Genomic DNA, 72,089 nt, shown 5'->3' on the forward strand with positions numbered 1-72,089 from the left:
ACTGTTAATTTCACAGTTTATTAAGGACTAGCAAAATACCCGTGCTTCGCAGCAGAGAAGTAGTGTGTTAAAGAAATAATGAAAGTTCAATATGGTGGCCGACAGTGGTATCATACCACCGAAATAAGTACCAAATTTCAGCCTTCTACCTACACAGGAATTTGGAGAATTAGTGACGTTGGAAAGTTCAATATGGCGGCTGACAGTGGCGTCATACCACCGAAATAAGTACATACATTGGTTTTGGTTAGCGCAGGGAAGCCACCTACCAAATTTCGTGAAGATGGGGACATAAATAAGAAAGTTCAACATGGCGGACGTTGTTGACCGTTATGCGTAGAATTTCGAAATGAAACCTGCTTAACTTTTGTAAGTAAGCTGTAAGGAATAAGCCTGCCAAATTTCAGCCTTCTACGTACACGGGAAGTTGGAAAATTAGTGACGCTTGAAAGTTCAATATGGCGGCTGACAGTGGCGTCATACCATCGAAATAAGTACGTACATCGGTTTTGGTTAGCGCACGGAAGCCGCCTACCAAATTTCGTGAAGATGGGGCCATAAATAAGAAAGTTCAACATGGCGGACGTTGTCGACCGTTATCGACCGTTATGACCGTTACGTGTAGAATTTCGAAATGAAACCTGCTTAACTTTTGTAAGTAAGCTGTAAGGAATGAGCCTGCCAAATTTCAGCCTTCTACCTACACGGGAAGTTGGAGAATTAGTGATGAGTCAGTGAGTGAGTGAGTGAGTGAGTGAGTGAGTCAGTGAGTCAGTGAGTCAGTGAGGGCTTTGCCTTTTATTAGTATAGATCATTGGGATTTTTATATTTAACCTCAAGGGAATATTTTTCCTTTTATCCAGTACATCGTAGTTATGATTAATTATTAATTTGACGATTTGCATGGAATTGAATTCACATTGAAACTGTTTCACCTCCCAAAATAATTAATGAAATAAACTGAGTTTCGCTTCCAGAGAGATTCATGCCTTTCACACAAGAGGAAGGGCTTTTAGTTCCTGCCTGGAATAATGATTTGACTTTTCATATATTTGCTTCTCATTTAGTACTTAAATAATAATCTCTAGTGAAAATAAATCACAGGAAGTATGCATATTAGCTAGAATAAGGCGTTTACTAGATATATGGGGGTTAATTGTTGTGACTTTCCGTATTATGCATTTTACAATGGAAAAAACACAGTAACCCTGCGATGGGCTGGCACCCTGCCCAGGGTTTGTTTCCTGCCTTGTGCCCTGTGTTGGCTGGGATTGGCTCCAGCAGACCCCCGTGACCATGTAGTTAGGATATAGCATGTTGAATAATAGATGGATGGATGGAAAACACAGTAAGGCGTGTTTTGGCCTTATTGTGGAAAATATGCAGCATGTCAGATTTTTTTAAAAAGCAAACTGATGTGAATAAGGGACATAATTAGAATTGATTTTATTGGTGCAGTTCAGGTTAGGGTTAGGGTTAGTAAGTGTAAGTTTCTGAGAGTTTATGTGAATCAAAATTTACCTGTTTCACTCATCATTTTTTATTATATGTAAAATCTTGGCAAATGTTTTAATGAAAGAATACAAAAAGTGCTTCCCCTTTGGATTTCTTATTATTCAATCTTCAGCAATTGTTTAATGTAATATATTTTCTAATAGAATTTTCAAACGGATTGCTATCCGTGGATGCAGAAAAAGAGATATCAATGAGATATCGGTTTTCTGTGTTATGAATTTTACTACATTAACTATATGTTCTTATTAATATTCATTTTGTAGTATCCTAAATAGTAATTATTTAATTATTCTTTTTTCCACAATACCATTTTATTTATTTTATTACAGCCATGATATTTACTATCATGAAGTTGGTTGCCATCACATGATTCATTTAGCGATGTGGGTGTGACATCACCAATCCTGTGATTTTAAAAGATGGAGACACATAGGATTCAGCATCCAATCATTGAATCAAAGAAATATTACAAAAGTCTTCTTCAAAAAGACAGAGTTGGCTAGGGACTTTTGACCGGTTGGTTATAAACTTTGTTTGTTCCTTCTTTACCTGCTTACTTTTTTCATAATCAGTAATTTTTACTTTTGATTTTGATCTTGGCCTGCTCCTTAATTTTGCCTCTTGAAAAACTAGCAAGAAAAACTTTTATTTCCATGTCCAAATCTCAGTCTTACCTGTAAGCATGTCTGCCTAAGAGGCATGAAGTCTCAGTCAATAGGCTATACTATATGTAATTGGAGATTATTTCAAATTAGAATATGGAGCCAGTTATTATTAGCTTTTGGGAATTACTATTGAACTTCTAGCTATCAATCTCTAGAAGTAGTCAGAAATGAAAGAAAAGGCTAAAACAGAAAATATATCCTTATGCTAATAACATGGTGCTTTATGTCTCACTCGTACTCAGCTTTGCTATTAGTATTGCATTCTCTGGGAGATTTTCACAAGATGTTTGGCATAAAAGTTAATTTGGATAGGTTTCACTTACCAAGATCCAAGATAGATTACTTTTCACTAACTGTATCGGAACAGTTATAACTAGTAAAGGAATTTAAAATACAGAATTATTATATGTTAAAATTAATATCCTTCCAAAACTCCTAAATCTTTTGAGAAGAGCATCACATAAATATACAGACAAAGATTAATATTTTGTTATAACTGTAACTGTAGGTAAACTGTTAAGATGACAGGTTAAATATATATTGAGTCTTTCATTAAGATGGCACACTCAATTGTAACTTTATTTATCTGGAACAGAAAATAGCCACACATTAAAAGGACAACTCTACAGAAGCAGAAGTAAGCTGAAGCTTAGAATCAAATACATCCTGTATGAACTTTTCAACCTAATTTTACCAGCATAGTACCATGGCATTGGGATGGTGTTTCTGCCAAGTCTTGAATTTAGAATTTAGAGGACAATTTATCCAGTGCTCCCAGATGGCACCTATGCAAATACACTATCCATGTTTAGGTCAAGTGCTTCGGCTAATTTAGTTTTCACATTATTACATTATAGAATATGTAAAATACAATTTACAAGCATTTCCTACTAATATCTAGCAGTCCAACACACTACAAACTAGGGCTGTTGCTGTCAAAAGAGCTTGAAAGCTGTTTTATATTGAATTTACAACTATCCGCAAAGAAAAACTTATTTAAAAAAAAAGAGCTGATAAAAATGAAATGTCAACTGAAATTCTTTGTGGCATTTGGCTGATACCATTAAATTGAAATACAAATACAGCAGCAACATTACTTGTGTTTATAATGACTATTCCTGATTGAAATGACTAATTTTTAGTTATTTTTCACATACAGTATGAATGCAGACCCCCATTTTCAATAGCCATTCCTTCAATGTCCTAATGATCAGCTCCCTTAGCTTATTCTTTGGTTGTGTTTATATGCTAATTAATTATTATCGAAACCTTAGTGCCACTAGCACCTGTTATTTTGTTCCTTTGGGTTACATCTCCAAAGTGCAGTTCTGGGTTCAAAAATTGTCGGGATGAAACAGCTTTACACAGATAAACATTGGTAATTTTTTGCAGAATTAAGGTTATTCCGTGCAACAGAGTGCCAAGAAACTGAAGGTATGTATTACTGAAAAGTAGGGGAAGGTGTAGTGGCAAAAGAGGATAGGTACATCAAACTCTGTAATTTGAGAATCAAACACCTTACAGGTTCTCAGTTGGCTTCTTCATTAAATATGTCATCTGCAATAGTGAAAAGATCTTTCCGGAATGCTGATCAAAATGTGCTTTTCTGTTTATCTTCCATCTAATAAATGTGTCCTTTTGCCCATTTTAACATTTTCTTTTTAACTGCCAGTTTCAGATATGGCTTTTTCTTTGAAACTCTGCCTCTAAGGCCAGCCTCCCAGAACTCTTTTTGTTTAGAATTTGCCAAGAATTCATTAATGCCCTTTACCAAAAATGTAATGTATTTTTAGTAAATATGAGAAACCACCTTAAATTGGGCTCTAATCTTATTTACTCTAACTCTTTTAATTGGGTAGGTGAAGAACATAGTGTTTTCAGTTTGATGGGTTTTTTTGAGAACACAATTTATTAATGTATGACTAGCCGTCCTGCGGCGTAGCATACGCTGCATAATTATTCATTGATGGGTGAACACTTCCTGAAAGACACAGTTGCTCAGATGGGGTGGGTTTGAGGATATGATTGTGAGTGAATGAAAAGATGGAACTCTGGAGAGAGCAACATACAATTGTCCATGACTGAAAACTGGTTTTGGCAGATACATATCTTTTTGAAAGTTTGGGCCTGTGCCTTATTAATTGTCATTGCAAAGGCTAATCTAACAAGAAATTGTCTGCGTGTAAAAGTAAAAGGCAAATTTGAATCTGATGGAGTCAGGGAAATCCAGGGAATAAGGACAGTTTGTGAGGTAGGAGCTGCGATAGTTTTACACTCCAGTACATTGTGGTGAATACTGGTAACAGTCAGTCTAGTGCCATTACAGAGACCTCTTGCTGGCAGGAGGTTTCTGAGAAGCATGACAACTAAACCAATTTTAATTTTGAGTTTATGCAGGGGCATGCCAGTAGGAGTAAGACTGTTAAGAAATTCTTTAGGGAATGAAAGTTGATCTGCGGGATTGTCTGTGACGATGGAGTCAACGCTGGTGAAAGTTACTTCGTCGGTAGGGATAAATTTCAGTACTTCATTAAAGTGTAGCGAGTCTTCGTTGGTGACGCTTGATATAGCTTGCATACTGAGTTGTTCCGAAGTGACAGTTGAGAAGTCGATGTCGCTATATAGTTGTTGAACGGGATCAGAATTAAAAGGAAAACAATGTGAAGGTAATGTTACAGCTGTTCCGTTTTTCCCGATCTCCAACATCAAGGAGCCATTTTGCAAAATGTTGTTCATGAGGAAAAGCTCTCATATTTGTCGTCAGTGTAAGTACATGCATGTGACGCCACAAAGGTTGCTTGTTAATACAACTGGCGACAGTAAGTGCTCGGGAGCCACGCATAATGATGGGGAGTATTTGTTGGCAATCTACACCCAATAGTATTGTTTTCCCTCCAAATGGCTACGTGTCACCCATGAGGTCACGCAATAACCTGTCAACTGCCTGGAATGCGTATGCATGTGTCATTGGCGACTCATCCCATATTATCAATTTGGATTGCAGAAGATGTTGAGCGTGTGGCGAGGTAGGTTTGATGTTGCATGTGGAAGTAGTAGTCAGCTTCAATGATATTTTAATAATGGAATGTGCAGTACGTCCACCCGGTAACAATGTTGCAGCTATTCCTGTAGATGTTACGGCTGTAGGAATGTCTCCCCTAGCTCTGATGGTATGAATCAGGATTTTGTAGACAAAGGTTTTCCCTGTTCCTGCAGGACCATCTAAGAAGAAGAATGTTTGTCGCGGATGGGAATCGCTGTATGCAGCGTGTAAACATGAGTTTGGTGAGGTGTTGGTGGCGGGCACATGAGCAGGCAGTGTGCATGCCTCGAGAGCGAGGGTGGGCACGGGAGGAGGGTTAGAGTTGGAGGACGGGTCTCCGTTGTGCGTACCCCATGGTCGTGCTTCCCATGGTTGGGTGACTTGGTCGATTATATATATAGAATTTATCTTTGTATTTGTGAGTGATCATATTTTGTTCTTTTGTTAAAAAAATTACTGAAAAGCCAGGTTTTGAAGCTAATAGCTTAAATTAAGCTTTTGTTTTTTTTTCCTGACAGATTTCAGGGCAATTCAGCAGGAAGGCTGGCTAATAGTAATAAAAAAAATGTAAACAAAATTTGTGATTTTTCTAAAACACTGTTATCGTCTGTCATACAAGTAGCATATAGTAAAACACCAAATTGTGGTGGTTGAAGCACACCTGGAGCCAAACTTTCAAAAAAGCACCTGACTTTGTCAGCAACATCCTTTCCTTGTGAATGCATCTTATCAAAGGTTGCACTGGGAGGTAAATAAGTAATCTTCCGAACTGCAGCACAACAGAGTAAATCATTGATGTAAATAGAATTATTGAAAGACTAGGCTTTTGTCATTTCTGTATTCTTAAACCATCTTCCAGTTACACAGTCCCCTGCAGTCGCTGACATGTGTAACGTTCCCTGCTCCTTAACCTGTCTTGTTACCCAAAGCATCAACACTCATTCAAGGCTTTAGCGTCCTTCCTTTTATAGACATAAAATAAGACATGCATTTCCTCTACATACTGTACGTGTCCAATAATAATAGTAAACTGGCAAGAACAAGAAAAAGCACAAGATGGGAATATTCATGACAACAGCCTGGGCATCAGGGTGCGGATGTGCCTTGTCACCCATTACGTAAGCTCGTCTGCCACCCCTCAGTTGCCCTGGCACATGTTACACTGGGGGAAAATGTAGTGGAGAATACCGACAATGTACACCTTCAGAAGTGGAATAAATTAACTGCATAAGTAGAACATTTCAGATAAACGAGAATTTTGTTAATCATAAACAATGCAACATAACTATTATATGTGTTGTTACTTTTTTATTTATTCTCACCAAACGTTACATCTCTACATGGGAAATGAACATGGTGTCACAAAAGCCACGATGAGACAAAGCAAGGTTTGGGGCAGCCACCCGTGTAATTTGTTTTCCTGCCTGCAAAGCGTTCTTTACAAATGATAGCACTGCTGTGCACAAAACCGAGTCCAACACAGAACTGAGGGCATAGGGAAAAGGAGGAGGTTTTTAAACGGGAAGACAGGAAGTGAGATCATAGGGGTCCGGCTCATTGAGGTCTTCAGCCATTGGTTCGAGCCCGGACGTGACATCACATGGGCCGGAGCCGGCAAGGTCTCCTTCGATAGGCTCGGTCCCGGAAGTGACGTCAGGAGAGCCAATCCCACGGGAATGGCCTGCAGGCAAGGAAGAAAAAGAGTCAGTGCACTCTGCCACATCCTGGTATGTCTCAGAACTGTTCTTACCCAAGCCCTTTAGCTGCCTCCCATGCGCACGTGTGTGAAAATGGGTAATATGTTTATAATCATTCTCATCAAAATACACTGTCAAAATATATTAATGAGCAAACTGAGACACATTGGCCTTTAGGAAATATAAAAAAAGTGTGTGCCCTGTCATTTAGAACAGAATGCATTGTTAACGTCACACACTCTCTACTGACACGATGTCACGAAAAAAAGAAACAGCACAGTCCATGCAAACTCATATCCTCCTTGATTTTTGACCTTATGATTAATTGTCAATATCCAATAAATAAAGTCATTTTAAGAAGGTGACAAGTCTGCTATAGTCAGTTCAATTAACGCTCCTTTTATAAAGTTTGCTTATAAAGAATATAAAACAGAATCTCAATGATGCAGGACACGCGAGTAATAACAAATAATATGTGACACTGAGAAATTATAATTCCTAATAACGGGAACAAGTAAAACTACAACTTCATAAAACGGACACTGTAAACATAGGCATTTCAATAAATAATTTAGGAGGCTTGTGTGTGCATTTTAATATCGATTTAAGAACTAGGTAGGCCACCTGTTGTACTATAAACGGTAGCTCAAGCAGCACTTAACAGTAAATAGTCTAACAGGACAATGACTGACTGAAATGAAGATGCTGCACCGCTACAATAAAGGTTCACACTGTCATTCTGCATGTTTAGAAGGCGCTGATTGGCTGAAACTGTTTATAGCGAATTGTCCCAAGTTGGAAGTGCCACTAGCAAACAGAAATGAAAAGACACATTTAGGCATGCTGGACTGTAGTTTGTTTTTCTACAATATAAATTCAGTACAACACCAGGGTCTCCAAACACACAAATATGAAGCTTATTATGTTTTCCAGTGAAACTCTTTACATACACAATATAATTAGGGAAGTGTACCCCCTGGCCGATTACAGCGGCCCAACCTTCCCTCAATAGCTTGATTTGTTTGCTATCTGTCCAAGTTCGAAATTTTTATTAAATGGAGGAGTTGAAAAAAATACCTTTCACAAGAGCAGGATCAACAACGCGATCACCTGGGGCCTCATGTATAACGCCGTGCGTAGAACTCGCACTATAACATGGCGTAAGCACAAAAGCCGAAATGTTTGCAAAAATCTGTGCGTACTCCAACTTCCACGTCCTTCCGTTACATAAATCCCGATCAGCGTGAAAACTAACGCTCGTGCACGCATTATGTAACGCCCCAAATCCTCCCAGAATTACGCCTATTTGAATATGCAAATCAATATAAATCGCCCTTAAGCGCAGCCTTCTGTGAAAAGACAATGGGAAAAGCACGTGGGAAAATATAAGAATTTCAGCGAATACCAAGTGGAGGCAAAGGAAAAACATACTATTTGTTCAAATAAACCGTGGTATAATCAACAAAATGAAGTTGATTGAGTGACATAGCGTGTTGGAGAAACTTGAAAGCTCACATTCACAAAATCGCACAGTGCCGGAAATAAAAAAGAAGTCACATATCAAAGTTGCCGTGAAAAGAAGAGTTGTAAGCCCACTTTTTGAGTGTCATATGAAAGTTTATTAGGGTACAGAGAAAAAAGGCACACGGTGGGGAAAAAGCACGAAATGTCAACTTTAATCTCGAATTTTCCACTTTAATCACGTAGTTTATTTTGTCATTTAGTAGAACATTATAAACTTCATCTTAAAATCGTTTAATTAACCAGTTTCTCAAAATTACATCGTAATTAAAGTAGCACGTTAAATGCTTTGTTTTGTATTTGATCTTCTACTCGTATGTGATCTATGTGTGTGGATCACTACTTGCTTCTTAAACTGGCTCTCTTCCTCCAACTGGACACAGAGTCCATTACATTTGTGATATTACAGCTCTCTGAATAACTAAAATACTGAGATGTATACGTGATGTCATTTTCATGATGATAGGAGCTAAAGCACATTATTAAACATGTGTTTCATGAGCCTCGTGCTCATGACAAGCATTTATCTTTTGTCAAATTTGTCGCTGCTTTTTAGCTGTGTTGTTATTTTCTCTTTCTGTTTTATATTCAATATATATTGGCGTAGCCCCAAGAGTCCTTGCTTTTCTTTCCCCAAGTAACCGACGCCATACAATCAGCTCTGTAATAGACGTTAAGCCATCTGTAAGCTTAGCGCCGATTCTTCAAAACGCTTAAAGAACATTGAAATATCTTCGTAGTACATGTTTAATTATTCTATCCTTCATGACACTCCCAGTGAAGAATATAGATTATTTAAATGAAGTTAAAGTTATATGTGTATAATTTAACAAACATATTTTGCTTAATTTCACCTTAAAAATGATATCGTCATCATATGTAAATACGCGCTTTATAAAGTGGCCCAGGTTGTGAGATATTATAACTATAGTGCAAGTTTACAGTGGGGTGATTGTACTTATAAGTACAAACCGTTCTACAAGGAGCAATTGATTGAGTGCATTTAAAGTTCTTGGGATTAAACTGTTTCTGAACCGCGAGGTCCGTACAGGAAAGGCTTTAAAACATTTTGCAGTGGCAGAGACAGCGTGTGCTTAATGCCGTATACCGATAATTCTCTTTCCGATCAGCTGCTGCTGTGATTCACACTCAGATACAGTGATATAAATACTCTGAGTCGTGCAGTGAGAGATATATGGAAAAAGATGATCCGCTGTGGCAACTCCTAATGGGAGGAGCTGAAAGAAGAAGAAGAAATAGAAGTGAGAGTAACAACGCTAAAGCAGTTATGGTATTTGGAATACTATGGCTGTTCCCTGGACCATTATATTGTTACGAGTTAATTACAATCAGATGCATTACACTAATAAACAATATGCGGTTAGTTTCTGTGTATTTATAAAGCCGCGTCATGAAAATAATGAGTAATCACACAAGAACAGTAGCATTGCTTTGACGCTGGGTGCCGCCAGTTTGCAAAACCGAGCGGAGAACTTGCGTACGACAAGGCATGAGGTACCGTGGAAAAGTGCGTGGCTTTACGCCAAGTGTAGGTTTTATACATCGCGATTTGAATGTGGAAAAGTTCTTATGCAAAATTTCTGTGCGTACGCACCGTTTATACATGAGGCCCCTGGTGTTTTTACTGAGAGACAGTTGCAATACCATTGGGCCACCTAATTGGGATAATTAACGAGCTCCACACAACTGAACTACTACTACTGTTCTTACTGCGGCGGATGCAGACATATGTTGTTTGACATATGCACGTTAAATTGGTTTAATTGACATGAGAGTATCATTATTGTATTCTCCTAATGAAGACAAAAAAATTATACTTATAGAAGTATACTATATGACTTACAGTTTTGAACAAATTTAAGCGTTCCATAAAAAGGTTGCATGATTTACCTAATCTTTTTATATATATAAAGTCGATATATGACAATATATCTTTGACACTATGTATCAAACAAATGAAATCACAGCAATCCACAATAACAATAATAAATTCTCAGCAACTACCTGAACTGTAGTTTCAGGCCTTCACTTATTTATATCAACTGAAGTGTGTAATGTCAATACGAATTACAAAATATAACTAGAGAGTTAAGTGTCAGACAGACTCTCAAAAATATAGAGGTCAATGCCTTTGAGTGTGTTGAGTGTGGTCATGATGCAATCCCAGTGCGCATGTCTACTCGGTGCTTCGAAGCTCGGGTCATGATGCAATCCCAGTGCGCATGTCTGCTCGAGGCTTCAAACTCATGTCATGATGCAATCCAGTGCGCTTGTCTGCTCAAGGCTTCGAAGCGTTTGTCATAAAGCAATCCCAGTGAGCATGTCTGCTTGAGGCTTCGAAGCACGTGTGATGAAGCAATTCCAGTGGGCATGTCTGCTTGAGGCTTTGAAGCTCATGTGATGAAGCAATCCCAGTGCGCATGTCTGCTCAAGGCTTCGAAGCTCATGTCATGAAGTAATCCCAGTGCGCATGTCTGCTCGAGGCTTCGAGGCTCGTGTCTCCTAACTGCAAGGTTCGAGAAGTGCCGATCTGGAATCGTCCCCGCATAATTCAAAGTTATCCAGACAATCTGGATCTGCACAATTAGATCTGGACCACCCTGTACATCCACTCTGTTAAAAACAGTACTGGTGCAGCAGTAGTGTTGCCGCTCCATAATAAGGCTTGCGTGGGTTTGGGTCTCACATCCACCCACTGTGAATTGTCACCCAAAAGAGTCTGTTTTTCTTTTTTTTTTCATTTAACAGCAAATTCTACCGTGGACTGAGAGGGAGCAAGGCGAGCTATCGAAGTGGGGTTGGATTGCCATAGCCGGTGTCAGGGATGCCAGGGGCCATGACCCGGCCGGGACGTCATGAGGGACAGGATGTGGGTCTGTGCCCACCCTGGATCACGTGGGGGTTGCCTTCCGGGTTGCTCTGGGGGCCACGGGTCGAGGGCATGGAAGCCCTACCCTGTAGGGGCCTGTGGTCATGGATGTTACCCGGAGAGCTGCCGGGAGGACAGCCGGCACTTCCGCCACGCTGGGGCGTGGCTAGAGGAGGAATGCCGGGAACACCTGGTACTCATCCGGGTACTGAATAAAAGGGGCCGTCTCCATTCATTCGAGGCTGGAGTCGGGAGGAGGAAGGACGAAGCTCAGGAGGAGCTGTGGAGGTGGCCCGAAGAAAGGCATTGTGGCCAGGACTGTGATTGTTTTGGGGTTTGTGCACATGACTGAGGTCTTAGTGACCATTACTGGGTCTGTGTGACCATTTATTGTAAATAATATATTGTAAATAAACGTGTGGTGTTTTAAACAACATGTCCGCCTGTCTGTGTCCGGGTCAACTTCCACACCGGCCAAGTTGCATACAACCCTAGTAAAGATATATCAAATGGAAATGGAATTCTTATTTTATGTTTATAACAAAACAAAATATTTGACTGACGATTTCAACTGTTATTGTAGTTATTGATGGCAGGTTTAGCGGTTTAAATTTTTAAATATTAAATTAATCAAGTGGAATGTGTTCTTACTTTGAGTGTTGGGGGGAGCTACACGGTAAATGTGTTAGTAACTGGGATTGCGCCTCTATGATTGGAAGGTTGCTTAGGAATGATACAGACTGGACAACTATCATATGTGTTTTAGGAAATGTTTTATTATTGCACTGTGCTATGACAACTTTTTACTGATCGCCTATCCGGCCCTTGAACAATGGGAGGGATGCTGCTGTTAAAGGCAAATGCTTTTTCAACAGCAGGTCCAGATGTGTTTATCCCACTGCTTTTTGTTGCCTCGGCATTCAAGAGGATCTTTAATGTCAACCTTGATACATGAAAATGCTCACTTGATACATACATGCACTGCTCACCTTGGAGTATCCCGTGTGTGTCTGTGTGTCAGTGTGCCGGTGACTGATCTGCGCCATGTCTCTCAGCATCTCTGATGTGCTCCGGATTGACACCTTTGAATGTTGGGTGCAGCAGAACAAATTCAACTTGATCTACCTTTGTTATCACCTTATTCAATGGAGGGGTTCACGGACGTCAAATGGTAATGGACATGGATTAATGTAAGTATGTGAGCTGCCTTATGCAATTAGTCATCGCATTTTGATGGCGATTCTAAGTGGTGATGATTCCTGAACAAATCTCTTATGCGATCCTTCCACAGTATCTCTCAAAGTTATTTTAGTTCAAATTGGTTATAAAGATTTTTTTTATTATTATTAATTTTGATGAGTCTTTAATTCGGATCGAACTCAGGCTAGCACTACGCTCAGAATTTGAAAAGCAACCACCTTAGTCAGTTGAGCCACTGACTGCGCCGTTTCCTCGTAGCGAACTCGTTACTTTTGTGTTCCAAAAAATATTGTAAAGTATTAATAAATGAAATATCTCAATACTTGATCGAATAATAACATCAGTGATTTAAGGATTTCACCTTGTCTTTCTCAAATGTGCTTACCTATATCATGGCAAAGTACAGGGATAAACCTTTCTTTTCCGTCTACTCTGTTTTAATTAAGTCAGAAAAAAGAAAACTTTTAAGGCTATTAAATGTGATCTCAAGAAAAGATTAGTTAATTATAATACTAATAACAGGAGCGATTATAATGATATAGTGCAAAAGTAAATATTCATTGAAAGAGCCGGGGATCAAAGAGTGAGGCGTCTTATTTTTTTTTATCTCTTGCTATCATATAGTACATTCTGCCTGTCGGCATTAGTTATATATTTATATTTTTGAGACATTAGACACTAGAAGCTTCTGACAAACCCTTCTCTTCGTTGCCTGTCTGTAGCAGCAAAAAAGTAAAAGCAATAAGAGTTTTAACAGACGTCATTGAAGTGGATCATGAGTTTGTGTAACACTAGAGAGGTGAATGTCAAATGCTTCGAAGCTTCAAATACGATTTCCGACACAATTGCTTCAACGTTTTGATGCTTTGTGAGGCTTCACTCCGCTCATCACTAGTTGGAAGGGATGGGGGCTGTCAAGAACAGGGTCTATTAAAGCCCATTGAAAATGTCTTAATGAAAAGTCAATTATTGCTAATGAAGCACTAATTGCTCAAGTGACATTTTTCTCCTTCATTTTAGTGGTCTTGCTTATTGTGCCCCCTTAATTGCTCATTTCAGTCTTGAACAGCTGCATTCCACATTTTTAATGGCTCCTTATTAGCAATAAGATGCAATGACAAAGGAGTCAGCAGTTCTCCATCTAACTTGTTTTCATTTACACATGTGTGGATTCATCATGCACTATTTGGTTTAATAAAACTCTTAAGAAAAAAATGTGACAGACTGAATATTATCCGTTTTAGACTTTTTCCATTTTCATCCAAATGATTTTCTTGGAAAGGAACAAAATTTACAATATACAAACACTACATTGCAGATTAACAAGCCATAAATTTAAATAAGGTCTGAGATTGACAAGGATTGGTTTCTAATTAAGCAATTGAGTTGGAATGAAAACCTGCAGGCCCTCCAGGATCGAAGTTTTTAACTCTTTGATAGCCACATGTAAATCGAATGCTTTTTTTTTCTTTGGTTATACTGTACACCCCCAAAATTCACGGGGGTTGCGTTCCTAGAGCACCTGCGAATTGTGAAAAACTACGAATTTTGGAGGTGGTTAAAAAATGCCTATTTTTATATTTTAAGCCCTAAATATAACCCCAAAACACTTTAATTTAATTTCAAACTCATCTTAATACATTACTTAAAAAAAAGAATGTAAAGGTAAACATGCATACTGTACAGTACTGTACTGATATGTCACCCGCAGTGCTAGAATGTAAAATACAGATGTTACCACTATATGTACTGTAATTCATGCAAGCGCATTTTCATTGCCTGAAGCCTTAGACGGTGCAGCTCGTTTCAGCGGCATCTTGGGGCTTTAACCCTTAAACTGCCACATACTTGGGGTTAATGCATCACTGAATGCCAAATACTTTTTTGCTGCACTTTAAGTAAACATCACAATTCACAAACAAAAAGTGAAATTTTAATGGAGCACATTTTTTATGCAAAGAGCATCACAATTACTGCGACACTAATCATTTTACACACTGCTAATGAACTGTAAAAACTATTTTAAAAACTAGTGGAACAATATGTACAAAGTGCAACTGACACCATGGATGTAAATCACAGAGCCAACTGCGTTTGAACTGGCTGCATGCAAGCACACAGTGGTAAGCGCTGATGCTGGCAGGCTAGTCTAGTGCAGCGGCTCAATCCCAGGGACAGTGAGGCTGTAGTGCTGCAGGGTGTCACACTTGGGTCACAGAATTGCACAGAAACACAGGAGATTGTAGAGACAGGAACTTTATTCAAACTCTTCAAACAAACATGTCTCTTGCAGTTAGTTATCGATTAAAAAAAAAGCAAACATCACAGGTGAGCACAACCCCCAACAGGAGCAGAGAATGTCTGAGGGAGGAGACAGAAACAAAGCAATCAGCCAAAAAGGACAGGTGCCGTTCAGGCTTTTAAGTAAGCGTAGTGTTGCGCGATAAGCATATCACGTGACAGAGTAGCCGCTAGTAAGCCCAGCAAGTAAGGGAGTACTGTGAAAGCAGTCTATCAGCGTTTTTAAACAGAGGGTTTTTGAAGAGCGTCTGTGTCTTCTAGGGGTGCATTCAGCCCCCCTACTCACAAGGGGCTGGCAGTGGTCATGAGCTGGCTGCTTAATGAATGTACAGCACTGACTGATCAGCTCCTGCACGCTCGCAAATGGCACAGGGAAACAACTACTGTATAGCCGGGTGTGGTGGTTTAAGGGTTAAGAGGAGCAAAACGGAAAGCACAAGAACACTCAGCTGGGGATGCATCACAGTCAATCAGCAGCAAGGAGAAATGAGTAACGCTGTAGCGGTCCGGTGCCACTAAGATTCACACCGTCGAGAAGACGGTGATTGATTTATTTTATGGTGCAAATTCCAGGGATGCACCCAGACTTGGCCCCACCCGCACACACTCACAAACAGAGACAAAAACAAAGCAAACCGGAAATCAAACTGCAAATAAAGAATTTCATGAAAACAAATGAAATAAATGAAAACAATGATACCACCCCTGTTCCCCTTACGGCAATTACACAATAAATACAACAAAGCACAAACAAAACACACACAGTAAATCATGAAAAACGTTCATGAAAAAAGGCAACGGATGAAATGTAATGATGAAAATAGATAGTCCAGAGATCCGCATGTTGAATGGGAATGTAAAGATAGTCCTACCGCTAATTCCTGAAATGGTGAAGACAGGTGGACGGGTTCAGGAGGGCTCCTTTCTTTGCAGGATGACCATAAATCCACTTACAGTCCTCATGTACACAGGTGGACGGCAGACAATCCAGGTGCACAAAACAATCTAGTACAAAACAAATAAGTACAGATAACCCAACAGAAGGCAGACAGACAGGAACTTGAAACATAAATTACAAAAACTTCATAAAAGCCGCGCTGACATCCTTTGACCCCAACAACCTCAGCACCCTCAGCAGAAGACCAATCAGAGCCACTGTAGGGACTACTGGGAGTTGCAGTTTCAAATTCTATTTGCTACTTTCACCATCCCAAGCTGTGTTTTCCACTACAGTTGCTTCCTGTTCTCTCTATAGTGCAATATTGCCACGATAAAAGCCATAAAAATTGCAGAGGATATTTGTGGTTTCTGCTAACAATTATTAGATAGGTTCTAAGGAAAAATATGCAAATGACTGAGGCCGCAAACTCTGAACCGCGACTCTGCGGGGGTCTACTGTGTTCTTGAGTAAAAGCACACGTGTTTATTTGATATTTGGACTAAAGTCTTCACACATTATACACTTCTTGTCATTATTAGTATAACATGGACAAAGTTTCTGATTTAGGTATGTGTTCAGAATTTCTTGCATTTCTCGCATTTCCTTTCATCCTAAACTTAACCAGATCTTTGTAGACACGGAACGCACATGAAATCCATGTATTCCAAATAACGATATACTGTGTTATTTACCCAATACAACCCTAGGCAGCTCACCTCTCAAGCAGATAAGAAGCCTTGGCTTGAGCTGGGAGAACTTTTTGCCCGTGAGCTGAGCTCTGTCAAGGTGGGGATGGGACAGCAGGCTGCTTGCTGCTTGTGCTGATCGATGCATTTACCAAACAAAAGACGCTGATGGTAGAGGTGCGAAAGTATTTAAGGTGGGCAGGGATTACAAGTTTGTTTTGTAGGCTTCAGGAATTCTTGTGTTAACAAAAGTCAAAGTACTTTGTCTAATTTTTACTTTCACTGAAATAAGAAGTATGTCATTTAAAAAATACTTGAGTAAATGTTTAAAAAGATTTTGCTTTTAAAAGTACTCAAGTACCATAAGCAAAAGTACATTTTATAATAGTGAGAAGGTGCAAGGCTTTGCATAGAGAATACATTTATTTTATTTTTAAATTACACTTGCACAATATTTTTGCTACAAAATTGACTACTGAATAATGAATCATGCAAATACAACCCTGCTTTTGATTTGTACATAACTGTTGTTAATGTCACAGTAATGACCTGAAGTGTGATTAAATAAAATAAAATAAGAATAAAAAATAAGTGAACAGTTCCTAACATTGTCACTTGAATAGGTACACAATATAAAAAACTAAGCGAAAATCAGCACAGATTGGTTTTATTATGGGTTTACTTTTTACTAAGAATACTCTTAAGAAAGCTATAGTTTTCTTTGTTCAGTTTGGTACCAAATGTTAACTTTAAATTACCTTCTTAAGCAATCATTTACATTATAGAACTGACCACAATTAAATTCAAGGCATATTAATAACTCTCCAATCCTAACCAGATGTACACCAGTTGGTTCTCTCATAACATGCAATATATTAATCATACTTTCAACCCATTCCTACGGACAATTTCAATTCTATAGAATAACATTTCCCCACACATGTAAGCGTTAAATCAACTTGCATTAATATTTCACTGCAGTAATTCATCTTCAATACAACATAATAAAATGGCAATTGCAAACCTTAGAGTCAATATTCTACTAAAGAATGCTATGGACCCAGGTCAGTTCTGTTACATTTATTTTATTAAAAGCAAGTAACATTCCATGCAATCAAGTCAAACTTAAAAAGACTAAATTCAATCTAACCCCCACCCAAGAGAAAGAGAGAAAGGCCAACATCCAGAGTAACACTTTAAGAATTGAAAAGAAGGAAGAGAATCCTTTTTCACAATATAAATGCTTATTCTAAAATGTTATAGATTAGATCCTGCCAGATTAAAATAAAAAGCTTTGAACAGATCCTCTAAGTGAGAATTACATTTTTCCAATTTCAAAAAGTATATAACATTAGTGACCCACTGACTTCAAAGTGGTGGGCTTGAATTCATCTAGTTGAGTAAGATAAGTCTATGTGCTAGTAGTGTAGTAAAGGCAATTACAGTTTGTTTGTCCTTCTTCAAGTATACCCAACACAACTGTTAATGGGTTAGGAGTGATTGTGACACCAATGCTGTCTGACAGGCATTAAAAGATTTTTGTCCAAAATGAGCTTAATTTGGTGCATGTCTTAAATATGTGGCCAAGTGAGGCTGGAGCTTGATTGCAACGTTCACAGGTTTGATCTTACCCTGGAAATATTTTGGACAATTTTAAACGAGATAAATATGTTCGATAAAAGACGTTAAATTGAATAATTGTATGCTTTGAGCATAAGGAGCTAGGGTGAATTCTGTGTGTGGCTGACTTCCAGTCCTTTCTTGAAATGCTGACTAAGAGATCCTTTGCCCATTGTACTCTGGGATCTTTGAAAGGAAGGGACTTTAAAATGTTTTTTATATATTATAGAAATGCTATCTTCAAGACCTATCAATATTTTTTCTGGAATAGAAATAGGTGGGAGGTGGGGAAAATTGAGCAGATTTCGTTTACCAAAGTTTCTGATTTGGAAATAGTGGAAAATTATGTTGATGGGAGGCTAAATTTGGAATGTAATTGTTTGTACCTTGGTCAAGGCTTAGAGTCATGTTGATGAATTTCCCAGGTTCACATATACTGTAGGTAAAAAAGCCAGAACACTGCCGAATAAAGATGCAAAGTGTTATGGAATCCATTTATAATAACTGCCTGAAATGATGAGGAAAGAAAGTCTAGCTTAATACTTTTGTGGAACCTATCTATCCAGCCCTGCAACCAGGTCCACAAACTTGCAGGGAAAATTCAGGGGTTGGTGGCAGGATTGGTACTCCAACCTCTGCAAAAGAGGTGTCACCCCTTGCATGGCTGCACTTGGGTCTCAATCCGGGTGGTTCATTGTGTGGTGGGTGTGGTAATACGCTGTAATCAGTGCATACTCCCAACCTACCTACTTACCTGTCTAAGTTATCTATTTTAAAAGTGTTTAAAATTAAACAGTGTTTTCAGTTAGAACAGCAATCTCCATCTAAGCCAAGAAGGGAATTGTTGAGCTCAGTTTCCATTGGTCATGGGGCACAAACTCCACAGATGTTGTTTTGCCACAGTGAAGGGAACAGCACATGCCACCAACAGCTGTAGTGCATCAAAGATACTGGGAGGAGAGAAAGTAGCTACTAATAACAGCAGAAATCTGAGATTTTCTCAGATAGTTGCATATGTCTGCATTTGGTTTCTACTTTATATTTTGTTGTAACACTTATTTATATTATTGTTTCTGTTCTGAAGGTGTCTGAAAAGAGACTTTTGTGTTTCCAAAATATGTCTGGTATAGCTAAACAAATGAATTATAGTAAATTTCTGAGAAGGTTAACGGTAGAATTGTTTAAGTTATATATGACTTTCACGCATCAACACCCAGCATTATTGCTACTCTTAGGCTGTTATTTTGGCACTCATTACCATTCTGTTTTCAAAGCGTCTTACATCTTGGGTTTTGCCCACTGATACGTACCACAATGCTTTACCTGTTTTATCTTTACAAATTGCTTGATGCTGCGACTGACTGAGCAGTCATTAACATGAGAAGAGCCAGTATAACTAATGAAGTGGCCAATTAGTGTTCACAGACACTGAAAAGCATGATATAAAATGGCATATCCTGATTGCAAAGCATGCTATCTATGCTCTGTTTTAATATTTCAATGTGCTGTTTCTACTAAAGATATGAACAGCCTTGAAGATCATTGTATTTTATATAAGTATTTTTTAAACATCCTATGCATCTCTACATATATGTACATATAGTGTACTCATGTGTTTTATGAAATTCTCTATCACATTACCTACATCTTCCTTATACTAAGACTGCCTATTTGGTCATGAGCTGCTGAACATTTGTGATCAGAAAGGCACTACCATCATTTATTCAGTCAGTGCATTCAGATGCAACTGCCAGTTACTCTCTTATGCACTATGCTGCTATACTGTATAATTAACACCAATTAACTTATGCTCCTGCTGACCACTTTTCATCCAGCTTACTCCCTCACATTTGAAATTTGGCCCATTATCCCACTAATAATATGCTTTCCGGAGGCTGAGGTTTCTGCCACAATGTGTGATAAGTCTTGATCATAAACTCCTGGGAGCTGTGACCACCAGATTCATTTAATTCAGGACCTGTTTGCATTTCAGCTCCACTCTCCAATTATCCATCTGCCTAAGGTGTTAAAAATGCCCCAGCTATCAAAGTGTTTCTGCCCTAAATTTAAAATGACCTACAGAAATATATATTTTTAGTATTTTGTATGTGTTTGTTCCCCTGGTTGCTGACAGGCAACACTGCCCTTGCTGTACGCTTGGCTTTAGGCCAGACAGACATACTTAGCCTCAGACCCTTCTACACAAAGACATAGTATTCCAAAGTGTCATTAGGGGTCTTTTTTCAAGATGGAGATTCTTATCTGAACTGGCTCAATGGAAAAAAAATGTGAGGCTGTAACTTTTATAGCAAGATTAACCAGTTCCTGTTTGTGTGCCCCATTGTTTGGATCAATGAATGAGTGAATGTGGTTCATTGTGTTTAAAACACTACATCAAGTGCAATGGCAAGATGATGTAAACGTTGTAAATCTCTCTGTTAGAAATTATTTGTGTGAAGAACTTGTTAAGGAATGTGAATAATACATTAAAGCAATGCATTAAAGGGAAAAAAGTCACTAAAGAAGCATGATCTAGGTCTTGTGGACATCTATGGATAATAAAAATATTATAGCATAATTTAAAATGAGACAGGGTATCTCAAAATAAAGGGCTTTCCAGTCTTTTTCTAATTACCTAGCAGATTCCCAAATGTTACTCTGTAAAATATTTAACAGCTTTTAAAATGTACTTGGTGTATAGCGCTCAGGCTAAGATGGAATATGTTTCTATAGAACCATTAGATAGATAGATAGATAGATAGATAGATAGATAGATAGATAGATAGATAGATAGATAGATAGATAGATAGATAGATAGATAGATTAATACTTTATTAATCCCAAGGGGAAATTCACATACTCCAGCAACAGCATACTGATAAAAAACAATATTAAATTAAAGAGTGAAATCCTTTCAGTAGTTTTTTGCATCTAAATGATCGCTTGACCTGATTTTGTTATTTTTTCTATTTATATTATATAAGTACATAAAAGGCTGAAACAAAAGAGCAAAAGCTTTGCTGATGCTTGACTCATAATGGACCCCAAGGACAGTCAGAATCAGCTGCAACTGCTGAAATCAAGACCTTCTTTGATTGTGAAATATGACATGGAGAGCATCCCATCACAATATTCTTTGTTTTTAATGTTAATGATGAACAGCCATTTTGGTCATTACATATTGAAAAGTAAACTCAGTCCTGTGCTAGTGTGGTAGAAATCAAACATATTAATAAAAGAAAGAAACTTATCCTCAGGACACGTCTGATAAAACCTTTTTGATTCAGTAATCAGACAGGCGAAAGCCTGCGTTATTTATTCTAACACTCTAACACTACCATTCTGAAGAGGGAGTATCCATCACAGCAGTCAGTCAGAATGGTCAAAGGAATAAGGGCAGAGGTCTATTTTATAAACAACAGAATTTACATTATAGTGCTGATTAATGCATACGTGTCACCTAAAATTTACTCTGATTGGTTCATTTGATTATACTCACATGAATTATTGAAATGAAAGTCTGTTCATTAAACTCTTGTTCTTTTCATTTCTCTGGGTAAGTGTAGGATGAAAGGAAATGCGAGAAATGCAAGAAATGCTGAACACATACTGTACCTAAAGCAGAAACTTTTTCCATTTTATACTAATAATGACGAGAAGTGTACAATGTGTGACGACTTTAGTCCAAATATCAAATAAACATGTGTGCTTTTACTCAAGAATATAACCAAAGAAAAAAAAAGTGTTCAATTTATATGGGGATGTCAATGAGTTAAAAACTCAAGCTCAAATGTCAATCAACAGGGAATTTACACATATTCTTGAATGGTGCAGAGGTAAGAACTACTGCCTTATAATCCACAGATCCCAGGTTCGGGACCAGGCGGTCTGTGTTTTGAATAGTGAGCAGCTCTTATTATTATTATTTGTACAATATAATAAAAACATGCATTTGATTTGAGTCTGTAGAACCCAGCCTAAATTTTGGCTACTTGCAAAAGTTAGCTCTCTTTTTTATAATTCCATTTTATTCTGTCAGTGACTTTCACATAATACAACAAATTAACCTCTCCCTCTCTGAGTTAATGGCATTTATCTCCATTCTTTTTACAAGAACAGCGATGACCACAGTTGGTGCTGTGGTTGATGCCTGCTCAGAACTACCTGTATATGCTGTATCGCCACTCAAAGATACAATGTCCCGTGACCACTATCACACTGGACAAAGGCAGAACCATAACAACAGACAGCTTCTTCATAGTGCTTTTCCTGGCTGATAGACTGCTGCACCACAGTGCAACTCTGCTCTCCTTCCAGCTGGTCGTACCCATGAAACCTCTACAGGGAGGTGTCTTGGAGGCATCTGTATCAGATGCCTGAACCACATTAATTGGCTCCTCTCGATGCAGAGGGTCAGCAGCTCTACTTGCCGGATGTCCGTACTTCTCACCCTATCTTAAAGGGAGAGCCCAGACACCCTGTGGAGAAATCTCATTTCAGCCCCTTGTACCCATGATCTCATTCTGTTGGTCATCTCCCAAAGCTCAAGACCATAGGTGTGGGTAAGGACATTGGTCAATTACCAAATCGAGAGCTTCGCTTTCTGACTCGGCTCCTTCCTCAACATTACTGATCAGAATAGCAAATGCATAACTGTGCTCCCAGCCCCAATTTGTCTGTCAATCTCACCATTCCTTTTCCCCTCACTCATGAACAAAACATCCACTTAAGACAGTAGCTCACCTACCACCCAGACAGGACAGTCTACCTTTTTCCTACTGAGGACCATGGCCTCAGATTTAGTGGTGCTGATCCTTATCCCTGCTGCTTTACGCTCAGTTGCAAACTGTCCCAATGTTGGGTGGAGTTCACAACCTGATGAAGCCAACAAGAACAATTCACCTGCAAAAAGCAGTGTTGCAGTTCTAAGGCCATCGAACTGGATCCCCTTCCCTGCTGTGCCTTAATATCGTGTCCATGAAAATCACAAACAAGATAGGAGACAAAGCACAGCCCTGGCGGAGTCCCATACTCTCACAGCACCCCCACAGAATCCCTCAAGGAACACAGTCATGCCTTCTCTAAATCCATGAAACTTATTTAGACAGATTGGGCATACTCCCATGCCCCCTTCAGAATCCTCATGAGGGTAAAGAGATAGTCCATCATTCCACGGCCTGGATGGAATCCACATTGCTCATCCTGGATCTTAGGTTCCAAGACTGGTTGGAGTCTTCGTTCTCGTACCCTGGCATAATGGTTTTCCAGGGAGGCTGAAGAGTGCTATCCCTTGATAATTGAAGCACACCGTCTTGTCCCCCTTTTTAAAAATGGGAACCACCACCCCAGTCTGCCACTCCATAGGCACAGCTCCTAGTGACCACACAACACTGAAAAGGCATGTGAGACATGACAGCCCAACAATGTCCAGAGCCTTTAGTATTTCTGGGCGGATATCATTCACTCCTGGGGCCTCATGTATAAACAGTGCGTACGCACAGAAATGTTGCGTAAGAACTTTTCCACGTTCAAATCGCAATGTATAAAACCTACACTTGGTGTAAAGCCACGCACTTTTCCACAGTACCTCATGTCTTGTCGTACGCAAGTTCTCCACTCGGTTTTGCAAACTGGCGGCACCCAGCATCAAAGCAGTGCTACTGTTCTTGTGTGATTACTCATTATTTTCATGACGCGGCTTTATAAATACACAGAAACTAACCGCATATTGTTTATTAGTGTAATGCATCTGATTGTAATTAACTCATAACAATATAATGGTTCAGGGAACAGCCATAGTATTCCAAATACCATAACTGCTTTAGCGTTGTTACTCTAACTTCTTCTTCTTCTTCTTTCAGCTCCTCCCGTTAGGAGTTGCCACAGCGGATCATCTTTTTCCATATTACTCTCACTGCACGACTCGGAGTATTTATATCACTGTATCTGAGTGTGAATCACAGCAGCAGCTGATCAGAAAGAGAATTATCGGAATACAGCTTTAAGGACACGCTGTCTCAGCCACTGCAAAACGTTTTAAAGCCTTTCCTGTACAGACCTCGCGGTTCAGAAACAGTTTAATCCCAAGAACTTTAAATGCACTCAATCAATTGCTCCTTGTAGAACGGTTTGTACTTATAAGTCCAATCACCTCACTGTAAACTTGCACTACAGTTATAATATCTCACAACCTGAGCCACTTTATAAAGCACGTATTTACATATGATGACGAAATCATTTTTAAGGTGAAATGCAGCAAAATAATCTATATTCTTCACTGGGAGTGTCGTGAAGGATAGAATAATTAAACATGTACTACGAAGATATTTCAATGTTCTTTAAACGTTTTGAAGAATCGGCGCTAAGCTTACAGATCGCTTAACGTCTATTACAGAGCTGATTGTGTGGCGATCGGTTACTTGGGGAAAGAAAAGCACTGACTGCAGCGACGACTACGCCAATATATATCTATACTAATAAAAGGCAAAGCCCTCACTTACTCACTCACTCACTCACTCACTCACTCACTGACTCATCACTAATTCTCCAACTTCCCGTGTAGGTAGAAGGCTGAAATTTGGCAGGCTCATTCCTTACAGCTTACTTACAAAAGTTGGGCAGGTTTCATTTAGAAATTCTACGCCTAATGGTCATAACTGGAAGGTATTTTTCTCCATTAACTGTAATGGAGTTGAGCTGGAATGACGTGGGGGGCGGAGTTTTGTGTGACATCATCACGCCTCCCACGTAATCACGTGAACTGACTGTCAACGCAGTGCGTAGAAAACCAGGAAGACCTCCAAAAGCGCTTAAGAAAACATGCATTTTATAATTGAGAAGGCAGCTAAACAATAAGAAGTGAGCGAGTGACATATACTACCATATTCATGAGTGTTGCCAGCTCGGAAAGAAAGCAAGGTGTAAACCTAAACTTTAAATAAAGTTCATAGACAGGCTACCGCTGGCGTTTCACATACCCACAGGTAATGCGGGATACAAGTTTAATGAGAGGACGCAGGATATAAACGAGAGTTTTGATCACTTTGTAACTAAGTTAAAATTGTAGGTGAAGGGGTGTGCTTATGCAAATTCGAGACTGTGTTTGTGGGGATTGACAGTTAAGGCGGGTGGGGAGTCACGTCATCATCTCCCTCCCACCTCATTTTGCTCTGAGCTGAGCTCCGCGGCTAACGCTGTCTTCCGAAGCAACTTCGTCAGACTGCCACCAAATACTCACAGAAAAATCCACAAGTTAATACACACACTGTCTCTAGAGTTTCTACACACTGAATCCTCCAGGCACTACTTACAAAAGGTCACATTGACAATCGTGTTACGTTATTTTTAAAATCTTTCCTTTTCTTAGCACAAGCACAGCTGAGAAGCTTCGATGCATGTGCTCCATAACGCTTAAAAAATAATGCATTTAATCACACTTTGCATTACAAGCAAAGGGGAGCTTTTGTCAATGCATGATTTCCTGGTACACGGATTACATTGATCAGCGCATCCGATTCATTTTACCCTCGCACCACCTTAGTTTGAGAAGAAGTATGAAAAATATGAGGTTAACACAGAAAAACAGATCACCAATTCAAGCTTTATGAATAATCGATTCGCCATCAATAATTGTTTTGGTAAAGCCATCCTCCTTCCATTTTATAATTTTTCCGCCACTAGCCATGATTAAATGAACGGTAAAAAGTAAGAGCAAAGCGAGGGTGACTTATTTAGGCAGGCATATATATGACAGCAACACTCATGACAATGTCAATCATGTTACGTTATTATTAAAATGTTTCCTTTTCTTTTCATTACTTCTTTAACACACTACTTCTCGCTCGGTAGCGGGTATTTTGCTATATATATATATATATGAATGACCTCCAAAGAGCTGAGACTTTTGATATCATGAACGTGTCTGCAAACTGGGGTCTCCTGCCCAGCAAAAGTCGAGCAGCCAGCGTGCGCGCATAGCTGTGCCGGCCTTTGAGACGCTGACTGCGCTTCTGCCTTAAGTCAAAGTGAGCACTTTTAATTTTTTTCATCCTCCCCCTGCGCTATAGCCCAGACAAGTGCAAACACGGGACCCCTTTTCTACACCACGGCAAAATAATATTAAGGCGATTCACACTTTCTTTTGCACGTATACGATTATCAGGTCCTCACCTCGAATTATGAAGACACGCACACCAGTGCAGGACTGACAGTGCCATCACAGCCGATTAATGGCGGGACGTCTCACCAGTCTACACAAGACCCACCGCGACTGTCCCCAAAAGGCGATCATAACGTCAGCGAACACATCTCTCTATACTATATAAAAGAAAAAGGCAACTTTCCTTTCTTTACACCTTTTTTCCTTTTATCCCAAACCAAAGCCTTTCTCTCTTAACACTGCAGAGGACACAAAACTAATTTTCTTTAAATGCCGGTAAGGCACATTACCAGAGGCACAAATTTGAACGCTCACATAGAAAATGTAATTTCAATGTACCTGTACTTCTTAAAACGTTAATGTTTTACTGTTTAATAACTTATAGACTATAATTTATTATTTTTCCCTTGCACTCAGTGACCAAACCTATACACACACATATAGACACATACAAACACACACACAAGTATATGTATGTGTATATATATGTATGTATGTGTATATATATATATATATATATATATATACACACACACATACATACATACATACATACATACACACATATATATAATTTGTGTGTGTGTATGTATGTATGTGTGTGTATACATGATGTAGATATTTATGTATGTATATATATATATATGTGTATATGTAGATATGTATATAGATATGTAGATATGAAGATATGTATGTGTATATATGTATGTATGTATGTGTGTGTGTGTGTGTGTGTATATATATGACAGCAGCAATCCAAGCTGTGAGAAAACAGTAAAAGGAGGCGTGTCAGACGTCGTGGTACATTTTCTGATGCAGCTGCCGAAAACAACTTGGTGCTGCTGCGCCAAATACACAAAACAATTACTTTGACAATCATGTTACATTATTTTTAAAATGTTTCCTTTTCCTTTTCATAACTTCTTTAACACATGACATCGCTGTGAAGCTGGTATTTTGCTATATATATATATATATATATATATATATCACAGCGACACTCATAACAGTGACAAAACAATTACATTGACAATCATGTTACGTTATTTTCAAAAAGTTTCCTTTTCTTTCTCTTTTCTTCTTTAACACACTACTTCTCCGCTGCCAAGCGCGGGTATATATATATATACAGATAGATAGATATATATATATATAGATAGATATGAGAACAACATATATATATATATAGATACATAGATATATATATATATATAGATAGATATGAGAACAACACTCATATCAATGACAAAACAATTACATTAACAACTATGTTACGTTATTTTTAAAATTTTTCCTTTTCTTTTTCGTACCTTCTTTAACACACTACTTCTCCGCTGCGAAGCGCGGGTATTCTGCTAGTTGAATATAAAACAGAAAGAGAAAATAACAACACAGCTAAAAACGCAGCGACAAATTTCGACAATAAATTATTTCATCGAAGTGAAACACATGTTTAATAATGTGCTTTCACTCCTATCATCATGAAAATGACATCACGTATACATCTCAGTATTTTAGTTATTCAGAGAGCTGTAATATCACAAATGTAATTGATTCTGTGTCCAGTTGGAGGAAGAGAGCCGGTTTAAGAAGCAAGTAGTGATTCACACACATAGATCACATACGAGTAGAAGATCAAATACAAAACAAAGCATTTAACGTGCTACTTTAATTATGATGTGATTTGAGAAACTGGTTAATTAAACGATTTTAAGATGAAGTTTATAATGTTCTACTAAATGACAAAATAAACTACGTGATTAAAGTGAAAATGTCGAGATTGAAGTTGACATTTCGTGCTTTTTCCCCACCGTGTGGCTTTTTTCTCTGTACCCTAATAAACTTTCATATGACACTCAGACAGTGGGCTTACAACTCTTCTTTTCACGACAACTTTGATATGTGACTTCTTTTTTATTTCCGGCACTGTGCGATTTTGTGGATGTGAGCTTTCAAGTTTCTCCAACACGCTATGTCACTCAATCAACTTCCTTTTGCTTATTATTCCACGGTTTATTTGAACAAATTGTATGTTTTTCCTTTGCCTCCACTTGGTATTCGCTGAAATTCTTATATTTTCCCCGTGCTTTTCCCATTGTCTTTTCACAGAAGGCTGCGCTTAAGGGCGATTTATATTGATTTGCATATTCAAATAGGCGTAATTCTGGGAGGATTTGGGGCGTTCCATAATGCGCGTGCACGAGCGTTAGTTTTCACGCTGATCGGGATTTATGTAACGGAAGAACGTGGAAGTTGGAGTACGCACAGATTCCTGCATCTGGATTTTTCTGTGCGTAAGCACATTTCGGCTTTTGTGCTTACGCCATGTTATAGTGCGAGTTCTACGCACGGCGTTATACATGAGGCCCCTGGTGCCTAGCCTCTGTTGAGTTGCTTAATTATGTCAGTGGCCTCCCTCAGGGAAATGGATATTGATCCCCCATGAGCTTCTAGCACTGCCTTATCCACAGAGGGCATGTCCATTGGGTTCTGGAACTCCTCAAAGTGTTTCTTCCAACTCCAAGTTAACATCCTCAGTCCAGTTCAGCACTTTTCCACCCTTGCTGAGAACAGCTGGGTGAAGCCCTGCCTTTGCTTTTTTAGTCTCCTCAATGTTTGCCACAACCTCTTCGAGCCCTTTAAGCTTTACCTATCTTCTGCTTCAGGAATCTCCCATGCTAATCATACACGAGAGGCCTCCTTTCTTAGCCTGATGGCATCTCTCATCTCTGGTGTCCACCATTGGGTCCTTGGGTTGCCAGCTTTAGAGGCACCTATGACCTTCAAACCATAGCTTTTTGCAGCCACATCCACAATAGAAAATTTGAGCAAGGCCCATTTGGTCTCCATGTGTCCAGCCTCTCCCAAGATGTAGGAAAAGCTCTTTCGGATGTTGGAGTTGAAAATTCTCTGGACAAGAGCCTTTCCCAGATGTTACCAGTCCACTCTCACTACTTGCTTGGTTTTTCCAGATCTGTCCAGGTGCCTCTCCTACCATCTGACCCAACTCACCACCAGGTGGTGATCAGTTGACAGCTCTGCCCCCTCTTCATCCAAGTTTCCTGAACATACATTCATAAATCTGATGATATGATTATGAAATCAATCACAGATCTTTGGCCTAAAGTGTTCTGGTACCAAGTACACTTATGAACCACCTTGTATTCGAACATGGTATTTACTTTGGACAAACCAGCAGCTGCTAGAGTTTTAACCAGCAGAAAAAAACTGAGCACACCTTTCTGGTGTTGGCCTCTCTTAGTTGGCTCCCTGTTAGTTACAGGTTGAATTTTAAGATTTTAATGTTTGTTTGTAAAGCATTTCATGGGTTGGTTCTACCATATTTGGCTGATCTTATTGTTCCATATTTATCAGCCAGGTAGCAGACGTCTTCAGATCAGCTATTGCTTACTGTCCCATGCACACAATTGAAGCTGAGGGGCGATCATGCTTTTGTGGTGGCTGGTCCTAAATTGTGGAACAGTCTGCCCCTCGTAATAAGGTCACCACCGACACTTCATACTTTTAAGTTTTTGCTAAAAAAAGCACTTTTATTCACTTGCTTTGCAGCTTGTGAGTTTCAGTGGTTAAATCTTTATTTTTATATTTTTACTATTGAGTTCATCTTATGTATGCCTTTTTATTTTTCATAATTTTAAATCACTATTTATGTTTGTGTGTTGGTACATGTGTGTTCATGTAAGTATAACGTTTCCTTTTGTTTTTCTTGTTAATAATTCCTTATCTGGCTTTTATTTCATACTGTTACCTTTTATTCTATGTAAAGCACTTTGGTCAACTTCTGGTTGTTTTAAATGTGCTATATAAATAAACAAAACCTAAAACCTAAACCATGCCTAGCACAGAAAACTAATAAAAAAACACTTGCTTGGGTTTAGATCAGGGGGCTGTTCCACCTAATCACACCTCTCCTGGTGTCTTGATCATTATCCATTTGGGCATTGAAGTCATTGAGCAGGACTATGGAGTCTCCAGCTGGGACCCTTTCCAGGATCCCCACCAGGCAATCCAAACTGACATTTAGAGCATAAGCACATATGGCAGTCAGAGTTCTACCCTCTGTGACCTTCACTTGCACAGAGGTAGCCCTCTGGTTCTCAGGGACAAATTTCAACATAACATCTACCAGACCATCAGATCAATAAGAATCCCAATCCCACCTGACGCTTCCCAGAGAGATTCAAAAAAGTCTCTCTATCAAACCCCTAAGTGTGTATGCCATATTTTTAAATCTTCTGAGCAGCAGTTTGGTTTGCTGGTACTGAATTAAAACATTTTTAAAACTTTTAAAGTCAAAGCTAATGAGAATCAGTCCATTTGTTCTCAAGTTACAGTGTCCAGTTTTTGCTCCAGACACAGAAATATACAAAAAAACCCAAACACACATCTTCCAAACATAGTTTTTTCAGTTGATAACCAAAATCATCCTTGTCTTGAAAACAATAAATAAAATCTATAATAAAAAAAGATAAAACTATTCGTATAGTATACTATCCATATAGTATACTAGCTAACATACCATTAAGTAGGTAAAGCAAACATTTGTGGTTTTGAAATGGTGACCATGTTGTTAAAGCTAGTTGTTCCACCTGTGACCCACACTGCCTGTTTATCAATGTATCTACTGTCCTGAGTCGAGAATATGTTCTTTTTGGGTCTGATTAGATTTCAGAGTTGCAGTTAACTCCTTGCAGCGTTGTAACCATGGCTCATAATGCTTAAATTATGAAAAAGAGCAGACAAAGTAGGAGTTAAACAACAACACCTTCATTTTTTTTTGTCTTGAAGTACACTTCCACTCTTGATCCAGTCTCACCCAACACCCCCTGCAAAAGTGTGCAATACTCCTTTTTATATAACAGTAGATAGAAGTAGCATGTGGTGTTGCCCAGGTAAGTAATTGTTGAGCACCGGTCATTTTGTTTGCTAGTCTGGATTCTGTATGTATGGATGTTTCATTTGCTCAGAGCCAGCAGGTGGCGCTGGTATGAAAACTGTAGCACACAGGGAAATAAAACATTGGGACACCAAGTTCAAAATTCTGGGTTCCAAAGTAGTCTATCTTTTTTGTATGGTCCTAGAGAGCAACTCTGCAAAGTTTTGTCCAGATTCGTCAAAGGGTGTCGGATTGTATAGGGAACATCAAACACATAAACTGTATTTTATATACAGTAAATTAAATATGCAGAAAGTATAAATAGGAGAAAAATGCCTGCTGCTGCTGTGTCTTTTGTGAGTTTTCTTTGAGCAGCCGGCATCCTTCCCTATAGCAAAGAAATGGCTGTTGGGTTAGCTGCCTCTGATATAAGTTTGTAAAGGTATGTTAGTAAGAATACTTTTTAATGGAATGGGGCCTTGTTCAGGATTAGCTCATCACCTGCACTTATTTTGTCTGGAAAGTCTCAGGATCCCCATAAACACATAATGAAACAGGCAGGCTCAGGAAATTAATAGATGAGTAAATACATTTTATATTCAAATTATTTTTTAACTTAATATATTTTTTTGTAAACATTAATGTATAGCAATTTTTAAAGTTACGTGGCTACTAGGAATGCAGTGCATTGGAGTCCTGGGTTAAGAGCTGCAACACTGTCATTCTGCTCATGATTAAGAAACATTGCTTTTGCATCTCAAATACCTTGAATGGCAGCATGGAAATGGCATAAAATATGATAGCTCAGTAGGAAAGCATAAATCAGTGGGAGTTGCTATAACTCAGTTGACTCAAAGGAGTGTTAGATATTATGAACCCATTTACGGTACTCTGGCTTTCTTCATGACAGCTTCAGGTGTACAACGCCTCCCCAGTCCCATCCTTTTTCCCTCAGTTCTTTTTGATCAAACTAAGCCTGTCTGAAAAATGTGGCTATGCTTTTATATATTCATTTATATAACATGTAGGATTTTTTTCTCCATTCTGCTATTCATAAGGTTACAAGATATAAGCAGTGCTTTGCTATATCCCTAGCATAACTGCATGCTCATTTTAACTAAGGTGGCAATATGAGCCCATTAGTCTGAAATCAGCTTTATACGGCCTACTATTCATCATGTTTACAGTAAGTTGACCTGAAGCAAGCATGCAAAGGTTTGCAGCATCTATCATAATTATTGCATATAAGGCAATGTCTATTATGAATTTCACAGCTGTCTGCTAATTATCACATTTATACCAAAAGGGAATGCAACTTAAAGTGTTAATATGAGAAAATTGAACTTTAATGCCTATTATTTTTGTGTGTACAAATCTGAGTTTGCAGCCACATTCAAAATATTTGAGCTTAAACAGAATCAAACATTCACCCCAGGGTTTAATTATATCGCTCAAGAGAAAATGCAGCTCTTTTTCTCTTTTGAAATAATGAAAGGACATCATGAAACTGGCATGCTGGTTGAAAACACTAAATAATGAACGGTGCAGAAATCATACACACATTTGCCATCTGTGGCAAAATATAGTACTTTTTAGAATATAGTACTTTTTTTTCTTTGTTTTTTTTAAATTTTTAAGTGCCACATATGGAACCAAGAAATATAAATGTTCTTTACTAATTGAGCATCACTCTGACCAAAGCAAATCCAAAAACTATACTGGTATCACAGCCTTTATTTTATTAACAGCATCCATATGTAATAAGGAAAATGAGAAACAGAAATAGCATTGCTGCTTTCAATGCAAGAAAAAAAATTACATCCATTTCATGTCTTCATGACAAATGATGTTAAAGAAACAAATAAATAAGAAGCAGAATTTTTTGCCATTAAAATATACATCTGGTTCAAATAATTTAGCATGATAGCTTTGAAAGCTTCATTTAGTGTAGTAGTCCTAAGACTGCTAAGCTTCTAAGACTGCCCTAAGACTGTTGAAGCTTAATTTAGCATACCAAATCCAGGTGAAATACTTTAAATCACATACAGGACAAAAAGAAAACATAGATCTGTGATTATTCTGCTGTATTGTGCTCAGTCTACTCTGTGCATTACCCACTTTCATTTACTTTTTGCCACACGCAAATGTCCTCGTATTCAGTTAATTTTAAGAAAAACTTCAGTACACTAAGAAGCATATTGTAATATATAATATATATGTATATCTGTATATGTATATATATATATATTTGTGTGTATATATATGTATGTGTGTGTGAGTATATATATATATATATATATATATAGTATATATCTATACTAATAAAAGGCAAAGCCCTCACTGACTGACTGACTGACTGACTCACTGACTCATCACTAATTCTCCAACTTCCCATGTAGGTAGAAAGCTGAAATTTGGCAGGCTTATTCCTTACATCTTACTTACAAAAGTTAAGCAGGTTTCATTTCGAAATTCTACACGTAACGGTCATAACGGTCGATAACGGTTGACAATGTCCGCCATGTTGAACTTTCTTATTTATGGCCCCATCTTGACGAAATTTGGTAGGTGGCTTCCCTGCGCTAACCAAAATCGATGTACGTACTAATTTCGGTGGTATGACGCCACTGTCGGCCGCCATATTGAAGTTTCCAAACGTCACTAATTCTCCAACTTCCCGTGTAGGTAGAAGGCTGAAATTTGGCAGGCCCATTCCTTACAGCTTACTTACAAAAGTTAAGTAGGTTTCATTTCGAAATTCTACGAGTAACGGTCATAACGGTCAACAACGTCCACCGTATTGAACTTTCTTATTCATGGCCCCATCTTCACGAAATTTGGTAGGTGGCTTCCCTGCGCTAACCGAAACCAATGTACATACTTATTTCAGTGGTATGACGCCACTGTCAGCCGCCATATTGAACTTTCCAACGTCACTAATTCTCCAACTTCCCGTGTAGGTAGTAGGCTGAAATTTGGTACTTATTTCGGTGGTATGATGCCACTGTCAGCCGCCATATTAAACTTTTAACAGAAACCGATGTACGTACTTATTTCGTTGGTATGACACCACTGTCGGCCGCCATATTGAACTCTCCAACGTCACTATTTCTCCAACTTTCCGTGTAGGTATAAAGCTGAAATATGGCAGGCTCATTTATTACAGCTTACTTGCAAAAGTTAAGTAGGTTTCATTTCGATATTCTACGCGTAATGGTCATGACGGACAACAACTTGCGCCATGTTGAACTTTCTTATTTATGGCCCGATCTTCTAGAAATTTGATAGGCGGCTTCCCTGCACTAACCGAAACCAATGTACGTGCTTATTTCGGTGGTATGATGCCACTGTCGGCCGCCATATTGAACTTTTCAACAGTCTTTGTTACTTATGGGTCCATCTTCAAGAAATTTGGTACATGGGTTCCCAACGCTAACTGAATCCTACTTACGTACATATATACGTCCATAGCCTGCAGTTTGGTCACCGTGTGAGGTGGCGTTGGGTCCCCCATCACAACGCCTCCCACGTTGTTGGCTGCCTGCCTATATAAGACCGTCCGTCGCTCCAGTCTCTACATTCCCTTCCTTGCTTCGCCACAGGATTCACATCTCACTACTGATAACTACAGCCTTTTTGTTTAATCCATGGCTTCTCCGCTGTTTTATTGTTTGTTTATTACAATTATAGTTATTGTATAGGTATTTTAGACTTACTTTACATTGCTCAGGTACCCATTTCCTTTATCATTCCAAACCCCATTAACATGTCTATCGAGGTGATCACCATTGATCAAAGAACTGTCACTTACCGAGTGGTTTCCATGCCAGGAGATGGCACCTACCTTTTCCATTCTCTTTGTTACATATTGCACTGCCATATCAGGCTCACTCTTGATATCCGGAGGAACATTGTGTCTTATATATTGAACTAGCAGAATACCCGCGCTTCGCAGCGGAGAAGTAGTGTGCTAAAGAAGGTACGAAAAAGAAAAGGAAAAATTTTAAAAATAACGTAACATGATTGTTAATGTAATTGTTTTGTCATTGATATGAGTGTTGTTCTCATATCTATCTATCTATATATATATATATATATATATATATATATCTCTATCTACAGTATCTATATATATATATATATATATATGTTGTTCTCATATCTATCTATATATATATATCTCTATCTATCTATATATATATATATACTCGCGCTTGGCAGCGGAGAAGTAGTGTGTTAAAGAAGGAAAAAGAAAGAAAAGGAAACATTTTGAAAATAACGTAACACGATTGTCAATGTAATTGTTTTGTCACTGTTATGGGTGTCGCTGTGATATATATATATATATATAGCAAAATACCCGCGCTTCGCAGCGATGTCATGTGTTTAAGAAGTTATGAAAAAGAAAAGGAAACATTTTAAAAATAATGTAACATGATTGTCAAAGTAATTGTTTTGTGTATTTGGCGGCAGCGTCACGAAGTTGTTTTCGGTAGCTGCATCAGAAAATGCACCACGACGTCTGACACGCCTCCTTTTTACTGTTTTCTCAAAGCAGAAATAATGTAATGTAGATAGGGGTGTGTGCGTGTGTATATATATATATATATACACACATACATACATATATATACACATATATATACTTGTGTGTATGTTTGTATGTGTCTATATGTGTGTGTATAGCTTTGGTCACTGAGTGCAAGGGAAAAATAATAAAATATAGTCTATAAGTTATTAAACAGTAAAACATTAACGTTTTAAGAAGTACAGGTACATTGAGCCCTACTGGAGTGGTTGCGGGTAAACTACATTTTAAATATATATGGATCATCTCGGTAGTAGATCCCTTTTGAAAGGCGCTACACGACGGCTGTGGTATAGAAATTACATTTTCTATGTGAACGTTCAAATTTGTGCCTCTGGTAATGTGCCTTACCGGCATTTAAAGAAAATTAGTTTTGTGTCCTCTGCACTGTTAAGAGAGAAAGGCTTTGGTTTGGGATAAAAGGTATAAAGAAAGGAAAGATGCCTTTTTCTTTTATATAGTATAGAGAGATGTGTTCGCTGACGTTATGATCGCCTTTTGGGGACAGTCGCGGTGGGTCTTGTGTAGACTGGTGAGACGTCCCTGCCATTAATCAGCTGTGATGGCACTGTCAGTCCTCCACTCGTGTGCGTGTCTTCATAATCTGAGGTGATGACTTCATAATCGCATACGTGCAAAAGAAAGTGTGAATCGCCTTAATATTATTTTTCCGTGGTGTAGAAAAGGGGTCCCGTGTTTGCACTTGTCTGGGCTATAGCGCAGGGGGAGGATGAAAAAAATTAAAAGTGCTCACTTTGACTTAAGGCAGAAGCGCAGTCAGCGCCTCAAAGGCCGGCACAGCTATGCTGGCGCTGGCTGCTCGACTTTTGCTGGGCAGGAGACCACAGTTTTGCAAACACGCTCATGATATCAAAAGTCTCAGCACTCTTTGCAGGTCATTCATATATTATATATATAGCAAAATTCCCGCGCCTCGCAGCGGAGAAGTAGCGTGTTAAAGAAGTAATGAAAAAGAAAAGGAAACATTTTAATAATAACGTAACATGATTGACATTGTCATGAGTGTTGCTGTCATATATATGCCTGCCTAAATAAGTCACCCTTGCTTTGCTCTTACTTTATTTACCGTTCATTTAATCATGGCTATTGGCGGAAAAATTATAAAATGGAAGGAGGATGGCTTTACCAAAACAATTATTGATGGCGAATCGATTATTCATAAAGCTTGAATTGGTGATGTTTTTCTGTGTTAACCTCATATTTTTTCAGACTTCTTCTCAAACTAAGGTGGTGCGAGGGTAAAATGAATCGTGATGCGCTGATCAATGTAATCCGTGTACCAGGAAATCATGCATTGACAAAAGCTCCCTTTGCTTGTAATGCAAAGTGTGATTAAATGCATTATTTTTAACGCGTTATGGAGCACATGCATCAAGCTTCTCAGCTGTGCTTGTGCTAAGAAAAGGAAAGATTTTAAAAATAACGTAACACGATTGTCAATGTGACCTTTTGTAAGTAGTGCCTGGAGGATTCAGTGTGGAGAAACTCGAGAGATAGCGTGTGTATTAACTTGTGGATTTTTCTGTGAGTATTTGGTGGCAGTCTGACGGTTGCTTGAAGACAGCATTAGCCGCTGAGCTCAGCTCAGACCGAAATTAGATGAATGGGAGGGGAGATGATGACGTGACTCCCCCACCCGCCTTTAACTGTCAATCCCCCACAAACACAGTCTCGAATTTGCATAAGCACACCCCTTCACCTACAATTTTAACTTAGTTACAAAGTGATCAAAACTCGTTTATATCCTGCGTCCTCTCATTAAACTTGTATCCCGCATTACCTGTGGGCATGTGAAACGCCAGCGGTAGCCTGTCTATGAACTTAATTTAAAGTTTAGGTTTACACCTTTCTTTCTTTCCGAGGCAGCAACACTCATGAATATGGTAGTATATGTCACTCGCTCGCTTCTTATTGTTTTTCGCTGCCTTCTCAATTATATAATGCATGTTTTCTTAAGCGCTTTTTGGAGGTCTTCCTGGTTTTCTACGCACTGCGTTGACAATCAGTTCACGTGATTACGTGGGAGGCGTGATGATGTCACATGAAACTCCGCCCCCCTTGTCATTCCAGCTCAACTCCATTACAGTTAATGGAGAAAAATACCTTCCAGTTATGACCATTAGGCGTAGAATTTCGAAATGAAACCTGCCCAACTTTTGTAAGTAAGCTGTAAGGAATGAGCCTGCCAAATTTCAGCCTTCTACCTACACGGGAAGTTGGAGAATTAGTGATGAGTCAGTGAGTGAGTGAGTGAGGGCTTTGCCTTTTATTAGTATAGATGACTGGGACAGGTTCAAGGTGTAGACTGATGACGGTACAGGAGATGATTATACTACACAGGAGCACTATAAGAGTGAAATGCTTAAGCCCTTCACCTATGGTTCTGCATGTGAGTTGATGGCTGCCGCTGAATTGTTCGGTTGTCGCTTTCAAGTGTACCGAAATGGCCAAATATTTTACACCTTTCAACAACCGCCAATGCCTCTTAAACATCTTAGATTCACAGGTGACGATTATAGTAGTGGACACTTTTATGTTTATGAATGTTTAAACTCTCAAAAACTGGATGTGATTTTATCGATGAAACCGGTTGTGTGCTTACAACACTTGACAGAGGTTCACGAACGTCTCGGTTCACGTACAACTTGGTTCAGTCAGACTGCCTGCCTGCTGCAGAGAGAGAGAGAGAGAGAGAGAGAGAGCGAGCCACGTGCCTGCTGGGGAGGGGGAGGGGGAGATTGCTGCACGTGTTTGCCTGCCTGCCTGCCTGTGCCGGGGGGTGGAGTTAGGGGATGGTTGGCTTGAATGTACTACCTGCCTTCAGCTGAGAGAGAGAGAAAGAGAGAGAGAGAGAGAGAGAGAGAGAGAGAGAGAGAGAGAGAGAGCTGCGTGCCTGCCTGCCTGCCTGCCTGGCTGGTTCATTTAAGCAGAGCCGCTCCCTGTTCATTGTTCTCAGTCAGACGTACGTGCTTTACCTGCACTCTCTTTGTGCTCTACTATTTCGTGTGCTTATGCAGTTAACTATGGCTTCTAAGCAAGTGAAGAGTGGTGAGAAGAAAGTTTTGAAGAAAATTGAAATCAAAGAAAGATCTACGATTTTGACTATTCTAAAGCAGAAAGAATCTATTGTATTAAAGCAGCTGATATTGCAAAAGGAGTTACAGCGTTAACCAGGCAGAGGCTTCAAGTGCTGGAAGAGATGGAAAAACTGTTTACCAGTTTACTCATTTACCAATTTAAGAACCCTCGTGCTTTCAAGCAGCACAATGTAAACAAAGCCAGACTGCCAGTAATGTGGAGGGCAAACACGAAGGGTTGGGTCACAATGACTTTGTTTTTGGAATGGCTGCATGAGGCTTTCGCTCCCACCAGCTAAACAGCTAAAAACAGCAGAAACCCAAGAAATCACAAGAGAGAAAACACCTGAAGGAAAACATCCCTCCATTGTGGAGCCAGACTCTTCCTCCACACTTTATGCCAGAACTCGACTCATGCAAGGGTAGTTTTCTTGGTGGTTTTTGTATTACGGATTTTTCAAAAGTTAATTTTTCAGTTCGTAGCATGAATTGTTGCAATGTTACTTTTCTCTTTTTTCAAATGTTCCTTTTTTTCCGCTGTGCTTAAAACTCATTTTAAAAAAAGTGTTTACAGCGATCGGGCTGTAAGGCCAAAATACTGTACAGAGGAGCCTCGGTTTGCGAGCTTAATTCAATCCAGAAACATGCTCACAATCCAAAGCACTCGTATATCAAAGCAAATTTCCCCATAAGAAATAAAGGAAACTCAGATGATTTGTTCCACAACCCAAACCTATTCATATAAAAATGATTAATACAAAATATAAAGTAAAAATACATAAAACAAATTAACCTGCACTTTACCTTTGACAAGTATCATGGCTGGTGTGAGTGAGTTTCAAAACTCTTTTGGGATTCCACCCAACGGGACGACAGGCGGAAGAGCGTCCTGAAGCAACCGCAGGCTCCAAGTGCTGTAGCAGTTTGCCGTAAAGGCGAATCCGAAAAGATCGCAGCTACAATAAATAACTGTGCTGTCCCTGTTTCAAGCTGAATAAAGCTGGTGTTGCTAAAGTACTGAGACTCAGCTTCGTGTTTTGGGGAGCAGGACAGGGACTCACACGTTACAACACACACACGTGGTCACCATGCTATAGTAGACAGTATACGCTCATATGGTTGTTAACTATACGACTGAGGCACGCTGACTCAGATGGAGAATGGGAGACGATTACCCACAATCCCACAGTGAGAGAGAGAAGAACCATCAGCTCAGTTACTCCTGAGCATGCATTCAGCCAAACCCCTCCACCCCCATGAAAATAACAATCTCTTTAAATTCTATATCCGGTAAACCAAACCCTGGGGTGGGTGAGCAAAGTGATCAGGGGACAAAGCCCCCTAGTAATAATAATAATAATATTGCAGATGTAAACACTGTAAACAGAAATCTCTTTAAGCAAAGACCAGTCCGGTAGGTGTGTTATGCTCTTTGTGATTTTAATGCCATTTATGATCTACTTATGGAGGAAAAAATAGGAAAATTTTGTTATTTTACACTATTTAGTACCAGGGTCTTTTTACTTGCATGTGCTAACCAACATAAAACACACTGCCACTCTCCAATGCAACAAAATAGTGAGCATATAACTTAAACCTTCTGTTTTTCTTTCCTGAAAAAATACAATGCTTAAGTAAACATATATAATAGGAAACATGTTTTTGCATTCTATTACCTTTACCATTTATTGTGTAATACAATTATTATTGTTATTATTATTATATCATATTTGTGTTTTTAAAAGTGGCATAGTAGTGAAGTTGACTGCAATACTGAGAAAGTTTAGCATTGTGTTGCATTGTTTTATGTTGTTTCAGCCAATATAATTTATATATATATATATATATATATATATATATATATATATATATATATATATATATACAGTATTGTGGCGGACGTCTCCACACTGGGAGGACCAGGGGAGCCACAAGGGAAAAGAAAAATAAATCACATGTGCTGTTATAACTGTGTCCTATGCCTATCTGTGTCAGGGTTGGTCTTTGCTATATATACTATACTAGCAAAATACCTGTGCTTCGCAGCGGAAAAGTAGTGTGTTAAAGAAGTTATGAAAAAGAAAAGGAAATATTTTAAAAATAATGTAACATGATTGTCAATGTAATTGTTTTGTCACTGTTATGAGTGTTGCTGTCATCAAGGATTTGATTATCATTATTTCTTTCAATCAGGTTCGTATTTGGAGGATGTGTTACATTCCATGTTTGTCAACCGTTGTAAAGATAACAGGTTTCATTCATCGAAGCGTTTACTACCCAGATCGCTACTCGTGAATCTAAGATGTTTAACCGGCATTCCCGGTATTAACTTGTGGATTTGCCTGCGAATATTTAGCGGCAGCGTGTCTATGAACTTATGGATTTGCCTGCGAGTATTTAGCGGCAGCGTCTCTATTAAGTTGTGGATTTGCGTGCGAGTATTTGGCAGCAGTGTCACGAAGTTGTTTTTGTCTAGCTGCATCAGAAAATGTACCACGACGTCTGACACGCCTCCTTTTTAGTGTTTTCTCACAGCTTGGATTACTGCTGTCATAATCGGTTTGAGTTTCATGGTTTGTTTCAATTACGTTAGTATTTGCAAAACTTGTGCTGAAGTGACACTCAGCACCTGTCAAGCGTTGTAAGAATACACTTCGCATCCAGCTTTTGAGAGTTGAAACGTTCATAAACATCAAAGTGTTCACTACTCAAATCGTCACCTGTGAATCTAAGATGTTTAAGAGGCATTGGCGGTTCTCCAAAGGTGTAAAATATTTGGCCATTTCGGTACACTTGAAAGCGACAACCGAACAATTTAGTGGCAGCCATCAACTCACATGCAGAAGCACAGGCGAAGGGCTTAAACATTTCACTCTTACAGTGCTCATGTGTTGTATAATTATCTCCTGTACCGTCATCAGTTCACACCTTGAACCTGTCCCAGTCATTCAATACATAAGACACAATGTTCCTCCTGATATCAAGAGTGAGCCTGATATGGCCGTGCAATATGTAACACAGAGAATGTAAAAGGCAGGCGGCATCTCCGGGCATGGAAACCACTCGGTAAGTGACAGTTCTTTGATCGATGGTGATCACCTCGATAGACATGTTAATGGGGGTACGGTTGGAACGGTAAAAGAAATGGGTACCTGAACAATGTAAACTAAGTCAAAAATACCTACACAATAACTATAAGCATAATAAACAAACAATAAAACAGCGGAGAAGCTGTGGATTAAATAAAAAGGCTGCAGTTATCAGCACAATAAAACAGTGGAGAAGCCGTGGATTAAATAAAAAGGCAGCAGTTATTAGCAATGACAGAGACAGCAAATACCGTGGCGAAGCAAGGAAGGGAATGAAGAGACCGGAGCCTTATATGGCAGGCAGCCAATTACATGGGAGGCATGGGGATGGTGGATGCAATATCGGCAGGCAGCCAACCTCATGGGAGGCGTGGGGATGGGGGACACAATGCCGCCTCACATGTCGACCAAGCTGCAGGCTATGGATGTATATATGTACGTAAGTAGGATTCAGTTATGACCATTACGCGTAGAATTTCGAAATGAAACCTGCTTAACTTTTGTAAGTAACCTGTAAGGAATGAACCTGCCAAATTTCAGCCTTATACCTACTCAGGAGGTTGGAGAATTAGTAATGAGTGAGTCAGTGATTCACTGAGGACTTTGCCTTTTATTAGTATAGATATATATATATTGTGGAATATAGCCCCGACACAGACTGGTGGACACCGTAGGTTTAACACCCAACACACATTTATTCATATTTACACAGTGACACAGCACACAACCTAGTACTCCTGTACTCTCAACCCCCAAAGTCCAGGCCAGGACTGTGGCCATCTTGTTTCCCCTTCTCCTGGTGCGGCACTGCCTTCCAAGCTGCAGCGACTCCTCCTCCTCAAGTCTATGAGTTGATGAAGCCCCGCGGATCGGAACGCGTCTGCCACCGACGCGGATCCGGGCAGTCCCTGCCTACAACAGAAAATGCATGTCCAGCCCCCAAGGGCCGACTGTCGTTGGGCAGGGCACTTACCTCCCGGGTCCCGTCTGTCCGGGGTGCCTCCCTTGGTATGGCCTTCATAGACGCGATGCTGTCCCAGGCGTCCTCAGTAATTGTGCACTCGTGGAAACCCGCTACACTGCAGCTATGCCTGTTGTCATTATTCCACACCAGGGGGAAATGGCCCTTCTGTGAACCGGTGGCGGTCCATTGGGTGAGTCGCTGTCATGGGGTTGTGTGCTCACCGCACCCACAGTGCGCGTGTGGGCTCACCTGCTGTGCCGGGCCGTCCACAAAATTATTTGTAGTGACAGGTCCCCGCCTTGTATCAGGCAAAGAGTCCCATTTGGGGTGCCATTGTGGAATACAGCCCGGACACAGACAGGCGGACACCGTAGGTTTAACACCCAACACACATTTATTCATATTTACACAGTGACACAGCACACAACCCAATACTCCCGTACTCTCAACCCCCAAAGTCCAGGCCTCACAACAATGCCTCTCTTCAGGTCCACCTCCACTCCTCTCCTCCTGAGCTCTGTCTTTCTTCCTCCCAACTCCAGCCATCGAATGGAGGGAGGCAGCCCCTTTTATATCCACTCGGATGTGCTCCAGGTGCCTGCCAATGAGCGCCTGCCGACACTCTCTGGTGTGGCAGATGTGCCGGCTGTGCACCCTGGTCTTCTTTCCCCCAGCACTTCCAGGTGTGGCGGAAGTGCTGAGGGCAAGGGTTCTTCAGGCATCAGGGTGCCCCCTGGCGGTGACCACGGGCCCCTATAGGGTTGAGCTTACAAGCTCCTTTCCCATGGTCCCCAAAGCCACCAGGGCAGTCGCCCCCTCGTGGTCTGGAGGAGGCATAATCCCTCTTCTGGTCCTTCTGGGCGTCCTGGCTGGGTACCGCCCCAGCCGTTCGCCACAATTTATATATATATATATACTATATATATATAATATATTCACACTCACCTGCCACTTCCTTAGGTACTCCAGTTCAACTGCTTGTTATTTCAAATAACTATTTAGCCAATCATATTGCAGCAACTCAATGCATTTAGGCATCTAGACATTGTTAAGATGACCTTCTGAAGTTCAAACCAAGCATCAGAACGGAGAAGACAGGTGATTTAAGTGACTTTAAACATGACATGGTTGTTAGTGCCAGACAGGCTGGTCTGAGTATTTCAGAAACTGCTGACCTACTGGGATTTTCACACAAAGCCATCTCTAGGGTTAACAGTGAATGGTCCAAAAAAGGAAAAATATTCAGTGAGCAGTTCTTTGGGAAGAAAAGCCCCGTTGTTGCCAGAAGTCTGAGGGGAATGGCCAGACTGGTTTGAGCTGAAAGAAAAGCAACAATAACTCAAACAGCCACTCATTACAACTCATTATATTCTTGACTAGCAGAATACCCGCGCTTCGCAGCGGAGAAGTAGTGTGTTAAAGAAGTTATGAAAAAGAAAAGCAAACATTTTAAAAATAACGTAAGATGATTGTTAATGTAATTGTTTTGTCATTGATATGAGTGTTGTTGTCATATCTATCTATTTATATTATATATATATAGCAAAATACCTGCGATTGGCAGCGGAGAAGTAAAAAGAAAAGGAAACATTTTAATAATAACATAACATGATTGACAATGTAATTGTTTTGTCATTGTCATGAGTGTTGCTGGCATATATATATATATATATATATACATATACACACATACATATATATACATATACATATATACACATACTGTATATATACACACACACATATATACATACTGTATATACAACATATACATATCTACATATATACTGTATATACACATATATATACAAATCTACATATATATATCTACATATATATATATTAGGTGGGACTCGATTAAAAAATTAATCCAATTAATTAGAGGCTGTGTAAGAATTAATCTTGATTAATCGTATGTAATCGACACGAATTTGCCCCAAATCGCAAATGTTTTTTTTTAATTTAAAACGGTTTTAGTGGGCTTACAGAATCAAATAATAGACATGGACATGAATATTGTAAACTGAAGCTGTTTTAATTTCTGAAAAAAGCTTTTAAACTGCATTTGAATTCAAAACAGAAACAAAAATATCATCCCTGGTTAAAATTGGGCAGACTTAAAAATAAAGTGGTAGTTTAAGTACTTTAAGTACATTTTCAGAATAGTATTGTCTTTAAATAATAATAACCAAAATTTCAACATAAAGTGCAGTTTTCTTCTTAAAAAATAAGTCAGAAACATAAAAGGTAATTTGACCAGCTTACTCTTTAAACTCTGAGTAACATTAGCCAAAATTATTTTGTACATTAGGCTAAAACAGTGTGATCATTGAACATTTTGTAATTAGATGTATTTAGAATTACTAACGGTCACGGAAGTCCAATGATCCCCAGTAAGAGCCACAAAGTCCGCTTTCTGTAATGCATCTAATTTTGCTTGCTTTTCAGTGTGCACAAAACCATGCTTTTATCAAGGCTTCTCGGGTAGTCGAAATGATCAGTCGTAGGAACGCTTTATTCCGACTCTAACATTTTTGTAGCTGTGATGTGTGCATCAGTGTAATGGATGTACCAGGAAATCATGCATTGACAAAAGTTCCCGCTTGCTTGGAATTGAAAGTGTGATTAAATGCGTTATTTTTAACGCTGCTATAGAGTACATGCATCGAAGCTTCTCAGCTGTGCTTGTGCTAAGAAAGGGAAAATTTTAAAAATAACGTAACATGATTCTGTGTTAACCTAATATTTTTCATACGCCCCAAACCAAGGAGATGCTAAGGTAAAATGAATCAGGTAGCGCGTACATAGTCAGTACACCCTCTCGAATCGAACCTCGAATGTCGCGTTAGAGGCTTAAGACTCTACAATTAGCCACAGCGTGTGGCTTGTCTATGCTAAAGTATGTATTGTAGATCGGGTATATATATACATTTATATATATATACCCGTATACGAGTGGAGAAGTAGAAGTTATGAAAAGAAAAGGGAACATTTTAAAAATAACGTAACATGATTGTCAATATACAGTAATTGTTTTGTGAGTGTTATTGAATGTTGCTGTCATCAAGGATTTGATTATCATTATTTCTTTCAATCAGGCTCGTATTTGTAGGATGTGTTCAAGTTACATTCCGTGTTTGTCAATCGTTGTAAAGATAAGAGGTTTCATTCATCGATTAGTTCCTTACTGCATCAATAAACAGCTCGCCTTCCTTTTATCTGTGATGTGACAAACTGCATGCACGGGTTTTTTTACACTGTCTTCCTTTAGCAGGACATTCACTTTTTCCACCGTGTGCTGCACTTATGAATATGATTGTATGTATAAGACGCTTCATATTTTTTTGCTGCCTTCTCAATTGTGTAATTCGGTTTTTGTTCAGCACTCTTTGGAACTGTTGCTTTTTGTCTGCGCATTGCGTCAGTTCACGTGAGTGTTCTTGCATCGAAGGTTCCCAGCTGTACTGGTGCCATGTCGTGTAATGTCAGCTAAGACCCGGCACTTAAAAGTTTCTCTCGCAGTTTCAATGAGTTTGTGCCAAACACCACCCTGACCATCTCATCTTCCTCTGCATAAGCACAGTCCTTCACCCGTGAACATTTACCGGCAGTGTTTGTATTGGATTGCCGCTGATGGACGGCCTTATATGGGCAGGCACTAAATTACAAACGCTAGTGGCAGCCTGTCTATGAACTTAATTTAATATAAACTTACGGTTCACGCCGTGCTTTGTTTCCGCATATGCATCATTTGCTTCATAATGTTTTTCTGCCTTCTCAATTGTGAAATGGCGTTTTGTGCTTGGAGTTCTTCCTTGTTCTCTACGTACTTACGTAGGAGGCGTGATGATGTCACACGAAACTCCCCCCGCCATCTCCAACTCAAGACTCCATTACATTATATGGGGAAAAATAGCTTCCAGTTATGGCCCTTATGCGTAGAATTTCGAAATGAAATCTGCCCAACTTTTGTAAGTAAGCTGTAAGGAATAAGCCTGCAAAATTTCAGCCTTCTACCTACACGGCAAGTTGGAGAATTAGTGATGAGTCAGTGAGTGAGTGAGTGAGGGCTTTGCCTTTTATTAGTATAGATATATTGTAAGTGCAAAGAAAGTCAGTAGTTCATCACAAATGAAGTCAGACCAAACCTGCTCCCTTTAATTTGGTTTCAGTGTGTGCTGTTGGATCAGTTGCTGACTATGTCAGCTGGGCTATGTCACAATTACATGCCACCACTTATGAAAAGATTGCAGGAACATGTGTATCTAATAAATGAGTTGTATGCCTTGTAGTTCAGTGAATGGCAGCTTTGAAAGTTTCCAAACACTACTGATACCACACACATTTAGAAGTGGCATCATAGTTTACCATTTGAGAAAACTCATCACCAACTTCATTATCACTAGAAACAAAAGCCATTAACCTGTTACTGGCTATTCTTGAGGAGTTGTCACTTTAATGGCACAATAAATTGGATTCTTCTTCAAGTGTTTTACACTCCAGTAGCCCATATTCAGGTCTGCCCTGAAGCAACAAATGCTGTCCCAATACCTGAGCAGCTGCTATTTCTAGGATGTGTGTAACCTGAGGGATGGCGCTGTGCATACAACTAACAGTGAATGAGCTATCTGTGGAATCAAGGTAAGGATGTTAAAGAGTGAGCGATCATTAATAGTGGCAGAAATATAAACATGAACAGAACTGTTAACCCATGTATAAATTCGGCCATGTAGACCAAGGATAAAGTAATCAATCTACACATGCAGGATATATCTATTCAAGTTAAATGCACTCTAACTGTTGAAATGACAAATATTTTACCTCAATTTATAGAAGGTTTCTTTTTGCTGCAGTAAAACCAATGGGAAATGCTAAAGAGTAATATTAAGTTCAATTTGCATCGTTTGTGTTTAGCAGTTGGTATTGAGGTGCAATTACCCTGTAGAGCTCTGACACTATGAGTATCTAAAGTTGAACTGCCCTTCCTTTCTTTTGCCCTCTTTAATACATTATGTACTGAAGTTACATGAATGGAAGGGCAGATGTCTTAGTCTTTCTCCAAAGTTTCTGAGGAAGCTTACCTCAGGAGCATTTTGGTACAATGTACCTAACTCTGGTGCAGTGTGTATCTAAAACCCTTCTGAAAGAGAAGCAGAGCAAGCTCGGAGTTGTTATTGCTTTGTGGGGTTCCCTGTGCCTTTACAGCAATTCTCATGAACAGGTGAAGTGAACTGTGATGTAAGAACAAACTCTCTCACACAGGGCTAAATATTCTCAGTTCCAAGAAAGAAACCAGAAAGGAAATATACAGGTACTTGTTTGATGATGAATAAGCTGAAAATAATTTGTGTTGAAGAGTTTAAAAGTACACATAAGGCATAAGTTGGAGAGAGTACAAGACTCTGAGTGTTGTTCATTCACGATGTGCTTCAGAATGGAGTTGTATAGATGAACTGCATTCTAGTGAAAGGAAGGGGGTTAAGAGTGGAGAAGAAGAGGCAAGAGAAGTGAAAATGCAAGAATGTGGCAATGTGTATTGCAAAAAAAGTGAAGGAAGGAAAAGGCAAAGGAAATAGGCAGAAGTGATCAGAAAGTGACAGAAAATGTCTTAGCTTGGTGACAATAAATATTCTCTTTCTATGATTTAGAATTCTTTAACTCATTTTTCTGAACCAGTCTATCTAATCATAAGGTCAGGGGCAGCAGTTGGTTGCCAAGCTGGAATGTTGCGGCACTTCACTGCAGGTCAAACTTTACTTATGCAATTTACAGTAACGAATTAACCTCAGTTACGCAACAGAAGAATGTGAAAATTTTAAATTGACAATGAAAAGTTGTGCCTGAGTGGATGGATGTATGGATAATTGATCAAGTCGCTTCTCAGAAATATAATTACTTACTGTAGAGTAAGTAACACAATTCATTACAGTGTGCTGGGTTTCATTGTTATTCTAGTGTATGTAATAGAAAATAAGATATTTATTTTTGAAGTATTTACTGGGATGATACATTTAAGCAAGGTTACTAATGATGCTTAAACAAAAATGTTTACAATTGTTATATGAGAACTATGGGGCCTGAATCTTTACCAGCAACAGTTTGTGAAAAGCAGCAAACAATTCTTGATGTGAAGCCCACACACCACTGGGAACACGGATTTAAAATTGTCAAATAAACTAATACATACGTCTTTAGGATGTGGGAAGTAAACCATGCAACACAATGTCAAGGTACAAACTATGCAGGCAATGACTGAGCTAAGATTTGAAGGCATGACTGTGAAGCTGTGAGGCAGCATTATTAACTACTGAGCAACCATGCTACCCATTTTGGCAACATGTCATATAAGATTACCAATCTTTTATTTTCTAGCAACACTTACATTACTTACAGCATGCACTTTATCCTTACTGCTTCAAAAAAACACCTGTCTTTGGTACAGTGGGTACACAAATATATAAATACGTGGGACTTCCTCCAATGGCGTATAGAATTCCACTTTTAGAGCTCAAATGGCACTTAGCATGGTCATAACACAATCATCACTGACTTCTGCTCTTCAAGATAGAGATAAATGAGCTTATATATCATCTTTGGACTGTGGGAGAAAAAAACACAAGAACAAAATAGAGAATGAGTGGGAAGAGGGCTGGACACTGGATAACTTGGGCTTACTCCATTTTAAATGATAGTTCAATTGTAAGTCTCAAAATGTATGGATTGAGAATCCTTTCAGCCCTAGTGGCCCCCACAAAATGAAACAGGGATGTCCTATGGGAATAAGCAGCAATCCTCATCTATCCCAGTCCTTCCAATTGCAGTGACCTCCCAGCCAGGTCAGGATCCCTGTTCAACCCTGGCCAGGATGCCATTCCTTGCATGATGTCCATTACAAGGTATTGACATATAGAAACAAAAAAATTAGTTACATAAACAAAAAAGCAGAAACCAAAACAAAAATAGTAATGAAAAGGTACATGTAAAGTGAAGATGCCAAGAGCAGTCCTTACAGTCGAGATTTTGGGAAACCTTTTCATTAGTACTGATTCATTGCTGTATTGGTATTTAATTAAAAGCAACATCTCTATTCCTTCAATACCATCATACAGCTTGGTGACTCAAACTGCTACATAAAAAAATATCAAACAGAAGTCTAACATAAACTAAGTTTAGTAAACTGTCAAGTGGAAGGACATTTGGAAGTTAAATAGTCAAACTGATCCAGTTTATTCCAGCACACACTTCATTTACATTTTTGAGAACTTGTACCAGAATGTCATAAATAATGAGCTTTCATATTCCATTCTGCATATTAATCTCACCAATCTGTATGCTCAGTCTATGAGTGTGTAATAAATCCTCAAACAAAAATACTCTCTCAGGATCTACCTTTATTGTCCTTCTTGCAACTTGCAAGGATGGCTTCCAGTAAAAAAAAATCTATTGAGTTGTTAATACATGAAATGTGCTTTACTGTTATATTTATTTATATATATATATATTTTTAATAAACATTTAACTAGAATTACTGTGGTTTTAAGTGAGAAATGTAAATGGAAATTATATACAAAAATGACACCAATGAAGATACTGTAAGGTTTTAGTTGCAACTGCCACTATAATTAACATGTTAGAACATAAAAAGCACTTAGAAATTGGGTAGGATGATAGAAATAAACATTTTTTTTCATGTATATTTTTGTCTTTGAGAATAAAGGATTGCATTGAATTTTCGAGGAAGTCTGAATGTTGACATTAGTGTTGCTGTTTAAATATCACCTCTTCAAAAATGTTTGCAGAGAAATGTGAGATGGATATCAGTGAAAAGCTTACATCAGCAGAAAGAATCAAAAGACAAAAAAAACTCAAATAACTCTAATTATGTAAACTTTGAATTTGTTCTAATTGTTCTAATGTTTTTTTTTTGACATAATAAATTCATCATTAAATACGGGGGTCTTCCCAGACTGTCTTAAGACTGCTGTAGTTAAACCCCTACTCAAGAAAAATAATCTTGACCCCTGTGCTTTTGAAAATTTTAGACCCATCTCTAACCTGCCCTTCTTAAGTAAAATTCTAGAGAAGGCAGTCATTATGCAGTTAAATGACCACCTCAATAAACATGCTATTCTTGATAGATTTCAGTCAGGTTTCAGAACAAATCACAGCACAGAAACTGCACTTGTTAAAGTAGTAAATGACTTGCGGGTAAATGCAGACAGAGGCCATTTATCTGTTCTCCTCCTCCTAGATCTGAGTGCCGCATTTGACACCATTGATCACAATATTCTTAGAAATCGCCTTAGTCAATGGGTGGGCCTCTCTGGCAGTGTCTTAAATTGGTTTGCATCCTACCTGGCAGGGAGAAAATTCTTTGTTAGTTGTGGTAATCACAACTCAAAGACACATGATATTCTATATGGTGTTCCACAAGGCTCTATCCTGGGTCCGCTGCCCTTCTCAATCTATATGCTTCCGTTAGGTCAGATTATCTCAGGTTACAACGTGAGCTACCACAGCTATGCTGATGACACACAGCTGTACTTATCAATAGCACCTGATGACACTGACTCTTTCGATACACTAACACAATGTCTTACTGGTATTTCTGAATGGATGAATAGTAATTTTCTCAAGCTAAATAAAGAGAAAACTGAAATTTTAGTGATTGGCAATAATGGATTCAATGAGGTTATCAGAAATAAACTTGATGCATTAGGATTAATGCATTAATGCATACGCCACCACCACCTACTCAAAGCATCATGATGCACCAACATTGATGGACTAAAAGCCAGAAGTCTACGTGGCCATCATCATCAAGTCCTTCCGTGAGAACCCTAAATCCAAAGAGGACTGTTTCATTTATGTTAGGTAGAATGCCCAGAGGGGACTGGGCGGTCTCATGGTCTGGAATCCCTGCAGATTTTATTTTTTTCTCCAGCTGGCTGGAGTTTTTTTTTTGTTTTTTCTGTCCACCCTGGCCATCGGACCTTACTCTTATTCTATGTTAATTAATGTTGACTTATTTTATTTTCTTACTGTGTCTTTTATTTTTCTATTCTTAATTATGTAAAGCACTTTGAGCTACAGTACATTTTTTGTATGAAAATGTGCTATATAGATAAATGTTGTTGTTGTTGTTTATTTTATTTAATATGTTCCCTCTTGTAAATGCCACAATCTTCTACATGATGACTAAAGATCAATTAGCTGTATTTGTATGCTGAAGGTTGCACAACAAATCTATACAAATGTATAGCATCACATGAAAGGCTGCAATAATGCAAAGTGTCTTGTCCTTTTCAAAAGGTGCAATTTGACATCTTAAGCATTTCTATTTCTTTGCCTGTTGCAAGCATTCTTTTGATACGACATGAACTTACTGTAAGAGTCTGCATGAAGTGGTAAGTTCAAAGTTTACTTGTAAATAAATTGTGTTTCTGGAATTTTCTTGTTCCAAGTTAGGACAGGGGGACTTTTTGAAAAATGAATATGAGGTGCACAGTTTAAAATATCTTAGGATACATTAAGGGTGTTACATGCAGTACCACTCTTCAACTATCACCAATAATTCTACCTTATGTAAATTGCAATGGGGTAATTTCAACTCCTTCTCCTTTACAAAGGGACATAATGATACCAAAAATGAAATGTGTTCTAATTTGAATAAAAATACCCAGTGTTCTCATTAGTCAGGAAGAGTGCTTTTACATTTTAGGGTTTAGTCATACTAAATACTGGCAGGATCGTGGCTCTGCTGATGAATTTTTTTCCTCATGTAGTGTTTCCTGGAGGGCGACACCACTTTCTAATTATCATATAAAAAATTTTAAAGAGTATACAATTAATATTTAGAAAATTAAAGACACCAAGACTTATGGAATGCAAAATTCTGGGGATGTAAAAACCCCTGAACTAACCCTTTAAAAGGAGGTTTAATGTAAATTAAAGTAAAGTAAACATGCAATCAAAAAGAATATGAAGTATACATAAAAGATGGAAGACGCTGACCTACAAGAAATAAACTGAAAAAGATACCACATTCTTGTCCCCTGGACAATGAGCAGAAACAATTGAAAGAAAGAATAAAATGTTACATTATTTTAGTAACTGTTGAAAGTAAATGAAAGGAATGAATTGTCTGCTCTGAGTTTCCTTTCACATTTTTATTACATGTATTTCTATTTTTGGGACTTTTTTTAAGAGCCTATCCTGTCAGTTCCAGACAGAATCTTGAATTAACTTTCAAACGTCTCTACTGTCACTCATACCACACTGGCTTACACTGTTACTCTGATATAAGGAGGTGTTTAATCAAACTAAAAGGATGCATCAAGGTGTCGTTGTCATTGAATGATTAGATTGCTACAATAAACTGAATATATATATATATATATATATATATATATATATATACCAGTAACGGCGGACTGCGATAGCGTGCAGTGAATCCACTCGACTTTTCAGACTCTTTCTCTGTACGTTTAGCATTCGTTTGCTCAGAGGTTGATGTGCTTGCTGCTTTCTCAGCAGCTCTTCTTTTCTCCACCCTAGCGGCCCACTTCTTTTCTTCTTCCGTCAGCATCTTTTCGCATTAAAACTGAGTCAGTATTTGTGTTGCAATTACTTATTATGTTTTTTTAAGATTTTTCACTTAAGCTGGCATTTAATTCTTCAATCTGCCTCAAGAATAATTTAAGATATGAAGAGTAGGGGAAGTGACAGTAAAGGTGGTAGGGATGAGAACGGCACCCATACGCATGCGCTGCACAGCCGCCCTGCTGGCCATTGCCAACAGTTGATTCTACAATAAAATAAAAATAAAAGAGGAATAACCTTGGAGGTCAATTATCACCTCGGAAGCAGATAGTAGATGTCACATTGTATATGTGTACCAAATGTCAGGTCAATAGGTCAAACAGTTTGCGAGCTACAGGTGATTTAAAATCCTGGACAGACATACGAACAGCCACCGTAGCATATTATATAAGAAGAATATATAAATAAATATATATAGTGGCCATCAGAGGGCGCTTCTGCCACCCATATCCCAAACAGACAGATGAAGGACACATGCTTTGATTTTTTTTTCTTTTTTCACATGGGAAATGCCTTCCACTGTTTCCCACCTGTACAGCATATTTTATAGCACTAAACACAGCCTGACACCATTCCTAAATGTGCCCAAACCCTCTTCCCACCATCCTGTCGTCAAACGCAGTCATTGATAACGATGATGGCTAGACCTGGTGAAGAAATGAAAGCAAACAAAATTAGTCTACTAGGAACATTACCGGCAGCTCAATTAAGAAGTCTGACTAAAGATGAAAATGGAGAGAGAGGCATACTGGAATCAGGTGGCAGCTGATCTTGAAGAAGCAGCATCCAAACACGAGTACCACATCCTTTACCGCACCCTCAGACAATTGAGTAGGATGACCAGATCGGCCAATGACAATATTAAGAAAGCGAATGGGTCTTTTGTGTGAACATCAGCCGAACGCCTCCAATGGTGCAGAGAATTCTTTGAAGAGCTGAACAATCACAACACAACCCAGGGACCACTAGCAACCCCCCACACTATTAATCCCCCAAGATCTCGTATACAAAATCTGACTCTTTGATCTGTTCAACAAAAACTATAACTTGCTCAAGAGTCACAACTCCACATACAAAAAAAACTGTGTAGTTTCAAAGATTGATTTACTCATAAACTAAATATGGTATATAAGTATATAAAGCCAAAAAAAAAGTAAAGTTATAGTGAGTAAAGCTATAGTGCCAGGGTAGTTAAGGTAGCATTATTAGCTGTACAATATTTTTATCATTCTAGTACCTGTGTTCAGAAAGCAAGATGGCAGCCTTTTAGCAAAAATGAGGCTGTGTCAGTGGAACAGTTTCCCCAAAGACTCACACACATCAAGACCTTGTTAAGCATGAAATTAAACATTGGTATTTTTCAAACAGTTTCTGAAGAAAATTTTTATAGTATAGTATTTTTATAGAAAATCTTATAGTTTATGCAATGTGTGCATAATTCTGTAATGAATGCACAATTAAGTTAAGTGACTAGCTGATGATCCTCCATTGAGCTAGTTATGCAGGCTGGCCATTACACTAATTAAATATATTACTCATTCCTTATCCTTGGCATCCATATTGACTAGACCAGACCACCCTGTCCCTACCAAAAGTGCCAAGACAACCAGAAGTACACCAGGCCATCTAACAAATTTAACACTTTATTTATTTAGCTCACATTGTATTACCACTGGCTAGTATGATGTTTGCAAAACTGCTGTTGCAATACGTACAGTCCAAACCCTCAGGCACAAGGCCAGTCCTGCATACCAAGCCGGCTAACAGCTAGCACCTAGGTTAAATTAGGCAGCTAGTACTCTATTAGGATGGTTCATAATGTAATTCCAATATACACAATGACAAAATAGAAGAAGTCAATAGAAATTAAAAAAAAAACAAATGGCAGTGCTGAAGTGTTGAAAAGTTTAAAAAGTAAATAAATTCCTTGCTTACTTATTATTATTACTATTACTACTTGTTATTATTTTGAACCTCACAATGCCTGTACATTCATCAGAAGTCTGAGGCCCATACTGTAGATACAACTTTGGGGAGTGGGGAAGTATAAAGTCCCTGGCTACAAGAAACAAAACTATGAATCATTTAATTTTTTATTGAATAAAAAGGAAAAGTCTAGAAAACTAATCAGGTTGCAAAAGTGTCTGTTTGCAAAAAAAAAAATCCCAAAAAACAGAGAAAGAAGAAAAAAAACTAAGCATGGTAACCTAATAAAGATCAAACCCAAATTTGCAAATATTCACAAATCAAGAAACAGAGCAAAAATCCAAAGTCATAAAGACTAGCAAGACTCAAAGAGGGATGCTAATGCCTCAGCACCAAACTGGTGGTTTAAATAAGCTTCCTTTCACCTGAAGGCCATATTGGATTAATAATGGAGAAAAGAACCAGAGGAGAATTACAAATAATACAAGGAACATTAAATGAAAACAATGATGGGAGAGAAAAAATGATAAAATGTACACAGAAAACAAAACAAAATTAAACAAATGCACAATACTAACAATACTGCGATAAGATGCTAAAATAAATTAGCTACTATATGACTAATTACAGTACCTGAAATCTGTTGTCCAATTAGAACCTTCCCTCCACCACCATCAAAAACAAGCAATAAATTATGGAAATCTGAAAAAGATGGAATTAAACTAACAGAAAACAGCTATTCAAACAAAACAATTAACCAGTAAGGAGAACAAGTTAACAAAATTCAAACTAAAACAAGTACAAAAAATACAACACTCCAAACTCATGGGCAAGACCTATGGCAAACAATGACATCCGTATTGGCACATAACGGTATGAAAGACTAATCATGATATCCATCAGATCAGATTAAATAAAGAAACATGTTTTTACTTTGTTTACCATCAAGGTATTCTGTGGACAAAGAATTATGGAAATGGATTTGAACTGTATTAACATTCAAAGGCTTAATTCTTCAAAATTCTATTTAAATCATCATGAAAGACAGAATGAGACATACAGTATAACAAGAACTCAGTCATTGATTAGGGTTGGAGCTTATCATTGCAGCAGCAAAGTAAGAATTGAACAAAACATACACTGAGTTACGGTGAGCCACTTTAGCCGCTCTTCAACATAAACAGAGTAGAGGTTCCAACTGGGAATCAAACCAGAGTCCAAGTGCTATGGAGTAGCATAATTCCCAGTTCCAAGGGTAGTTAGGGGTAAGATGTCACCTCCGTAAAAGCATAGATGCCCACTCTAAAACAGTAACACACAAACAGCTTGGGGTTTAATGCAATTCTCTTATTGACCAAAATGCAGTCTGGAACTTATCATAAGGTGACAAGTTATTGCAACACTTTGTAGATAGTCCATAACACACAGTGAGTCCCACAGCAGCAATTCATCAGCAGAGTGAAGTGGAGTTGGCAGTAAACGTTAGTGATCTATCAATTTTCTTTCCCTCAGCATCTTTGTGAACATTGTGCACTGCATACTCTGAATTCAGCGAGAGAACTTATGATGCCAATTAGCAGAAAAACACGACTTCCAGTTAAGCACATCACACATGATTTGAATGCCAGTTACTGCCAAGGTCTTAATCACTTAGTTGATAAGCTGGACAAGTCAGAAGTTAAAAAAACAAAAACCTGTGCTTACAGTATGTTTAAAGCATTTTTACACAGATTCTGCTTCATTCTCGATTCATTCTATGCTTGCTTTCTTCTTATATAATGTGACATGCAGCTCTGCTGTGCTATATATATTTACTCCATCAGTAATCAATGAACTGTTTTAGTCTTTTGCTGCATAGCAATTTGCATGATTGCTTCCTAAAGTGTTTTGCTCACCACTTCAAAACAACAAACCATAACAAGACATTTTCAAAGCTGCTTAATCTAATTTAAGGTTGCAGGATCTAAAGTCTCTCTTAGAAGTACAGGAACATGCCCTGGACAGGGCAGTAGTCCACAGCAAGTCCACACACACACAATCAGTGATTACACTAACATGCAGTTCTTTGGGAATGTGTAAGGAAAACCCAAGCAGATATAAAGAGAATATCCACACTTACTTAACATGACATTGTGACCAATATGTTGGATCCATGAGGTTACAGTGATAACTGCTGCACCACTGTACCACCCACATAAAAGGCTCTATACATAAATGAGATCAAATGAAAAAAGATAAAACAGAAAAAATCAATATTAAAACTTCAGAAAAATGCAGTCCACTATGGCAGTGTTCTACCACCTTTATTTCTCTAAGTTCCCCCAGTGAACTATGCAAATATGTGAACTTTACTACAACACATTTTCCAACTTGTACTTTTGCTGAAGTCTTTACAAAGGTGCTTGTTTTTGAAATTACAAATTCATATTTGCTGCCTCTGCCATTACACTGCCCGTATTTTTAAAAACATAATACAAAATTAAGAAGAAATGTAAAAAACAGCCTATTTGTTTTTATTAAATAAAAGTTATTTTACTAGTGTCTGAATATATTAATCACAACATAAAATGAGTTTGCATTTTTAGGGACAATTTATAACCAGTAATTAAAGAAATACAAAATTTGTCACTGTGGATATTTTTAACAACAAAAGCTCACTAGGCTTAAGTATTACTTTTTAAATTATGATTAAAATTTAGACATTTCTGAAAATACAAAGTGAATTGTCATTTTTTGAGAATTTTACAGAATTAATTGCTGCAGGTATTTTTTTATAATGTAATTGCATAAGCTTCCTCATTTATCTCTACATTCAGCACTGGAGTGTTTCTACCAGTGATGGCCACATTTAGCACGATGGGAAATGCAAATGCGTTTTTGCTCCAAATAAAACATTCATGTCAGCAATATAGACAAAAACCTTATGTAGGAAAATGACAACAGTCATGTAAGCTGCAGGAGGATTGATTTACAGTCATGACACCAGTGCAGCTGTAAAAAGTTAGTAGGGTGGCGGCACTTTGTGTGTGTAAAGTCCACCTTTCATATTATTTTCAGACTATCTCCTCTTTGGCATCATGCTAAAACATTCAGATTATTCACAGCAATTTGGAATGTTACCTTTTTATACCCTTTTTTTTTGTTTGGTCATTACGAACAGTCTGTTGCCATTCTAACTACAGGTTAATAGCTGTGTGCATTGCACTGCTTAGATTAATCCTAGTGGACACTGGAGACACAATTTAATGGCAGGTAAATTTATTCTGCCTAATTATATACAGAAACTGTCAGTCATTGCACTCTGTATGCAACATTTTCAAAGAAACAGTCAAGTGGTGATTTCAGTATTTTCCTGCTATTTTGTAATTATTTTCAGTCATCCCTCTCCCCTTAAGGTAGTTTACTGAGGCCCCCACTTGAGAAACACTGTGCATCAATTTGGCACCATGAAATGGTAAACATAATATACATTAATTAGTCACTGTATATACAGTAGAATCTCAGTAAATCTATCAAATATGAGATATGGTAGGGAAGAAAGGGGTTGGGGGTATATATATTAGCTTTTGGGACCCTGTATGTGCATGGATTTTCTCAATGAACCCTAGTTCTGTTCTCCCATTTTAAAGTTGTGCTGGTAAGATTAATTCCTGAATCTGGAAGGGCCAGTTATGAGTAAGCAAGCCTATAAAATGTGTTGATATGATACAATGATTATTCTTACACATTTATATTGTACAGTATATTTTAGAACATGTTTTTTCAAACCTTTGAGGTGGTACAGGGCAGGCAAATGGTCACTACCACAGATAATGGGCTGTTTTTGTTTTTTTAAAGACATTACAGACGATTGGCAAGAGGCCAATACTATCCCAACTATCCAAAATATGGCAGCACATAGTTGCACCCTTTACGAAAGAGGGCAGCCTGGAAGGTTCCAGAGAAACTCTACCCTTTGTAGGGACATCTGGTTCATCTAGAACAATTCTGTCCTGTGTCCCAACAGAAAAAGGAGGACAACACTGAAGTTATTCTGGAGCTTAGTGGAAAGGGAGAAGGACTTGGTATTTACAACCACTTTATGTCCTTGACCTTGGTGTTGGTAGAAAAACTTGGGGGTAAAGCCTCAGCTGAAGGTGTACTTTTTTAAGTGGGCAAGTTTATTTTAGGTAATAAAGTCACTATTTTCATTTAACTTTTGAATCACTCTTATTTTGTGGCACAGGGTTTACTAACATGGTCTATAATAAATCCTTACCTTGCTCAGTGGGGTTGGATAGCTAGCAACTGCAGTATACATCAATACCAGCAGCTAACATCAATGACAGTTTCTGTTGTAGCGGGGCAAACACTTTATCGGTTAACTTGAGAAACAATACAATTTTTTTTCTGATTCTCAATGTCTCTCACTTTTTTGAAAAGAAAGAATGTAACAAACTCCAGGCAAATGGAAAGATGCAGATTTAATCATTAATGAAACATAGGAGTAGAAATATTTCAAACAGCAGGGACAAAAGAGGATTAAAGAAATAAAAAGACAACCAGCTGGTTATTTTAATTTGTTGAGATTATGCTTATGTAACTTATGCAACAGTACTGTTAATTATGCAAAAAAACATAAAGTCTACGAACAAAGGGAATAACTAAAAATTTGGAGCAACTTTGCAACTTTCAATCCAATAAATGAATGGTTAAATGTATGAAATAATGGAGCATGATTAAAGATTCTCATTCTTTCCCAATAGTTGGTGTGAAGAGGTACTTTGCTGGTAACAGGTTGCTAGTGGAAACGACACCAACACATGGGTAAATCGACTACAACACAGGCATTGGACAGAAGGCAGTCCTAAAACAAGCCTCTAGACAAAAATCAGGGTTGCAGTAATGGACAAAAAAATCCCCATGCCTGTGCAGAATGTAGGGATTTCTTGACAATATAAAGCATGATGACCTAGAATACTAAATAGAAGCACCAATACAAGAGTAAGATATGAAGACAATTTATAAAGATAAAGGGAAAAATAGTCTTAAAACAATAAAAACAATAAATATGCAATACAACAATAAAAACATATAAATAAATATAAACATACAGTCAAAATGTTCAGATGTGCATGCCAGCGTTAGCACAGACGGTTGACTAATGCACGTACAGGTGAGTCAATGCATGTAAATCTAACAAAGCTCACAGTATACATTAGCCAATCAGAGAAAGATTAGCTCTTCACCTGATTACAGCACCTTCTTCTCTTAAAGTTTGCAAAACAGACTATTTCTGTGTTCACAAATTACATAGAGCTTGTTATCCAGAATTACTTATTTATCTATTATATAATAGCTTTATGCTTACATATATTTATATACTGTGTGTAGTATGTGTGTTAATATGAAAATGTAGGAAATAAATGTAGGAAGTAAACAACTTTCTGAGCAACAGACACTTCCTTCCCCTATACTCCATTGATCTCATGATATACTGTACTTCACTTTAAAGTAGTTGTTGTTCACTAGCAAAACAGGTAGGTATTAAAAAGCTGTTACATTAAACACATCTACTTAATTTATTAATTGAAATGGATGCAGCAACAAATAATCAGCTGAGGAATGACCATTGTAAAAGAAAGTGAAAAAGAAGGTATACAGTTAAGTTGGAAAGTGGTACCTTTGTTGACCATCAGAGGATGCTACCATAACAGTAGGAGGTAATTCATAGGTTATAATACAAGCCCTATTGTGGGGTTTGAGGTTCCCCAGACTGTTAGGGGCTGATGTGTTGTAGCCTCAAGGCCTATTTATAACTCGTGTGTCTGCATCACTACAAGGACTCGCTATTGTCCATGTGATGTAACTTTTGTTATCAATCCTGCTACTTGGACGTTCAAGTCGGCAATCGCATGCTTCTAGAATTTTGTAACTGTGTGGCCCTGTGTGTGTTGACTGCACATGTGTAGACAAGAAAACATATGGTCTTTGGAGGAACAGTTGTGTGAAGCATTGCTGCCCACACCTGCACAATTTCCCATTAAAAAAGCACAGCAATAGCCAAATATGCACAAATTCATGATGGAAAATTGCCCAGATGCTGGGCAAAGATGAAAGTATGCACAGGCAAATAAAAAACTTCAGGGTAAAAGATGGGGGGTTTTGCTATTACACAGTGTAGCATACTGAATGCTTGCAGTATAAACAGACGAAGGTGTGTATCTTTTGCACGCAACTGTTGCTGCCTGCACTCGAGTGTAAAAAGGCCTTCACAGGGAGGACAACCAATCTGGTCCTCTCCAGTTTACCACTGTAGTGAGACTAACATGCAAGAATCTCTGATGCGGCTAAGGGAAATTTTACCCATAAGACACCAGAGATGGAAGATGTTAGGTCCATGGAAGTGTTTATGGAAAGGTACCTAGATATTGGTTGGGGCATAATATAAAAAGACCTTGCTCCTTTGATCAAGATACTTATAGTAAGGCAGCTGTTGAGAAGAACTCAGCTAGTCAGAGGGAGAAAGGAGAGCCATAGTAGAGGAAGACGAGCAGGGGAACATGTAACAGAATAGCCAGTGCTTACTGCCATTTAGTTAAGCCCTGGGTGGTAAGGGCATTTATTATTTTTACCTTTTGTTCTATTTCTTATTTAGACTTTGTTATTAAAGCTTTTTTGTTTATTTTTTGGACTGATGTGTTTGGGATTGTGAGACATCCGTTACAGGTCACACAGACTACAACTGAAAATTATTGGAAAAGTTATTTAGTGTCAGTCCTGTTTTCTGTCCTGTCACATTTTTCTAGGGTAGGTACCAAAAGCAAGGGAAGCAAAATGTGACAATCAGATCTGACAACTAATGAGATTTTGTTTCCTTCACAGACAGTACAGTAATGGGAAATGTGAAGGGCAAGAAATCAAAATAAAAAAATAAGGAATAAATGACTTGAAGGGTATGTTTGGAATTAATACTGATAAACGACAATTTTAAAATGACATTTGGGGGCTGCAATTAAAATTGTCACCTTGAAGTATGTCAATACAACTGCCATTACAAAAATATGAACACTATCCACTAATTTCAACAAGGAAAATGTCATGAAAAATGTGTAAAATAGCAATTAACAAATAAAAAGATTCTATGAAGTCCAGCAGTAGGAGACAGTGAAAGTACAATGAACAATATTGCAATGAAATGCAAAATGACTTGGAAACACTGCATTATGTACAAAATTGGAAAAACTCAAAACAGCAATTTGCACAAGCAAATAACTTTCCAGAAGATAAAATGAGTATTGCAAAAAAGGTTTGGGGCAGCCACCCATATATTGTTCCTGGCTGCAAAAGGTTTAAATTGAATACAACGATGTTGATAGTTTGAGTTCCCAGAATCAACTGAATTCGTTTGGCAAGATGAAGATTTTATAGTCTGTAACCTAGGATGTGACCTCAGTCTGGGTGCTGGAACCGGAAGTGACCTCAGTCTGGGTGCCGGAACCGTAAGTGATGTCAGTCTAGGCGCTGGAAGAGGAAGTGATGTCAGATCAGGCAGGTTTTCACGTGTTTGATCTGCAGAAATAACAGAAATAGGTTTACAGCACCCCACCACCACCTGGCCCGGCGGGTAACCACCTCCACTTGGTCCATTCAGCTCGCTCCTAGTCGCACGTGTGTGATATTGCCCCCCGAAGCCCAAACCCATCGGGTTGGGCGTACCTGTTCGTAAGGTTGTGGCACCGGGAGAGGGCATCAGCATTGGCCTGCAGCAGACCTCGACGATAAACGACCGAAAACTTGTAAGACATTAGGTCTAAAAACCACCTTGTGACTCGTGGATTTGAATTCCTGTCTAATGCCATCCACTACAAAGGTGCATGGTCAGTCACCAGGGTGAATTCCCAGCCCAAGAGGTAGTACCTTAGCTGCGTAATCGGCCAAAGCCTCCTGCTCCACTGCCGCATACCTGGGGCCTCATGTATAACGCCGTGTGTAGAACTCGCACTATAACATGGCGTAAGCACAAAAGCCGAAATGTGCTTACGCACAGAAAAATCCAGATGCAGGAATCTGAGCGTACTCCAACTTCCACGTTCTTCTGCTACATAAATCCCGATCAACGTGAAAAGTAACGCTCGTGCACACGCTTTATGTAACTCCCCAACTCCTCCCAGAATTACACCTCTTTGAATATGCAAATAAATATAAATCGCCCTTAAGCGCAGCCTTCTGTGAAAAGACAATGGGAAAAGCACGGGGGAAAATATAAGAATTTCAGTGAATACCAAGTGGAGGCAAAGGAAAAACATACTATTTGTTTAATTAAACCGTGGTATAATCAACAAAAGGAAGCTGATCGAGTGACATAGCGTGTTGGAGAAACTTGAAAGCTCACGTTTATAAAATCGCACAGTGCCGGAAATAAAAAAGAAGTTGTAGCCCACTGTCTAAGTGTCATATGAAAGCTTATCAGGGTACAGAGAAAAAAGGCACACAGTGGGGAAAAAGCACAAAATGTCAACTTCAATCTCGACATTTCCACTTTAATCACGTAGTTTATTTTGTCATTAAACTTCATCTTAAAATCGTTTAATTAACCAGTTTCTCAAATCACATCGTAATTAAAGTAGCACGTTAAATGCTTTGTTTTGTATTTGATCTTCTATGTGCTATATGTGTGTGAATCACTACTTGCTTCTTAAATCGGCTCTCTTCCTCCAACTGGACACAGAATCCATTACATTTGTGATATTACAGCTCTCTGAATAACTAAAATACTGAGATGTATACGTGATATCATTTTTATGATGATAGGAGTTAAAGCACGTTATTAAACATGAGTTTCACGGCGCAGTGATTGTGTGTGACCTTCGACGAAATAATTTATTGCAGCAGTACTCAGGGGGCTCTAGGCTTGTGGTGGCACTGGGCAGAGGAAGAATCGGTGGCTCCTTTGCCCGTCAATGTCAGTAAGGTAGCTTATGGACGGTGGATGGCCACGTCCGTTGCAGACACTGCATAGTCGCCTCGTGCTCATGACACAAGCATTTAACTTTTGCCGAAATTTGCTGCTGCGTTTTTAGCTGTGTTGTTATTTTCTCTATTTGTTTTATATTCAATATATATTGGCATGGCCGCTCCTGCAGTCCTTGCTTTTCTTTCTCCAAGTAACCGATTACCACACAATCGCCTCTGTAATAGACATTAAGCCATCTGTAAGCTTAGAGCACAGATTCTTCAAAACGTTTAAGGAACATTGAAATATCTTCGTAGTGCATGTTTAATTATTCTATCCTTCATGCCAGTCCCAGTGAAGAATATAGATTATTTAAATGAAGTTAAAGTTTTATCTGTATAATATAATAAACTGCTGCATTTCACCTTAAAAATGATATCGTCATCATATGTAAATACACGCTTTATAAAGTGGCTCAGGTTGTGCGATATTATAACTGTAGTGCAAGTTTACAGTGGGGTAATTGTACTTATAAGTACAAACAGTTCTACAAGGAGCAACTGATTGAGTGCGTTTATTGTTCTTGGGATGAAACTGTTTCTGAACCATGAGGTCCGTACAGGAAAGGCTTTGAAACGTTTTGCCGTGGCTGAGACAGCGTGTCCTTGAAGCTGTATACCGATAATTCTCTTTCCGATCAGCTGCTGCTGTGATTCACACTCAGATACAGTAATATAAATACTCCGAGTGGTGCAGTGAGAGTAATATGGAAAAAGATGATCCGCTGTGGCAACTCCTAACGGGAGCAGCTGAAAGAAGAAGAAAGTGCAGTTAGAGTAACAACGCTAAAGCAGTTATGGTATTTGGAATACTATGGCTATTCCATGGACCATTATATTGTTACAAGTTAATTACAATCAGATGCGTTACACTAATAAACAATATGCGGTTAGTTTCAGTTAATTTATAAAGCTGCGTCAGGAAAATAAAGAGTAACCACACAGGAACAGTAGCACTGCTTTGACGCTGGGTGCCGCCAGCTTGCAAAACCGAGCGGAGAACTTGCGTACGACAAGGTATGAGGTACCGTGGAAAAGTGCGTGGCTTTATGCCAAGTGTAGGTTTTATACATCGCGATTTGAACGTGGAAAAGTTCTTGCGCAACATGTCTGTGCGTACGCACCGTTTATACATGAGGACCCTGGTCTCTCAGTTCAACAGTTTCCGACTCAGGTACATAATGGGGTATTCCACTCCATCAATGCTTTGGCTCAGCATGGCCCTCAGACCTGTGTCTGAAGCATTCGTCTGGAGAATGAAAGGCAAAGTAAAATCAAGTGCTTTCAAAATAGGAGCTGACGTAAGGGCCTGCTTAAGGTCACTAAATCCAGCGTCTGTATCATCATCCCAAACAACGTGGTTAGGTTTCCCTTTCTTTGTCAGGTTTGTCAAGGGTGTTGGTCTCTCAGGAAACCAGGGTACAAACCAGCGATAGTAACCCGCCAAGCTGAGAAATGCTTTTACCTGCCGCTTGGTGATCGGACGGGGCCAATTCACTATGGCATATATTTTGGAGCATTGTGGTTTGACCATACCCCGGCCCACTAGGTAACCTAAATATTTGGCCAATCCAAAACAGCATTTTTTTGGATTAATACGAAGTCCAGCATTCGCTAGTGTCCGTAATATAGCATCAACCTACAGTAGGTGTTCCTTCCAGGTGCTGGAATAGTTGACGTCATCCAAGTAGGCAGCACTGTACGAATTATGGGGTCGGAACACTTTGTCCACCAGACGTTGGAAGGTAGCGGGTGCCCCATGTAATCCAAATGGAAGTACACGATACTGCCAATGTCCACTAGGGGTGCTAAACGCAGTCTTTTCCTTTTCCTTTAAGGGAACCTGCCAGTACCCCTTCGTCATATCAAGAGTAGTCAAAAATTTGGCATGTCCTAGCCGCTCAAGAAGGTCATCCACTCGCGGCATCGGATAGGCATTGAATTAGGAAACCTCCAACTTCCGTCTGGCTTTTTGACCAACATGATGGGACTGGACCAGGATGTTTAACTTTCCTCTATCACACCTAGATCCAGCATTCATTTGATCTCCAACTCCACTTCTGCCTTTTTTGCTTCGGGAACCCAATATGGGCATTCTCTGACTATAACCCTTGGTTTTGTCTCTATGTCATGCGCAACCAGGAAGGTTTGTCCAGGATTTTCGCTCACTACCTCTGGGAATGACAGGATAACTGCTTCGAGCTCCTGTCTTTGTTGGCGAGTCAAATCATCACCGAAGTTAAGGTGTAATTTATGAGAGAAGAGTGAGCAGGGCTGTCTGGAGGAGTGATCAGGATCCCTTTCCTTCCACGGTTTCAGCAAATTGACATGATAAATTCGCTGTTTAGGTCGACGATTAGGTTGGATAATTAAATAATCAACCAGACCCTTCCTCTCCTTAACTTCATATGGGCCTTGCCAATGAGCCAGTAATTTGGAATGTGAGGTAGGAACTAATACCATGACTTGATCCCCCAGGCGGAACTCCCAAAGGGATGTGCCACGGTTATAACAACGAGCCTGGGCTGCTTGTGCCTTTTCCATGTGAGATTGTAGGATTGGTCTAATTTTTGAAAATCTATTGTGTAATTGGGCAATTGATTCAAGTATATTTACAGAGGTAAGGACCTCCTCTTCCCAGCCTTCTTTTAATATATCCAATATACCCCGGGGTTGTCATCCATACAATAATTCAAAGGGTGAGAACCCCATGGAGGCTTGTGGGACTTCCCGATATGCAAAAAAGACGAGGGGGAGGAGCTGATCCCAGTTCCTTCCGTCCTCAATGACTACCTTGTGTAGAATCTGTTTGAGAGATTGGTTAAACCTCTCGACTAAACCATCTGTTTGAGGATGATATACAGAGGTCTTTAAAGGCTTTATTTTCAGTAACTTAGCTGTCTCCATGAATGTCTCCGAGGTAAATGGTGTCCCTTCATCCATCAGAATTTCTTTAGGGATTCCGACTCACGAAAATACCCCTACCAACTCCCGAGCAAAATTTTTGGATGTGGCTGAGCGTAATGGAACAGCTTCAGGATATTGGGTGACATAATCCACCAGGACCATTATATATTAATGTCCTCTGGCAGAAGGCTCTAAGGGTCCCACAAGGTCAACCCCAATATGTTTAGAAGGGACATCAATCAGGGGTAAAGGGATTAGAGGAGCACGGTCCCTCCTAGGAATCTGCTGTAATTGACATTAATTTTCCTCATTAATCCCAGGCCAAAAAAATCTGAGCTTGATTCGCTCTAAAGTTTTATTGGGACCCAGATGGGCTCCCAGGAGGTGGGTATGAGCTAGTTCACAGACTTGTCGCCGGTAAGTCTGTGGAACTAAGAGCAGTGACCTCACCCTTGCTTCATGTTCTGCCACCTGATATAAAAGGTCATTATTTAATACAAAGTTGGGACCTTGTGGCATGGGATGTGTTGTGAGTTGGCCATCTACTAAGACCACTGCATTTTTTGCAAATTTAAGGGAGTCATCATTCCATTGCTCCCTTTTAAATGAAGCCGGTGTCTGCCTAAACTGAAACTGCAGATGACTGAGAGGATCAGACTCAACCTCAAGGGCCATGGTTTCAGACCGAGCCGGCGCAGCGCTTGGTGATGACGTATTGCTCTGCGATGGTCCGGCTGTTTCCACGTCATTTTCTAAGGTCGCATTCTGTTCCCCTACCGGCTGTGTACACGGCGTGGAGGTAGCTGAGGAGGCAGAATCGGCGTCCATAACAAGACCTAGTGTCTTTGTAGGGATAGCGAGTGTTATGCCGCAGTTTTTATCTGACCAATCTCTACCCAGTAGAGCGTACCGCCACCATTATTTTCTTCATAACGCCGTTTTGGCAGATGTAACAGCGGGCAGACTCGTACGACGGGACATCACCATGAATACAGGTTAGACAAGTCTTTATTTTTAACCTTTGTCGCAGCAACACTAAATGGCGAGCAACAATGGTAATGTTACTGCCAGAGTCAAATAAAGATGCTACTTTAAAGCCATTGACCAATGCTTCTCCTGTATGTGAAAAGGCCAGAGGATTGGCAAGAGCACTCTGCCCCCTGCTCTGTGTTTCTCCACAGACCCTCATGTCATCTCGTGAAGCCCTCCGCCGTGCATCGAAGTTCTTCAAAGCATGTTCCACAATGTAAGAGTAAGACTCTAAATTAGTTACACAACTTCCTCTGGGTTCACAGGGATTCCGTTCTGTTTTTTTCTAAGTAGGTTTCCTCCCACAAGGTATTAATAATCCCCACGAGGGTGACCATGTTATTATATGAATGTCCCCAGGTCAGCTGGGCGAGTTTAGTGGGTAGGCCATTTATTATTATTGCACAGGCCACCTTTTCCACAATCCTTCGGGCATTTTTATTATATGGCAGTAGCCAACACCCGACTTTCTGCCATAGTGTCACGGCCTGTTCTCGGAGGAATTCCTTTGAGTTGTATTCCCAATTTATACCTGCTGACCCAGGGCACCCCCACCTTTCTCAAAGGTTCTCTTTAAGGAGAACTGGGTCGGAACATACTCCAGATCCCCCTGACACATACCGTCAGACCCCAGCTCGGCAACACAAGAACGGTATTCTTCCACCTGATAGGTCTTTAGTGGTTCAGCACGATGGTGTGTTGAGACATAATGTTGGTTTGGCTTCCGATTCCACCAGGAGGCCATCCTGCCGACTATGCCACTGTGAAAGAACGAGTCTCAACACACTGAAAAAGGTTTGGGGCAGCCACCCGTATATTGTTCCTGGCTGCAAAAGGTTTAAATTGAATACAATGACATTGATAGTTTGAGTTCCCAGAATGAACTGAATTAGTTTGGCAAGATGGAGATTTTATAGTCTGTAACCTGGAAGTGACCTCAGACTGGGTGCCGGAACCAGAAGTGATGTCAGTCTGGGTGCCGGAACAGGAAGTGACGTCAGTCTAGGCGCCGGAACAGGAAGTGATGTCAGATCAGGCAGGTTTTCCTGTATTTGATCTACAGAAATAACAGAAATAGGTTTAGAGCACCCCGCCACCTCCTGGCCCAGTGGGTAATCACCTTTACTTGGTCCTTACAGCTTGCTCCTAGTCGCACGTGTGTGACAGTATGCAAAAGCAATAAGAAAATGCTGGATAAACTCCCTAAATTTCACTTTCAGAAATTATTGCAGAAACGGAAAGCAAAAGAAAAGGCATAAACTGAAGGTGTGTAAGCATACTGATCATTCCTATCAGAAAATAACAGGGAAATGTGGGGAAAATAAAATGCTGGGTAGAGAAATATGACAAACCACCTCATATTATTAGATTTGCCGTCTCATACTATACTTTGGACTACACAGATCTTGCAGATTGTGATGGACTGTTAATGCCAAGATTATTAGCACTTTGCGGCACTTCAATATGTAAGTAAACAGTGACATTGTACAGTATGTAATCATAGCTAAAATAAAGTGTTAATAAGCTAAATAGACATCTTTTCTACATAGCCTAGGTCCAACATATATGACAGTAGATCTTTGATTTATTTTGATGTCAAAATGTTATCTTATGGCTAAAAAGTTGGTTACCACTGTGCTGGGGACAGATGCTGACTTTCCATGAATGTGGTATTCTCTCTTTTCTGATTTTTGACATGGTACTGCCACTGCCCTTTGCCATCATGATGATGTCCTTATCTTTAATAGCCTTCAGCAGCTGAGCAAACTGCTACACTTGCTACAAAGTACAAGATAAAACATTTCACAAAGAAGTCTTATAAAAGAATCGTGCAATAATAATATTAATGATGGTGGTATATAAGCCAAAAGATTAGCTGTGCAGCCCACTGTGGTCATTTCACTATAATATGTTATTAAGCTGGTCATTATAACTTTATACTGTTATTATGTAAATATGTGTTCTTTAGTTTTAACTTTACTTTTAACTCTGTTTAGTCATTATTATTGTAAAGTGCTATGAGCTACTTTCAAGTATGAATATGTACTATATAAATAAATGTTGTCATTGTTGTTCGTGCCTCATCACTGTCTGTATGCAGTGTGCACCTAATCACCTTGTCAACTGCAGGATTTCATTTGTTTCCATCTTTATTCCAAACATGAATAGTTATTTAACGTGGTGAATTCACCAAGTACTGTATGTGTATGTGGACATGTGCCCTGCATTAATTAGATTGGCATCTTGTCCATGGTTTATTCCTGCCTTGTAGCCAGAGTTACTGGATAGGCATTTTCTTCTCACACCTCTGCAAAGGAAAAAGGAGGTTCAGAAAATGGAAAAATGCATTGTATTTTCCAACTCTTATTTAAACCTACAATCATTAAACTCCTAAAAAGAAGAAAGTCTGTTTAAATGTAAAAATATGTCAATAGGCAAGCACAAATGTCTTACGGTAGAAGTACAAGTAACTGGCAAAATATACTTCTTGCAGTTTTTCACCCTATGCATAAAGTAGAACAGTCCTTAGGTAACAAAGACACCTGTCTTTTTAACTTTACAGTCAAACTTATCATAAAAAAGTAGCTTTTACAAAACCAGCAGAATGGCTGCCAAAACCACAACGTGATTAATATTCCAATGCTGAATATGTGGGTTGTTAGCTGTAACAAAGTGTCTTTGAAAAAGCTGCCGTCTGGCTGGCATAAGACAGGAGAGACCAGCTGGGGTGCAAAAATCTATGGATAGTTAGAAAAATAAAAGCTTGGTCTCAACCTTTTTTTTTCTTTTTATCAAGTATTCATTCTTGGCCCTCGTTTCTGCAAACGCTTGGAAGGAAAAGTAAAACTTCAAATTTTCTGTCCTAATGAAAAAATACTACCCCAGTCCCTTTGGCCATTAGACCAGATATACAGGTTTGTGCTTAAACAATGAACACATTATCTATAAGCACACCTGAACCAAGGAGGAATTCAAGAGCCCACAGGGTGTCTGTGATTTGTAGACTGGAAATGGTGAGCTCATAAGCTGGCACTCTACTTCTAAAATCAAATGTAGCATGAATGCAGCAGGACAACAGGAGTGTGCTACCTGTCGAAACATGGCATACAATGCTTGGTCAAACCACATTGTGACTTAGGCAAAGAGTTCAGAATTTGTTAATGGTCACAAAGCAACCTTAGCGGCCATAGATCTAGACTGCAAATCTTATGATTGTGGATTTAAACAATTATGCTGGCTTTCATAGGAATTTTAAGTTAATTCACAAAGTTAGTGCCTATAATTGTAGCAATTTTTGTCCCGGGATATTGCTCATTGTGAAAAACAATATATAGAGTAATGAACAGTTATCGTTAGATGAGAACATAAAAGATACAGCGAGTCATTTCATAAGTCATATTATTTAACATTTGCATTACTCCCAGCCAGTCTTGACAGGTTGACTCAAGTTCCCTTCCATGTCGCATGAATTACCATGAATTCTGGTCACAACAGAAATTAACTTACATTCTTTCAGGGCTTTGTTTTATCTTGTGCTTGGTGCCAATAGCGATCAAAAAAATAGAAATGGGAAGCAGCAATGTGAATTACTGCATCATTATGTCAGCCTAATTAGTTTTATACATTCTTCCATTAATTTTCCACAAATACTTTTTCCATTAAATAGATGGGGAGCCACAGTATTTCCTTGCAGCATTGGGCACAATGTAGGAACTAAGGTTGTGTGGGATACTACTCCATTTTAGAGAGCACTCCAGT

This window comes from Polypterus senegalus, chromosome 7, assembly GCF_016835505.1.
Source record: "Polypterus senegalus isolate Bchr_013 chromosome 7, ASM1683550v1, whole genome shotgun sequence".
Taxonomy (NCBI): Eukaryota; Metazoa; Chordata; class Cladistia; order Polypteriformes; family Polypteridae; genus Polypterus; species Polypterus senegalus.